Genomic DNA, 65834 nt, shown 5'->3' with positions numbered 1-65834 from the left:
CTCTGAGTCTAGGTGGAGCCCAAGTCCCCATTCAATCTTTACTTTCCCCTTATTAATAAAACAACTTCGCAGACTTCCAATAACATGCTGTAACACTTCTAGTATAATGCAAATCCTCTCAAAGAATTGTCTTTTAATATTAATACAATGGCATGGAACCCCATGCCATAATAAGTTACATTTTTAAATAAATACATGCCATCTCAGACTGTTATTTTTTGCCTCCAACGCCTATACAATAATCTTGGAATTTCATCACTCTCCACACTATCAGGATTTAAACCCAATAGTAATGCCATCTCTTCTCTAATACGTCCACGCTCATGTTTAGTGGTCGAAGAACCCATCCGGTTGAGCAGATTATGGAGATGCGGATAGTGCTTGGCTAGACAATATACATGCCATAAATGATGACTGGTGTCTGTTCGATCAAATGGCTTCTGATATACCGTTCCATCTGCCATTTGGTTGATTTCTGCAGCCACCTCCTGGACTGGCCGGTTCTCTATCACCATCGCTTCAAGCCGTTTTGCAAGGTCCCCCAGAACATACGGTTTCTTCTCCCTAGTTTCCATATTGCAAGAGATGGGGTGCACTGCATATGTGTGCGTGTTCGCTGCAGTTTTAATCGGCGAGTCATCGATGATGAGGATTTCACTTGACCTAGCAGTCCGGTTCATCACTACAGCCTCTGCCTTGACGAAGATGGGCTTGCTACCCCTCACATGGACCATAGTCAAGCAATCCTCCTGCGTTAGGAGAAAGTCAAATGGTAATATTACTCGCGTCTGATCGTGCATCATCTGTAGCAACGTTAATGCATTGTGGCGCATCATGGATGTCCAAACTCCCAATTGCAAATTGAACCCGGCCCTCTGTTTTAAGTGTCGCATGGTCATTATTAGATCCCGCAGTTTCTCCCGTGTGATTAATGTGAATCTGTCTCTTTTGACCAACTTGCGACCGCAGGCTTTGGAGGGTGCAGTGACATTCGAGGACGAGCCACGCTCATGGGAGAAAAGGACACCGTTCAGATCAAAAACGATACAGTACTTTCGCCGTGACTCTGAAATGAAATGCGTCAGCATAAAAAATGGTACAAGTCAATTTTACCATCTATAATATTAGCGAATGGTGCTCCCGATGGTCGTTCAGAGGGTTTTGGTCGAGGAAACGTGAAGGGTGGAAATACTCTCCTCTACAATGTGGGGTCAATCGCATCCGATGGCGTGTGGGCACATGCCATTTCAGCTGTAGACTCTGGTACAACTGGCTCAACAGTGGCATGGGGTGGTTTCGATGGCGTGTGATCACACGCCATTTCAGCTGGTGCCTCCGTTGGCAAAGTGGACATGACCAAACAGGCAGTAGGGGCGGTGTAGGGAGGTTCCAACGGCGCGTAGTCAGACGATTGGGCACACGTTGGAAATGAGGATACGACCGGCTCGGCGGCTGGGGCGGCCTCATGCGGGTCCAATGGCGCCTGGTCACCGTCAGTTGGATACATGGACAAGATTGACTCAGTGGTATGGGCAGCATCAAGTGGAGCGTGGTCAGCTTGCTTGGCGTTGATATGGATAGTAGCCTCCACCAGCTCTGATGACTCTTGCAGGCAAGTAGAGTCCACTGGCGGATCCATATGCATGTCCAAATATCTCCCTTCGATTGAGATGGTATCCTCCCGTGCTACTAAAAACAAACTCATTAGCACATTGAATCGACTATACTGTATTTACCATCAACTGCTATTGAGGAACTAGGCCCGATATCACTTGGGCGCACTGTTGATTCTGAAGGATTGGACATACGTTTCGACCCTTGCTTGGCACTATCCTTCCTCGACACTAAAGGCTAGAGTTTGTATCTTAATTCAACTGAATAATCTCTACTTACCATTTCTTCTGCGACCTACATGGACAATGTTAGAAATGGTAAAAGGTTAGGAATGGATGTACTATTATTTACCTGATGGTTTGTCTTGTATGACCTTCCTCCGCTGCTCTTTGGCCACCTCAGGCTGGCCATCGTCGTCATCATCGTCATCGTCGTTATTGTGATCGTCACCATTGTGAGGACCATCCAAGTCCTCTTCGTCCTCCTCTTCTTCATCCTCCTCTTCTTCGTCCTCCTCTTCTTTGTCCTCCTCTTCGTCCTTCTGCTCTTCCTGCTCATTATCTTTCTCTGGCTCCTCATCCCCCTCTTGCATTTCTTCCATAGGCTGCTCAGGCTGGATGGCTTGTTTTTCCAGGACCATCTTGGGAAAATCATCTGGCCGAGTCTCCATCTCAAAATACAAGACATCCATAGCCTGTTTTAGTGCGTGACCTAGGACCGTATCCTCACCCGACTGTCTTAACATGGTTTCTGCACGTTCTTGCACCCTTCGAAGATGACGAGATGAGAAAAACGTGGCCCTGACTTGAAAAGCATCCCTCATCCATTGTACCTCTCCATTGAGATTGGGGAAGGGGAGTCCGCCATAAGAATCTGAGTCAGGAGGTGGTGACTGGCTCCTTTCACTCAGCCCTTGATCTGCAATGAATGGCATGAGCACACACGCTATAACCGCGAGGCATTATCTATCATCTTTTCGTTGCCCTTCTTCCTTTTCGAATCAAACGCCTCTGATCCCGACGACTGTCCAACGTGCTTTCGCTTTTTATGACCACTGTCAGTTTGAGCTTGGCTGATGCTTGCCTGTTTTGCCTTTGAAGAAGTGTCTCCTCCAAGGAATGGCATGAGACCACACGCCATTGCAAATATAATTTGTACCTCCTTTTTTCCTATTTCTTGTCTGTTTGTCCTTCTTCGACGCGCCACCAGTGCGCTTTTCAGTCCTCGTGTCTGAATATTCACAACGATCTATGATCAAAATGGCGTGAGGCCTCACGTGACCTTATCTTGTGCAGGTTGTGACCTTGGCCTAACATCAATAGCTGTTAACGCCGTTTCAGCATCTGGGGGTGGCCACGCTCCTGCATACAGAGCTTGTGAGATAACATTTAAACTTAAAGTGCGTACTCACCAGGTTCGTAGAGAAGATACTGTTTTTCTTTGGCAACTGTAATTATATGCTCCATTGAAGTCACCTCTTCAATGGAGTTTGTCACCGCAACACACGGGACACCCTTGAGTAGTGCGGCTCGAAAGAATAGTCCGCCGCAGTTGTACTCGACAACGCATTTGCCCTTGGAGTCACCCGCTATTGCGTTGAAGACCCAGCTGAGCATTTCCCATGCTGCACCTGGAGCTTTCTTTGGATTCGAAAGCTCCATAGCCGTCTTCAGTTCCTCAGGCACGGGTAAATTGACCTCCCTCAGATCAATTCGATCGGCTTTGTTGAACGAAGCTGGGAAGTCACTCCAGTCCCACTCTGCTGCAGGACCAATAACAAGGGCGACTGTGAAGATGCGGACATTCGTCGGTATCTTCTTCTTAGCCATTATCCCATGGATCTCCCGCATCTCCTTGCCTTTCAACCGAGCCTTCACCTCGTTCAAGGCCTTCCAGAACTTGTGATAGGATTCGGAGTCGTAGATCATATAGTGGACTGAAGATTCCACCTCCGCAAGTCCCACCATTAAGTCAATGATGGAGCTGACTTCGTCTGCATGAGTGATCTCCTCGTTTGTGAAGTCCATCACACAAAAGATGTTCTTGACCTGCTCATCTCCGCGGGAAACGATGCTCCTCCACCTTTGATCCTCATCCGAATTTACGTATACCCGGTAAGGTTCTCGATAGGCCTCTGCTGCGGGGTCGAGCTGTTTCTGAAGCCGGCGGTCGACATCCCTCTTAATGACATTTGGATACTGATCCAACTTCTCAGCTTTACTTTTCGTGGCATCCCGCAGCAGATCGATGAACTTGGGGGCCCCCTTCACGTACTCGTCGATGTCTTCATTTGACAAGTCCAGCTCTTCCATCATCTCTTGCGTGGTGTCGATGCTCACCCTCGCCACGGCCACTTGCTCGAAGATCCAATCCTTCAATAGCGCACGAGCTCTCAGAGTCGTGCACAAGTCCTTGTATGTCACAATATGGCCGGGAGTCATTTTGGTCTTGTTGAAGACTACCTCACCACGTAAAAGAGCATTAGCCACTGTCAGAAGGTCGTCGTCGTCTAGAGACCGCGAGAAACGCAAGGCGTTGAGCTTCAAATCATTGGGCTTCCGGCCGTCCTCCACACCCATTGAGTTTAGCAACTCCCCGTCATGGTACCTCCTCAGCACATCTACCCATTTGTCAAAAACAACTTTTGTCGCGAGTAGAATGTTATGGATGCTGAGTGTGTCATTGACCCCCAGTGTTTTCGAGAGAAGACTCGAGAATTCCTGCAATGGAAATGGCGTGAGGCCACATGCTATGCCACATGCAACGAGGCTTACCTGCCAGGCGCTAGTTGCTAGTGCACGTCCTTGTCCTGGTTTTTGTGGCTTCTTCAGTTGAACCCAGAGCTTCCGTGTTCGTGCCAATGTCTCGTGCAGACCCGATTTGTAGCACGTTTCTTGCTTGACATTCTGCGCGTGGGAGATGTATATGATAGATCGGAGGGGCGAGTTGCCTTTTATCAGGCGGACAACTCTTGTCTTGAAGACTTTCTTCACCTCCTCGCCCACCATAATATCCACAACTATCTGTTGCATCGCCAAGCTAGAATGCTGCCCGGAGACGGCATAGAACCGGATGTTCTGATCGTCCAACACCTTCCTATTGATCAAGTCTGGAAACCTCGTCTCGCCCTTCATTGTTCGGTAGTAGGGGATCACGTCTGCGATGTCGGGTGTTACTGGACTTGCCAGCATCTTCTGCTCCAGTTTCTCCACCCACTCATCAGATACTAGCCTGTGGTTGTATTTGCTTTGGATCTCGATACGGCTCACGTCAATTGTATATACTTTGTTGGAATAGTAACAAGTACTATTATTTGCGACGATTTTTGCTGCCTCTTCTTGCTCTTTCTGCTCTTTGCGGCTCTTCTTTTTGGTGGGTGTAGTGTTCGAACCCGAGGCAATGGCATCACCGAGTAGCTTCTTTTTTGGAGCAGCAGAGTCGGACATCGGCTTGAGCTTGACCACCCTTTTCTGCTTCGGGGTATTTTCTAGATCGACCCCCTTCCCCTTCGCTTCACAAACTGGAGGCACTCTCAACGGCTCAATGTTGGAATATAGTTTTTGAACATCGCCGTAGGTGAGGTCCGTGGATTCCATGTGATCTTCATAGACCCGCAGCGTCTTTGAAATTGTGGGCCTCCTGGACAACCTCTCCCTAGCTCCCTCTAGGAATTCCTCATAGCCGCTGCCCCCCTCCGGGAAGCCGCTAGGATGTGCAAGGTGGATCTTGAAGGCGGACGCTGTCTCTACCACAAGTGCCAGTCCATATTCTTGCATGGAACTGCATGGAGTGTCTGTCACTTGGATGAGGATCCCCATGCATTCTTTTCTCCCACCATCTGTGTTGTACAGCATCAGATCCTCGCCTTCCATCCCGAAAGTCCAACTGGTGAGCTCCTCCCCCTTCTCTGCATCCACATTGACAGTGGCTGGAAGAAGAACGCAATTCCTCGCCTGTTTAGAAATGCACAACAATTAGAGCTGACAGATGAAAAGCTAGCAGCTGGAAATAACGTGAGGCCACACGCCATTCACCACTGCATCAGATGTCTTGAGGCTGCATCCTAAGATGGCGTGAGGCTACACGCCATCTGTAACCGGACTGCACTCGAGAGCCCAATCGGTGCATGCCAATGTTGCTACTGAATGGCATGTGGCCTCATGCCATTTTCTACTTGGTCTAAAAGACTTACCATTTGAAGCCGAATGGAGGCCGTGACAATCGAGGCCGGACTCGCTGGCGAATGTGCACTGTGTGTGCAGCGGATCGTAGCAGCAAGGCTACTCTGCCACTTACAGTTGGAGAGTGGTGTTGAAATCTCCCGGGACGCCAAGTGGGCTGCGTGTGGGTGGCGGAGTGGGCGGCGGAGTTGGTGGCGAAGTTACAAACTGGGTGTGTCTTGAAGTGGACGCCGATGCACACGAGCGCGATGCGAGCGCGAGTGTGATGCAAGCGCGAGTGGACGCCGATGCACACGAGAAACCTGTAGAGAAGTGAGCGTGATCGCGAGTGGGAGCGCGATGCGAGCGGGAGCGCGAGTGTGATGCGAGCGCGAGCGCGAGTGTGCGAGCGCGAGTACAAAGCAAAATGCAAAACCTAACCTCACACGCGCGAAATGTCACAACGGTTGGTAATCCCGCCACGTCATCATTCCTCGGACTTGGGCGCCACCATTAATTTCTGGATTGCTGCGCGCATGCAAGCACGCAAAATCCAAAAGAAATCCGCAACGTCATCATTCCTCGGACTGCATGCACGCGAAATCCAAAAGAAAGATCATGATTGGGATATCATTTAATAACCTCGCTATATTTATACCATGCATGATTGGATATTCCAAAGCATCTTGTATTTCCAAAAATGGCAGATGTTCAGCTAAATAAAGAAATTCTATTTGTTTCTATTTTTCTCTCAAATCAATATTATAGCGTGTGGGCTCATGCAATTTTGAACCAAAGAAACCCAAAAAACGTTGGACCCAAAATATTTTGAAAAAACCCAAAAAACCCTAAACATTTTAAACCCAAAAATCCAGGCGTCCTGTGGCGTTATTCCTTGAATGGCGTGTGGGCGCATGCCATTTTCAGGGCCAAATGCTGAATGGAGAAAAATTCCCTTTCAGTGCAAATGCTGCAAGAGGTAGATGCCGAGCACAAAGGACTGTAACTACCTCACATGACACAGATAAACTTTTCTCTATTTGGCAAAAATAAACTTTATAGCGTGTGGGCTCATGCAATTTTGAACCCAAAAAATGCACCAAAAAATTCTCGGCGTCATCTGGTGTTATCTCTTGAATGGCGTGGGGCTGCATGCCATTTTCAGGGGCACATAGGAGTATATTCCTAGAATATTCTGACACGCGCGAGATTTTTTTGAGTTTTCTGGAGATCCAACTGTTAGATCGCAACTAGATTTTACAGAATGGTATACAATGTCTTTCTTGATGACCCTGCAAAGAAGCATCTCGATCGGACACCACATGAGACCACACGAGCCTTATAATGTTTCAGGGGCATTTGCCATAGATCCGACCGTTATTTTGCTCCAAGATTTTACAGTTTGGTGTGCATTGACCTTTCCATCGAAACTGCAAAGGGACATCACAATCAGATGCGGGATCACAAGAAACTAACTTCACTAACTCTGGTTTCACCAAGATCTACGTAAGGAGTTATGAAATGAAAGGACCCTCTCTATTGAAATGTGTTTATGGTCCTAGGGGCATTGTGACATATCAAAGGATTTTGCATCAAGTTCTGTATTTGCATGTTTATCAAGCTACTGAATTGCTAAACCCTAAACCCTAAACCCTAAACCCTAAACATGTGGCAAATGCTGCGTGAAGAAAGATGCCCTTTCTGGGCAAATGCTGTAAGAGGCAGATGCCGAGCAGATGTATCTCAGGCTAGCGAAGGGGACAAACGAAAGTTAGCTATAAACATGACGGGATGCAAATAGATTACTAGGCTGGTCCTACGAAAATCAAAAACCATAATTGAAAACATTGAAAATGCAAAAAGAAAGGTTTATAATATTTTTGAATTTTAAGCAACCAAAGGAATGTAAGTAGGGCATGTGTTTGTAAGTTTAAAAATGCCTCAACCACTTAAATTCCCAAGTAAATAAAGCTGTTTCTATTTTTGGTACAGGTAAACTTTATAGCGTGTGGGCTCATGCAATTTTGAACCCAAAAATGCACCAAAAAATGCTCGACTAGCATTATTCTTTGAATGGCGTGTGGCCTTATATTGCCATAAATGGACGTACACACACAGCATAATTATTCCTTTACACGGCGAATAATCTTGGCGCGGATCGCTGACATGGCATGGCAAAGTTCGAATCACTGACATGGCACAGCTGGATCGAGGCAAGGACATGATGTGACAAAGTTCAACCTCCGACAGCAAAGTCTAGAAGCTACTCAGTTTGAAATTTGTCAGAGGAGTCATAAGATCTGGTTTGTCAGAGGATTTGATGTGACGTTCAAGCGTGTGTTATTTTTGAATTCTCGAACTCATTCCTAGGTCTATCATTTTTGTGTGCCGTGTTCTTGGTTCCGCTGAGCGCAGTGAGCGCTGCTTGTGTAAGCGGCGTTGTGGGCTGTGGTTTATGCGTCTATGAGCGGTTGCGGCATTGCGAGCGCCATTGCGAGCGGCAGTTTATGCGAGTGGCAGTTTGTGCGAGCGGCGCTACGAGCAGTTGCGGTGTTGCTGTAGAACTACCGCCTCTAGTTGCGGTGTTGCGAGCGGCACTGTCTTTGGTGTGGCTACCGCTTCCTCTTGATATTCGGCACTTGTGCTTCCTGGTATGTTCACCATGGAATGGCTTAGGACCACATTTAGAAATGGCATGAGGCCACATGCCATCTTGGGCCCTTGCAATTTCATGGCTAGCGTATTGTCATGTATGTTTTTACTTGCCTGCAGCTGTGTGTATATCAAGATGGCATGAGGGCTCATGCCAATTTTGTGAATGCGAAATTTCACGTGGGTGTCAATAGCATGTTTGAATAATGGCATGTGGCCTCATGCTATTGAGGTTGTTTGGTATGTTATGATTTAGGCCATTCTCCAATCATTTTTTGTATGGTCTTAATTTCTTTTCTGCACTTTCAGAATGGCCTTCAGGGTTGGGGAAAAGGTTTACATTTTGAATGGTGGGAAGAGAGTTGCAAAAAGGACCCTTGTGTCTATGGATCGGAACTTTGTTATACACTGTCAAAGGCTTGGGGAAGGCAATGCTGCTGTATCAATAGAGACTGTCTTCGATAGGAATGTGGTCGCTATTGAACGAGGAGAGATGGTCGTCGGGGTAAATGTTGTTGTTGCCTTGAAAAATCTTCAGAAGAAAGCAGATGTTGGGGACAGCGCAAGTGCGACGCATGTTCCCTCCGTGGATCTTAAGAACCGTGCTACATGGATTCAGGCGAAGGTGTTTCTAAACAACCCCGAGGGGGAGGTGGTAGCTGAGGGCTTAGCCACAGTTGTCGATCCAAGAGATGCGGTTGCTAATCAAGAATTGGGCTGGGATGATATTGGAGTTGCGATTTTAGAGGTTGTTGACACAGAAGAAAACAGTCTGACTATTGGAAGCATTGTGCGGTGGAAATTGAGGCACTTAGTGTTTGAGAATGTGAAGGATTCACAATCAGACACCACTACAACTGATGACAGAACATCTCTTCATGGGAAAAGAAAGTACACCTTCCTAAAGCGCAGCCAAAGGGATCTGAGCAACGAACCGAAAAGGCAGAAAATGGCGATGGAGGTTCGAATGGTCTCGACAGTTGCTTGTTGCAAGAGGAGGTGCTGTCAACATGCTGATTGGGATGCTATTGAAGAGGAGAGAGCAAGATACAAAACATTGTCCTGGAAGGCAGCTTGCAATTTTGTGTATGAGGCATTACGGTCATTTGTTGATGCTTCAGAACATCAGGTGGGGGGCATGGTCTTCCAGAGGGGTTTGGTCTGCATGAAGGCATGGAGAATCATTTATGGAGTCCCTCGAACCACATTCTACAGAATCAAAACTGAGTTCGAGGAACAAAAGGTTCAACAGGCAGTCCATGGGAACGACGGTACGCACAAAACCAGGGGTCATGTTGTATATGGAGAGGCAATCTTCAAGAGGTTTGTCGAGACATGTAGCGAGCAGCAACCACATAAAACCCGCCTCTTGGAAGATGGAACACGAGACACCCAACGAGTTCTCCCTTCCATGTATACCAAGGGGGCCATATTGGAAGATGTGAATCGGGAACTCCAGAGTAATGGCTACAGGAAGCTGAGCCAATCTAGATTTAGTAGATTGTGGAGCAACAGGTTCAGGGATGTGAGTATAGGAAAGTACTCCAGCTTTTCAAAGTGTGACGAGTGCACTGCTATCAAAATGGCTTTGTCGAAGAATTCTTGCAGCGCTCAAGAGCGAGAGACGTTGGTTAGAAGGCGGCTCGACCACAACATCGAGCAGAGAAGCTGCAGGACTGCATATTATCATAACAGGATTCTCTCCATGGAGAGACCTGACTCTTACCTCTGCATCATCCACGACAAAATGGACCAGAAAAAGACGTGCTTACCTCGACTCAATCCTGCCCCCAAGGCAATCTCTTCATCCATGCAGCTGCCTGTGTCTCTGTTTGGCATAATCGCTCATGGGCATGGTGCCCAGAACTATGGGAACTTCTTTGTACCTCTATGGGGTGGCGGGGGTGCAAACATGATGATTGCGTCCCTAGCAAAACACTTAAGGTCTCTGCAAAGTGCGCAGACTGAGCTGAACGGCCAACCCTTGCATAAGGCCCTTGTCGATCGAACCCCATACAGGGTTCAGCTGGAGGAGGAGCAAAGGCTTGCAGTATCGCGTGGGGCCCCATGCCATCCCAGTGAATATGTTGGCCGTCAGATTGTAGGGTTATCACGTGAGGCCTCATGCCATTCCGACGAGGCTGGTCGCCCGGTGAATGCACAGCCTCATCCAAACGAAGCAGAATCTCAAGGAAGTTCTTGCGGCCGATGTGGCCTTCCACCCCATCTTCTGCTCCAAACAAACAATGCTGGCAGTGAGAACAAAAACATGTACGTCTTCGCGTACTTGGCGATGCTTGTTGCCAAAGGCATATTTGAAACGGTTACACTTGGCTTTCTCATGGTTGGGCACACTCATGAAGACGTCGATGCCATGTTCAGTCACCTGGCAGAGTCCCTCCGGCGATCCAATGTCCTCACCCTCCCACAACTCTACGATGAATTCCAAAATTGCATCAAAGGCACTGTTGAAGCTGCACTTCTGACAGAGGTTCCAGACTTTAAGGGGTTTGTAAGAGGCTACATCAGGGACGGATCCGAAACGCTGATTGGCCACTCCAAGCCTCTTCAGTTTCATTTCAGCATGTGTGACGGTGCTCCAGTGATGAGGTACAAGATGAGAGAATGGGACACAGTGTGGCTGCCAGTGGACGGCATTGAACTCTTCAAGAGAGATCCCATAACTGGGGAACCTATGATTCCTCAGGGTTCCCCACGGCCGATGCACCCGGATGGACTCAAAGACCAGGAAAGTATAGTGGCCGGGATTAGACAGCATATTGCCTTCTGGAAGAGGGGGTTGGTGTTTGGTGGAGAATCCTATTTTCAGAGGTGCAAGCCTTTGCTCGAATACTGGGAGAAGATTATATCTGCTATCCAAAATGGGCCGGTTGTATATGAAGAATTGGAAGAGTCCTTTTGGCTAGAACCCAGAGCACCAGATAGTAGCGGAACAATGTCCTCTGGAAATGCAGTGACAGATAACGATGTTGAGGATCACTATTGTGGGCCGAGGAACAAGAAGCCGGATTCAGCATTCAATCCAGTACAGGTCTGCAAAGGAATGGTCGTGCTTGTCAGACCCAGTAATAAAAAACAAATGATATGGGTGGGGCACTGCATCACTGATGCAGAGGAGGACGCGGAAACTAACTCCTTCAATGTAACTGTGGAGTGGTTCAAGCCAAGTTCCGGATATACGAACGATTGCCTAGAAAAGAGATGGGTGCTGAATCCAAGGGATCCCAGCATGAGCATATCGGTGGATAATGTTGTGCATGGTTGGATGTGGAAGCAGAGTGCCACCATCACCTTGCCAGACCATGCAAGAGATGCAGCAAGAGCATTCATAACCCGGGTTCAAGGTGAGATTCATGAATATTCCTTTACTAAGTTTCTAATGTATTTTATTTCAAGGTGAACAATCCGAATCTGAATCAGAGGAGGCGTGATGGCATGTGGCCTTACGCCATTCCTAGGTGAGATGATACAAATAACAAGTATAAATTCTTAGTTGTTCTAGCAAATCTTACTTAAAGTTCAAGGTGAACAAGCCGAATATGAATTCATCGGATTGTTATAACAAATTGCGAGGTGATGGCATGAGGCGATACGCCATTTGAGAGTGGTAGCCATTCCTATATGAGGTGAGTGAAGTATTTATTAGAAATACCTCATTCAATTGTGCACTTCTAAGTCTTGGTCCACTTAGTACTGTTTGCATGTTTTTATTTTAATTCTTTCTCTAAAATGTTATTTAGCATGTGGCTTCATGCCATTGCTCTCCACAATCATGCATTGAATTTCTATCCTTGCATAATACTTCTCCATATATATAGCATGTGTGCACATGTGATATGGTTCATTAGGCCTGATATAGTGTGTGAGGTAAAACAAAGATGATGTGACATATGCATTTACCAATCACACGTGCATAAATCTAATAATATGGCGTGTGGCCCATATTAATGGCACATAAACCCATATTGTGGGCTTACGTGCTTTATGTACCATCATTCCCTTGCAGCGAGTGTGTTGGTTTCCTTTTATAACACAACGAACTCCATATTTTAGGGTGAAGAGTGTTCTCATGGCAAGCACAAAATCTGTAAGTGAGGCAGAAAAGGAGACGGAGAAGGAGATAGGTGAAGATGTAGAATATATAAGTCTTCCAAACTCCCCGTACTATACTCCAGGTGATCATTTTTCTGAACAAACGGCAACATTAACAACTATCGAGAATGCCCCAGTAACGTCAGAAACAACAATCCAAAGCAAAACAACTGACCCGGAGAAGGATGATAGTACCGCTGAGAGTACCAAAAAGGAGGTGTCCACTAGCGCTTAGGCTTATAATGGCGTGTGCCCTCATGCCATTTACTTGATCACCAAATACCTTTTTCCCTTTGCACTAGTATATCTTAATATCGGTCTGAGAAATAGAATGGCATGTGCCCTCAGGCCTTTTACTAAATCACCTTTGAAAGAAATGCAAGCCTCTATGTCGTAAAAAAAAGGTACTAGAGAAATTCCTTAATAATATGAATGTTATTTAGTTTCATTAAAATACACTAAGGGTCAAATGAGTTAAATGACTTCTCCAGACTAGCAATGCCTCTTGCTACACCTTCACAATTAGATTCGTTAGAAAAAGATAACATTGAATAATATCTAAATGTTCTCACTATTAAGTTATATGTCTGGCTAATAGGAATGACGTTCATCTTGGAAAGCTCACCACACGCTCAATGAACAAACAAATAGTGTGTGCGCGCATGCCATCGCTCTTCTTTAGCTTCAGATTCGGCTTGTTCACCTTGACAATGAGATTTATTATACAACCAGATGGACTCAGTCTGGACATAAAGTCACCGCGCTAGTCACCATGCCCCAGATATGTCTAGCCCCTGGACAAAAAACATATAATTTCACGTCATTTTCAAATACTTGAAAATTTGTACCTAGTCCCATTTTACTGAATAAATCCCACTTTAACGAAATAGAGCATTTAGTTGTTTCATAGTTGTCAAGTTCTACAACCCATTGTTGGTGCTTCCACACCTCCATCATTAGCTGGGTCACCACACTCTAACTGCATGCTTTCCAGCTTAGGCTATGCTATTTTCATTTCTATTGGGATTCCTTTGGAAGGGGTTCTCATGAACCTGCCAACTTGACCTCAAGGCAGCACGCCTTGGCACCTTTGGTGTCTCCACACCATCGGCTCCACAAGCCTACCTTTATGACCCTTCTTACTTGTGTCCAGGTATTTTTGCCAGGACCAATATGGTTGTCTCTTATGCCAATTATCCATTAGCACTGCACCATAGAGTTTATGCATAACTTTGTGTTAAAGTTGTTTTCTTCCGGGAAACTTTTTCCCACGACTTTAGCATGGCACCTTCTGCCATCAATGAGATACATACTGCTCTCATGCTTAAATCTCAAAATCCTCCCCATCCTTTGTAGGGCACCACACACTTCAATCCAAATGCTTTCCTCAAGCCCTTAGGATTATTCCTTGACTCTATTGGAGTTATTCAACCTTTTAGACTTTGTTAATCCGACGACTTATAAGGTCCTACTTTTCAGATGCTACCTCACTAGAATACAACTCCTTGTATTCATGTCCTACTCACAAGGACCATGTTTTGCAAGTGTTACTCCGACACTTGATTTGTTCTCTAGGGGCAACCTTTCGCCCCTTAGAACCATTTGTCCATGTGATGAGAATACCAACTCATCCTCTAAATACACCCTTAACTCCTTGGGTTGTTCCAGCATTTATTAGAGGTAGCTCTGGCTACCATTTTAAGGACTTGTGTCCTTTTCCGTATTTGACCTCCTGCGGTCATTACTTTTGGTCTCCCATTCATGAGCACCAACCTCAACTTCATGAGGGTAACCTTGTGACTCCTTTATCATTTTGGACTCTATATCTTCCCTGTGATCCCAATTATAGTTGTTTACCACAACTACATTAGCCAGTTTGCTGAGTCAAACGCTCATTTGGATCACATCCTCAACTCAATGAGGAAAACCTTGCACTGTTCCCAAGATCCCAAAGTCGTTTCATTATTGGCCCTTTTCTATCCACCACCTCGTCTACAAGTTCACACATGAACTATAATGGAGAGCCATATCTTCCTGACCTACTACTCCTCGAGGATAGGCCCACTCCTCGGATCTTCCAATGCCAACGCTAGTGGTGATATACTTGAGCACCAATAAAAGTCAGACTAAAGAACAATTTCGATACTAAGTTGTAATCGACTAAATTTTTCCATTCTACTTTAGTCACTTAGCCACACCTTCGACCACTTGGAGGAGTCTCACTCACAACCTCCATAAGTCCTATTCCAAACTTGGGCTTGTTAGCCCCGAGAATGGCATCCCCGCCACTCAACCTTTGCACTTGGTCCTAGTGCTCCACATGTCCGATCCCATGACCGACACCCAAGGTACCACTAACATATCTGCCTGTTACACCAGGCCATGCCCATTCACCTTGGTCACATCGGTGGTCTAACACCACCTGCATTGCAATCCCGTCTCTCTAGGATTGGGCCATTCGTCCATGAGTGGTCATCCTAGATCCACTCCTTAGCATCCTTAGGATGCCCGCAGACATGGGGAATAGCCTTCCCCAATATCTTCGTTCCAGTCCCCACCAAGTCCCTTTCTTTCCTTGGCTGAGTTCGCCAACACTGCCATTAGATCAAGGCCCACGGGCCCGACCACTAAGTCCCACTGTCCTCTAGGACTTCCTTCCTGTGTGATTGTGTCTTTGGTCACCACACCAAAGGGCTACTCCTCTTCCTTTCCATAGTTTGGGACTTTGGGACAACATTTCGGAACACCGCAGGCCTCATGGGTACTCTCCCTGCCTTTCGCCTTTAAGTGCTCTAGCCATGGGCTTAGAGCAAGGTTCCATTGAGCCATGCTAGGTATCCAAGTATCACATTTGGATTGGGAGCATCGGCCAGACGATCTCCCGGGGGAATTAGAGCCGGCTCTTGAACACTTCAGTAAGCTACCCCGCTTGTCGGTCTGTATTCACTCTAGTCTTGGACTTCCTAGTGGTCAGTTCATCACCCAACACTGGGTCTGGCTTCCTGGGCCAAACTGGCCTTTCCTGGCCAAATTGGCCTTTCCTGGCTAAACTGGCTCCACTGCAGTCCTCCCCCTTACTATACTTTTGGAGCTCACCAAACCCCCCAGGGTCTGGGAGACGAATGCTTTGGGCTTTCACCCTCTCAGACTCGAACTCGGACTCGAACTCGGACTCGGACTCGGACTCGGACTCGGACTCGGACTCGGACTTGGGCTCGGGCTCAAACTCGGACTCGGGCTCGGGCTCGGTCTTGGTCTTGGTCTTGGTCTCGGTCTCGGTCTTGGTCTCAGTCTCGGTCCTGGTCTCGGTCTCGACCTCAAACTCCATCTCGGGTCCTTCTCAGACTCCATCTCGGATTCCATCTCGGACTCCATCTCGAACTCCATCTCGAACTCCGTCTCGGTCTACCTCGGACTCCATCTCGGACTCCATCTTGGACTCCATCTCGGTCCATCTCGGACTCCATCTCGGTCCATCTCGGACTCCATCTTGGACTCCATCTCAGACTCCATCTCGGACTCCGTCTTGGTCCATCTCGGTCTCCAACTCGGGTCCATCTCGGACTCCATCTCGGACTCCACCTCAGACTCCAACTCGGGTCCATCTCGGACTCCATCTCGGACAATTCCATGTGTCATATGTTGGTCCTTTTGGGTCCCTTTTTGGAGCCTCGTTTATTGCTTGCTTCATGCTTGTTCCTTGAGCACTGCGTTGGGAGTTCCACTCCCGCTGTCAACCTTTCAAGTCGGAGCCTTTTAGTCCAAACATGTTACGCTCGTTTGGCTTTTGCTTCGGCCACTACCATGTGGCACCCTTTCGGCTCCACTTTGGGGCTTAGGGATTTGTGTCTCATACATTTGACACCGAAATGAGACTAATACAAAGGGTGTGATAGTGAGGGTGTTTGGTAGACACAGTAAGCTATCATCTAGTGATATTGAAAGACTAGTCTCAATACGCACGGGTTCTTGCCAAGCCAGTGCAAGAGAGAGCAAAGTAATTTTTAAAGTGCAAGACAGAGCAAAGTAATTATTAAAACTATTTGTTAAGTAATAATTTCATGTTTACAATTTTATGATAGAATATTTAATCAGTATTACCATCAATAAAATTTTCAGTCATAATATTTATACTATATGTTTAGCCTTCTTGTATTATAAAATATTTTAGTAACTATTCATTGTTAATTGATAAATATTCAATATATTATTAAATATAAATATTAGTATTATTTAGTGAAACCTAGAAGCATGTGAAGTTTTTCTAATTATTTTGGAACCCTCCAGATTGAAGTTTGCTCAACAATATTAGAAACACTTATATGACCAGTATCTTCAACGCATAGTGCCATTGGTTTCCAAATATTTTTCCAATAAATATTATATGACCATATAACATTATGAAATTCATCATATAATACTAGATTACCATCAACTTGCATTGTTAAATAACAATTAGTTCCTTTATTTTCTGTATTAGTCTGCCATATGGTAATAGTTTCTTTATATAATATAACATTACAATTTAGTTGAACATGTAATGAGTATTTTTTATTTAAAGATTGCAGAAATTCTCCACTTAATAAATTAGAGAAGTTTGAAAAATTAGATGTACTTTTAATACATGTACGCCTCCACATACAATCTTGATGCTGATTTAAATAACTTAAATAGTTTATCTTTTGTATACTTAGAATATAAGTATTTTCAACTACATATTCAATACTTAGTGTCCCTAAAATATATTCTGTAATCCCATAGTGAATTATGTCATCATCAATACGGATGTAATTATTATAAATTCTTTGAAATTCAGCTCTTAATGTCAAACCTTCCCATGGAGTAGTGTAATTTGGAAATAAACTACAAAGAAGTTGATAGTTAGGAGGAGATATTTCCGAATTCATACTAGATAATAATATCCTAATTCCATAATTCTGATAATATCTTGTATATCCAGTGTAAAATGGAACATTAACATCTATTTGATCTATAGCCTCTCTTATTGCTCTTAAAATTAATAGTTTTGTAGATAATGAGAGATCACTACGATTATCTCTTACAATAAGAGCTGCTAAGCTGTTATGACTAAATATTATCAGCAAAAATAAAACATATACTGTAATATAGCTATAAATCATTATGATTTTTAGATTTAAACTTACAGCTAATCTATATTAATAGCAGTGGAACACACTAGGCAACAGATTACTATTTTGGACTTGTTAAAATAAAATAAAATTTCTCTTAAAATAAATAGTTTATGTTTTTGTGGTTATTTACTTAGAAGTTAAAATAAGCAACAGGAACATCTACTACTATAGTAGATAAGGAGCAAATGCCGAACTTTGTGGGCCGCCAGATCTAGCCAATCACAGCTGTCCGATAGGGGGTAACTGTAAAGGGGTTATTTCTTTAACCACGTGTTTGAGAATAATCGCGCTAATGTTTGCTCCCGGCCAATGGGAGGTGGCCAAGCCGCGTGTGGCAGGAGAGGAAGGCCTAGCGACGTGTGGCACATGCAAAGTGTTGACTTGAGATTGCTGCTCCAGGGCATCACTCCGGGCAGGATCAAGTAGGTTGCAGCCCTTGGAGCGTGCTGTGGATCGCGATTTCTTCTGGTGGGTAAGCAAATCCACTCCCAAATTGTTGCTGCTGGCTGGGATTCGAGCTTGATCGTGTCTACTGCACTGATTGACATGTATGCTGTGTGTGGCAGCTTGCGAGGCGCGATTCGTGTGTTCCAAGGGATGAAGACAGTAGTAGCAGGATTTTGCTCTTGGAAGAATTCTTTGTGGCCTGTGACAAGCATTACGAATGACAGCAGGGATCCCTGCGCCAACACCTTTTGCACAGCAACACTGCCAACGCTTAAGCACTTTGGTGTTCGAATCGAAGGCCTAGAACTCAAGGTTGCTGCCCGCGGAGCTCCTCCCTTGGGTGGCAGTGAAGTCGTCCTCAAATTTCCCATTGTCCCCAAGAGCCTCACGGTCAATTTCTCCAAACTCCTCTTCTTTTCTTTCTCTCCTCGCTAAGAATCCTTTGCCAGGCTGCTACATGGGTGGACGAGGGCATGGTGAAACGTATCCGAGGAGTGAGTTACTCCACACGCGTCTCACCTCATATGGCCAATCAAATGTGGCATGCTAAATCACTTGCTCCCCGATGTGTACATCTTTACTGATCACTACACTGGTTTGGAGTCCAGGAAGTAAGTTCCATGATTTTGTGCTGCAAGGTAAGCTTTTTTCATCTTGCTTCCTTTGTCATGGCACAGATCTCTGGGCTATGGGATCTCACTGGTGGCAGAAACGACCACCGGCTGCATTTTAAGCTCTGAGTGCGTGGCTACGCATTTTGGAGCATCCGAGCTCCAGCTTCTAGAAGACCTAGGGACGCAAGCAGCCATGTCTTTGCTACAGGAGATAAAGCTGGGAGGAGTTGTAGATTCAACTCACCAGGTATCTATTTGTGAAGCTGGAAAGGAAAGAAGTCGATCTCACAAACTTTCCTATTTGCCATACAAGGGTTGCTGTTCCCGACCATCAAAGAATTCCTAGGAGTGCAGTTTAGTATCAAGCCTGACCCGAATCAATTACATGGAACTTTTTCTAGAAGCCATCGGTCTTTTCCAGCAGTAGCACGTCCACTCTCCTTGATGTGCACAGCAATTCGAGCTGTGGCCTCAAACTCCAGCCAGCCATCCACGACGATCATCTGCCTCTCATCGTCATCATCTACTGATGCTCCCACTGAAGATAAGAAGCTGGAATACATTTTGGACGCCTTCATCGAGCAAAATAGTTATTGCAAGTTTTTGCATGTGCCTAATGACGTGGCAATAATTAAGCAGGCCTTTGGGCCAACAGTTGTGATTAACCCAAAGTTAATCAATTGCTTCATTCAGGATTGCCCTCTCCGATGGCAGTGGCAGCTAGTGATTCTGATGTGGGGTCTCAAGATCATGTAGATTACAATTACCAGCCATCGCCAGATGATGTTTCTTCACAGCAGCAACAAGTTCTAGGTGATGTAGAGATGGGTGGAGAGAGCAGTGAACCAGGTTTGTGTTTATCTTGACAAACCAGAATTTAATCACTTTTCTTTCCAGGATCTGAGCACCTTACACAGCTTAGTGCTTCAGGTACTTAGTCTATCCCAATATAGTGCTTTACAGCTTAACAAATAGGTGTACAAGAAGACTTCAAACAGCCGTTACATTTCCAAAGTCCCTTTGCTATTTTAGCAGGTATTGGCACTTGGCTTTTTTGCTTCATAAACCTTCTCTGTGGCCAGATCCAGGTGCTCAGACACAGACTTCCAGCCAAGTGCCCTGTGGGATTATAGGAGGTACTACTCAATTTTAGAATTTTTTTTTTAGTTTGTAATGGGCTTTTTTAGCTAAGCATAAATTATATAGCATTCAAGACCCTAGTGTATGGAATTTGATTGCTTCTTCTGAGGAAACACAATATGCATGTGTTCATATTGCAGATCTACAGCTCCATTCAGGTGGTGAGCCGCTTCTTATATATGTATTATCTCGGTATGGCAGTTATGATTTCCAACATGAGATCCACTCAACAAGCATGGCATCAACATCAAGGTTTCTTAATATCAATTTCACTGACAGCTACGGCATGCACCTTGCAACAGCTTCAATGGCAGCCAACGCTGCTGATAAATACAACCACCTTTTCAAGCCATCTAACTGGCTATGTATTCAACACTACAAAGTCAGAGCTAAAAATCTGAAATATCATTTGGGCTCCATCGTCTCTCAGTGGATATTTCTATGGCCACACATGTTCAAGCATGGCTAGAGAAGGCTCCTCCAGTGCTTGATTTTGTTAGACCATCAGACATTGTTCCACTGAGTCAGTTTGCAGTGGATGCTTCTGCTTATACTTCTTCAACGGTTGCTACGGCAATCACTGGTGTAGATCAAACGCCTAACACTACAAACATCATATTCATTACTGATGATCTTGAAGCTGAAAACACCTATAAGGTATTTGTAATATTCTGACTGGATTTTTTGGTGAACTTCAAACATAGGTGCATGTGCTGGGTGATATGGACCATGTCTATCATAAGCTCAAATCATCATGGTTTGCTGGGGCCATGCCAAGTCGTATTTTCTACAATCTTCGAGGAACTAAAGATAAAAATGTGTTTAGGATTGCACCCTCGACTATTGTCTTGAAAATTCCTGACGATACGCCTTGGGATCATATACAGAAGCAGTTGCACTCTGTCTCATTCATATACGGAAAGAACTTCTTTGGGGTATGTCTCTCTTGATGTATACCAGTTGTTCAAAACACATGTTTTGTCAATAGGTGCATAGCCATTTCATCCCTGAAAACCCTTGAGCAATCTCTGTTTGTTGCGGCTGCCATGTTTGCAAAAAGTTTAGGGTCGAGAAACAAATGTGAAATATTAGTTGGTGCCACTATTGCAAGAATGAACGAACGTTTTTTCAAACTTTGCGGGTCCATGGCAAATTCTATCCAGATACTAGCCATCCCCAAAATGTTTGCATGGAGGACACTTATATAGACCAAGCATATGGTCTCACTCCTAGTTAGTTTCTAAGAATGTTCACTTCTACTCGAATGCTTGAGGCAATCAAACTTTTGGAGACAAAGAAGCCACCAATACACCACTTCTTATTTTCGACTGGTGCCAATCAAAGCTCACCAAAAGTTATTGCGTTCAAGGTTGATTAGAGTACTGTGCACTTTTATTTCCTGTTCCAGTGTGCTTTCATTTCCTATTCCCGTGTGCTTTCATTTTCTGTTTGTACAATATATTGTCTACAAGCTTGCTGCATAATTGTTTATGGGATCCATTGTATTATTACAACCTCAAAGTCTCTTGCAAGACTCTCTGGAATGCGAGCTTCCCAATCGCTGCATTGCCCCACTTCTTGCAGCAAGCCAGCAACGTCATCATGTCACGAAGCTGGGCTTGAAAGGCATTGTCCGCCACGTCTAGAGCTTCCTGGATTGCCGCCTTGCACAAGGCTGTAACTTGCGTTAGACCAACAAAAACATTTTTTTTCAGGAAACTTACGTGCATGCCGTGCTCATCAGTGTAAGATGACCTTCATGCAATGGATTAAAATCACCGGAAAGAACAACCCTTCTGCCAGTTCTATAGTCTTTGCTACCTGTATCACAACTTATGAAAAAACTAACCAGTGAGCAAATTTCGAAGTACCTTCACCAGGATAATCGACCATGCAGACATTTCCATGTATTAGCTGCTCGAGCTCTTCGTCCTCTGTGTAATTCAGCCTAGAATCTCGAATTTCTTCCTTAGGGCTCTTCAATTCTCCCGGTACCGTATTTCCAATCTCACAAACATCAACCATAGCCTGGACATAAATCAAAAGTTTGGGCGAACTGAAAAGCCTAGTCATAAAAATCATAACCTTGATCAGGAGCTGACTGGATAGACAATCCTCTCCAAAACAATCTCTATATCCCTGGAGATGAGAAAAACAATCGATTAAATTCGTTGCTGTAAATACACAAGACCTGTGATCTCCTCACTTGGGACTCCCAGTCGTCAATGCACCAGAGTGCCTACATGACATTCCAAGAAAAAATCCGCTTACTCAATCCAGAAAAAACTATCTGCATGCAGCACAAGTTATTTATAAAGCTCAAGAGCCGCCATCACTGAAAATTGTGGCTATGTTCAAGTGATATATTAGAGATGTTCCTAAGATCTGATAAATGACAGTATACCTGACTTTCTCTACAAATGAGACCGTTCATGAGACATGGATACCAATTGCTTCCAAATGCTTCCTTTCTATAATCTTCACCATTCTTCAATTTGAAAAAAAACTCCATAGTGCTGGTTTTGTTAGTCCTATATTTTATAAGCATTAGCATTGGAGTTCAAATTGACAGCAACAAAGAAAAGTTTACCTTGAGTGATTTAACAAATCCTTTAGCAAAGGGAAGTGGCCTCAGTATAGTTTTCTTCAGAATCTTCAAAATAAGAATCCAAAACCTACAAACGCAAAAAAGTCTCATAATACTGGAAATCCCACCAAACTCTCATGTTTTTTAGAAAGGTTTTTACGATGTAGCAGATGAAACGTCATTCCCAAATGTAGCTGAAATGGATTCCTACACTTACGACATCAAACTAAAGCATAAGGAAGTTGGAGAAGAGTACCTGGTGTAGAACTACATTGCTGTGGCGATTTACCTGTTTTCTCGCAGTACTTGGCACTTGGTCTTGAAGAAGATGACATGGGCAGAGCAAGAGCTACACTTGCTATGGACGCCATGATTGAAGCTGAGAGCCAGCAGGATTGGCTTCACTTGCGGCTCCTTGTGGATTCTCCACACGGACGAGGCTGGCAGTGAAATCCCACTCCTGGGCGACAGAGGCGGCGAGGGCCTGGGGGCTGCAGTTTAGTATCAAGCCTGACCCGAATCAGTTACGTGGAACTTTTTCTTACCACGCTAGAAGCCATCAGTCTTTTCCAGCAGCAGCGCGTCCACTCTCCTTGATGTGCACAGCGATTCGAGCCACGGCCTCAAACAGATTCTTGAGCTATGGCGACAAGCCTGACACTGCTGTAGCTAGGGCAACGACATCTCGCAATGCCCTAGAAATCCCACTCGCCCAAAAGCGCCAGATCCAATCCGTCACACTTTTTTTGCTAAATCTCACAATAATCCTAAATCTCACAATTAGGTTTTGGGCGATCCAAATTGGAGGCGCTGTGTCAACGCTGGTGTCTTTGCTCCTGAGAACCCCATCACAAGTTGTTATTTGTGAGGAGTTCCATCAAAGCAAGGTATTTGTGGTGCGTAGAATTTGTATGATCTTCATTCTTACTCCACTGCCAGGAAGTGGGACGAGGCAATTTAAGCTCTTAAATGCTTTGAAGCACATTCAGTCGGCACAGCCTTATGCACCTGGATGTGAAGCCTGACAACATCTACATCTGCAATCGCCGCTACGCGACGGGATGATCCTCCATTCGAGCTCGCAGATCTGAGGCGCCGCATTGCTCCACGAATTCCATCAATTGGAGCGTGCACCTCGCAGATCCCAATTTGGTGGACAAAACATGGCACTCGTAGTGAGGTAGAAAAAATGTAAGTCTTGCGAGAAGACACTGTATCAGGTAACACACATCAATCTACTCTTTTTTGGCATCACCTGATTGCATTGAAAAGGTTAGTTTTTATGCCTGTCCATACCCCTCAGTAAATATCTTTTGCTTTCTATCGGCCCTAATATCTGATCTCCATTTCCAAAAGAAACTATTGAAAATAATGTCACGCCTTCGACATGTACTGAATGCTATTCGACACAGACATACACATTCCACGTACAATGATAATGTTGAAGACACTAACCAGCACCAGCATACATATAGCTTTTACAACAGTAATATTCAAGAGGATACAGAGTATCGACATCAAAAAAATCTTAATAATCACACTGAACAGCAGTCAATTTCCAATTCCTATTTGCCCTTCACCTCAGATTCGCAGCACATTTGCTAGCAATTACCTATATAATGATACATCTGTTTTGACATTGAATATAGGTCCCTTATCATATATTTGTAAGTATTGTCATACCTCACACTTTGCTGATGAGAAGAAGTCTATTTGTTGTCAGAGTGGACAGGTCTACCTGCCTCTAATACTTCCATTACCACCTTTTCTGTATTCTATATATAACTCACACAAACACTCTAATTTCAAGAGTAATATAAGACAATATAATAGTGCACTTGCTTTTGCGTTTATGGGAGCTAGCATTAATACTTTTACAGGTCATGGTCCATACTACTATAGAATTCATGGACAAATCTATGCCACAACATCCTTCAATACATCAAAATCCAAGCTATAGTCAATTGTAAATACTAGACTCCAATGAGGCTACTGATATCAGAAAACAAAACCCTTTTAACATTAATTGTGATTATAATTTACTACTTCAACTAGATATGATACTTCGATATATTAATCTATATGCACAAGCTTTTAGAATGATGTATGAATTGGAACGGGAAAATCTTTCAAGAACTATTATTTCTGGTAGCAATTTACATGGAGTTTATATGCTTATTAAAAATGAAGGCACAGACCATCGTCGATATAATACTCCACAAACTAATGATGTTGCAATAGTTTTCCAAAGTGAAGATGGTGTGCCACCTTTTGACTGTGAAATATGCATTCATCCAAAATCATCAGAACCACAACATATATCTATTTTAAATGGTAATTGTGATCCTATGGTTTATCCATTGCTTTTTCCACATGAAGATAGAGCCTAGCATGACAAGCTTTCTTCTAACAAGCATGTAACACTCCTTCAATATTATGCCTATCATTTGTCCAAAAGAGATTCAACATTATCAACCTCTACAGTTACATATGACCAAATTTTACATGCTGGAAAACTCACCCAACAATATATTGTAGATGCCTATGTTAAAATTGAAAGCAACAATTTACAATACTATAGATCTAATCAAAAAAATATAAGAGTTGATTTTTATACAGGTTTGATGGATTATGTTGCTGGCAAAATTGCTAATGCAAATGCTCAACAAGGAAAAATTGTTATTTTACCTTCTACTTTTACAAGAAACCCAAGAGCTATGCAACAAAATTACCAAGATGCTATCAAAACACTCAAAACCTGATATTTTTATAACTTTCACTTGCAACCCTAAATGGCTTGAGATATTACAAAATCTGCACCCTAATGAAGGACTTGAAGACCGACCTGATTTAGTTGCTAGGGTTTTTAACATGAAGCTAAAATATTTTCTCCATGATATTACACAAAATAATATCTTTGGAATATTGCATTTATATATGTCATTGAGTTCCAAAAAAGAGGTTTGCCACATTGTCATTTCCTAGGCATATTAGATAATGAAAGTAAAATTAAAGACCGTGACACTATTGACCAATATGTATCTGCTCAATTACCTGACCCTTTATCAGAGCCCAAACTATTTGAAATAATCACATCACATATGATACATGGTCCATGTGGATTACTAAATCCTCAAAGTCCATGTATGGAAAACAAAAAATGCTCCAAAAACTATCCCAAAAACTTCAATGACGGAACTACATATTGTGTGGATAGGTACCCAGAATATTTTAGGCCAAACAATGATTGCACCTTCCTTAAAAATGATGTTCCAATTGATAATAGATGGATTGTACCATAATAAATATTTATGTAAAAAATACAAAACCCATATAAATATAGAAATATGTGCATCAATTAAAAGTATTAAGTATCTTTTTCAATATGTTTATAAAGGATATGATTGTGCAACCATTCAAATCCAAACAGCTACTCAATTTGCAAACATATTAAACTGGGATGAAATCATGAATTTTATAAATACCCGATACATTTCAACACCAGAAGCTATTTGGAGGATATTTAAATTTAAAATGCATGGATGCTCACACCCTATAATACGTCTGCCCGTACATCTTCCTGACTTCCAAATGTGTATTTTACAAAAGGTTTGGAGCACAATGCCTTGCAAAGAGCAGCATGTAATGGAACAATGCTAGCAAAATGGTTTGAACTCAATATTCATGATCTGAATGCAAGATAATATACTTACGTTGAAATACCTTTACATTATGTTTTCAATAAATCTGCTAATGTTTGGCAACGTCAAAAAAAGAAAAAGGTTATTCCTCGACTATACTCAGTATCTCCTCTAAATACCGAATTGTACCACTTACGTATTATTCTTCTTCATAAAAGAGGAGCGACATCCTTCGACAATATTAAAACAATTAATGATATAACTTACCAAAGCTTTCAATAAGCTGCTGTTGTTATGGGTCTTGTTGATGATAATAATGAGTGGTATAATTGTTTACAAAAAACATGCAATTTTCAGATGCCTACACAATTGCGTCAACTCTTTACTTTCATATGTATTTTTTGCAATCCACAAAACCCACCATATCTTTGGGATGTTTTTAAGGATCAACTCTCTGAAGATTTTGGTAAAACAAATATTGTATACAGATATAAACTTGCTCTAATAGACATTAACTCAAGAATGAAAATACATGGTAAAACAAATCAACCATACAATTTACCTATCCCAATCCTATATACCTCTATTCAACCAATACTAAATTGCAACCATTTATATACAGAAATTTACCATTATATTAGAAACTTGAATGTTGAACAATTAGCTATATTCAATGAAATTGTTAATATTGTCGAGTGCCCAACCGATACCAACCGTTTTATTTTTATTGATGGCCCTGGTGGTACTGGCAAAACATATTTATTAAATACAATAGTAAAATATTTTGAGTTCTACAATAAAAAAGTGGTTTGTATGGCATGGACAGGTATTGCAAGCACATTACTACACAATGGATAAACATCCCATACAATTTTTAAGTTACCAGTTCCAATTAATGATACATCTGTTTCTAAGTTAACACATAATAACAGTGCTGGTAGATCTACAAAAGCAATACAAGTGTTTATTTGGGATGAAATTAGTATGGTTCATACATTTGCTTTTTCAGCTGTCGACCGTTGCCTACAAGACTTAAAACATAATAATTCTCCATTCGGTGGCATTGTTATTGTTACAAGTGGTGACTTCCGTCAAACATTAATAATTGTCCCACACAGTTATTAAGCACAGATTGTTTCCACATCTGTAAAAATGAATAGTCTATGGAATCTATTTAGAAAGTTTCAATTGCAAACAAATATGCAGCTTGGCCCCAAGTTCCCAAACTGGGCAGAATGACTATTGAAAGTCGGTGATGGAAATAATTACACACAAAACCCTATTTTACCACTTGATTCTATCCTTCTTCCTTTAGAACTAATTAGAAGTACCTCTATTACTGATTTTATATTCCCATGTATTGAAGATATTTCAAATGTTCAAATTGTAGTAAATAGAGCCATTTTAACACCTCTCAATGATGATACATTTCCAATTAATAACAACATCATCTCTCAATTACCAAGTCCACCTCAAATTTATACTAGCATTGACTCTGTTGATGTTGAACACCCTGAAGAATTCCCAATTAAATTTCTAAACTCTATCACTCCCTCTAGACTACCACCACACAAATTAATACTAAAAGAAGGTTGTATAATTATTTTTCTGAGAAATATATCTCCAACAATTGGATTATGCGATGGAACTTGATTAATGGTCAAAAGAACTTCACCTAAAGTTTTGGACTGTGAAATAATTACAGGTGAATTTAAAGGTACTAGAACTTTTATCCCATGCATTAACTTAACACCCTTTAATTCAAATGTTCCATTTCATATGTCTCGAAAACAATTTCCTTTTCGTCTTGGATACTGTTTAACAATTTCAAAATACCAAGGTTAAACATTTGATCATGTAGGCATCTATTTACCCCAGCCAGTCTTTACCCATGGGCAGTTCTATGTTGCACTCTCAAGATGCACATCACCACAACAACTTGCAATTTGAGTTGACACAAATCATACATAAGGCCATTTAATTCCATTTAATTCATCAACATTCATCAATACTGTATATAAAGAAGCTTTATATTAACTAACTCCTGTCCTACTACACCTTAAAACATAAAACAAACTACAATAAACTTTGTTTATTTCTTAATTTTCCCTATGGCCCAATGAATAACAATGGACTGGTGCTAAAAATAAAGGAATCATCTCACAAGGAAATTGTGAGATGTGAGCAAATTCTCACAAAGATATGTTAGTAAGTTTGAGAGGCTTTGCCAACTACCCAGCATTGGCTGAGCAAATACTAGTATATATATATAGCAAGACTATAAAACAAAATGCCAAGCTGTACTATTACTCATTCATTCATTATCTGTTTATAAAGTTTTGTGAGACCAACAGATTATAGTAAGTTTTTTTGATAAGCCATCCGTCCCCGCCCTAGGCTTCACCGATCTGCCTGCTGCCCCTCCTGTTGCATCTTGGATTGGAACCTCAATGCCTGATATAAAGCATCACAAGAATAACTTGATCAACCTATGAAATGATAAGTCATTTTAATCGTCATTTAAATCTTTTGAAAGAATCTCCCGTCACCAAAAGTTCCCACACGAGCATTCCCCGTTGAAGAAGTCGTGAAATCTAGTCGCGTCCCTGCACACTATCCGCCTCTTCTCGATCCTGGAAATAATCTTTGTTGCCTCGTGACAATCATCGCAAACCCGGAGGTTCTTCATGATCCGGAGTGTCGTGCCAGGAGCAGTGTTGAGTAGAGCACAAGCTATGGCCAGCCTCTCGCTATGGCCACACAAGTTCTCTTCCTTCTCGGCCTCTGGAACCTTTCGCCCCACACTTCCCACGTCTGCTACGTACCCGTGCCCCTTCATCGTTGCCACTATTAACTTTAGCCTCGTGTTGATCTCTTCGCTCTGTGGATGGCTCGTATCACCCACGATGAAGCTGTGAACTCTTCCCAGATCGTCCGTCCACCAGCTTCGTCCCGCTGGTTTCTTCCATGCCCGAGCCTCCACTCGCATCATCTCGATCCTAGCCTGCTCCTCCCACATCCCTCGGCTTCCATAGATCGTCTCCATGAGCACGTACGCCGCAGCTTCTCTCTCGTCGATCTTCACCAGAGCTTCAAAGGCAATCCGTCCGACTTCGGAGTTCTTCCACTTCTTGCAAGCACCCAACAGGATCATCCACGTCAAGTAGACCGGCTGGAAAGGCATAGTTTCCACCAGTCTCAGAGCAGCTTCTAGGTCGCTGGCCCTTCCCAGCATATCCACCATGCAGTGGTAGTGCTCTAGTGTGTGCTCAATGCTGAATCTGCCTTTCATAGCTTGGAAGTACTTCTTGCCTTTGGATACCAAACCAGCGTGGCTGCAAGCGTAGAGAATGCAGCCTAGAGTGATTCCGTTCGCTCTCACTTCTTCTTGTTGCATCCGTTCGAAAGAACTAAAAGTCAGTCTTGTTTCCCCTAGATGACTGTAGCCAGCTATGAGAGCAGTCCAAGTTATGCAGCCCGGAGAGAGAACCGAATCGAAAACTTGCTGTGAGTCCACCATGCTGCCACATTTCCCGTAGAAATCCACCAGGCAGTTCGTAAGAACCTTGTCTTTCTCTAGGCCAGACCTGAGGATGCTACCGTGAATTGCCTTTCCAACTCGTAGAGCCGCAACAGAGCCACAAGCTTTGAGTACCTCTGAAAAAGTGAGAGCGTTTGGTTCGCAGCCTTGGAGCTTCATTCGAGTAAACAAGTCCAGAGCTGCCTCTGCTTCCCCGTTGTCAGCAAAACCGAGCATCAAGGCGTTGCATAGCACGGCGTCAAAACGCGAGGCCGTCCCGTCGAAGACGCGCTTGGCATCGACTAAACTCCCGCAGTTTGTGTACATGTCCACCAGGGCGCTTGCCACGAAAACATTGGAGCAGTCGATCCCTCGCTTTGCTGCTTGAGAGTGAACTGTGAAGCCTTTGGCCAGCGCGTCAACCTTCACCAGCCTTGGCTTCCCGCAAAGGAAAAACTCCCTGCCGTCTTCTTCCACAGCCAAAGCACTGCAGGCCTTCAAAGCAGCGACGAAAGTTCGAGCATCAGGTTGACAGCCTTCAGCTTTCATCTGAGCCATCAACTGTAGTGAAAAGTTTCCATCCCCGTTCACCGCATAGCCAAGTATCAAAGCGTTCCACAGAACCACGTCGTGATACGGCATTCTGTCGAAAACCAGCTGAGCGTCTTCCATACTCCCACAGTTCGAGTACATGTCCACCAGAGCACTCGCCACAAAGATGTGGGACTCGCAGCTGCTCTTGGACGCTTCACAATGAACTGCAAAGCCTTTCTCCAGAGACTCTACCTTCACAACCTGCTTAGATAGTTCCCTGCCTTCTTCTTTTGCTGCCAAGTTCGTGCAAGCCTTCACTACAGCAACGTATGTTCGCGTCTCTGCTGCGTAGCCTTCTCGTAGCAACCGAGCAAATAACTGCAAAGCCAGCTCCGGTTCACCAGTTTCTGCGTACCCCAGTAGCAAAGGATTCCAGGACGCTAAACTACGAGAGCTTATCCTGTCGAAGACCCTTCGAGCTTCCACTAGGCTTCCACATTTGGCATACATACTGACCAGTGTATTTGCTATGTAGATGTTTGAGTCATCCCCGTTGTCACTAATATCAGCGTGGACCAATCTCCCCCTGTGTAAGTCCCTGGAGCGACTGCATTCTTTGAGTTCTGCAAGCCAAATGGATGTCCTCCTCCGTTCATCAGAACAATTTCTCACGGATTCTATGTAGGAAAACCTTTGAGCTGGTTGCAAGCAATGCATTAGGGAGATAGCAATGCATACTTCTTCCTGACCTCGAAAACGCTGTCCACCCGTTTCCCGAAGACCTAGGAGTTTTTAAAAGTATCAAGATGTATTACAGGAGGAAGCATAAACTAACAACGAGTACGACTGGTGCTGCATAAAGAAGAGCAAATCAAGTTAGACATAAATCATGGTCCAGGAAAGTCATTCACCTATGTTCCGGGTAACAACGAGGCCATATGCTGAAAATGACAAACAAGGAGCCTCTTGAGATCGTCCATGACATGTTGTGTGTAGTCTTGCTCTCTCTCGAGCAGCAACTTCTGTAGAAATGCAGCAGTCGCGCCTGCCATAGTCGCTCTTTCCAAAGGTTGCAACTTGTTCAATGCAGCAAAATCCACCTAAAACAAAGGCATCACTCATCGTCTGTCGGAATTCCATATGTACCTCAAAGGGATTGACCACTCCCGGTGCTTTGAGAGATATAAGCTCCTCAACTATGTCCCAGACTTTCCTACCTGCAAAAGACTTGAGCTTCTTTAAGTAATATCAGTGAGGAACCAAGCTTTTCGAATTCACAGCAAAGAAGTCTACCCTTTATTTTCCAGTCTCGTATAGTCTGAAGATCAACTGGCCTGTCCTTGTTAAACTCGTGGTTACACCCTTCCGTATCAGACCTCAGCTGTCACAGTTCCAAAAGTGTTTTAAGCGGCAAGAAAAAAAAAAAAAAAAAAAAAGGAAACGAGAAGAAAACATAAATCTCTCACCCAAATATATGGCCACGCATATCGGCCATAAGCTCCCAGCAAGAACAACGTTTCATTCGACTTCACCTGAATTTCCACACAGTCCCAATCAGCGAACTTGGAAAGAAAAGAAAAGGAAAGAAAGAAAAATGCAAACAACTGAATAGAACCAAACTTTCTTTGTCTCGGAGCTTGACGGACTTGCTGGAGGCAAAGCCGATTTAGAGGAGCGATTCTCCAAGCAAAAATTTCTTCCACTACTGCACCCTTTCTCCGTCTAGAATAAAATGCAAGCAAAGAAATCTCTCATACCTGATCGATTCCTCGCTCCGAATCGTGATCAACAGCTCCTCCCGGCCCCTCAAATACGTCGTGAAATGCCGAAAAACCTGGGAAGAATGCCGATCAGCGCAGACCTAGAATCAAACCCTACACTCACGCGAAGGCAACCGAAAGAGAGAATGTCGCGATAGAGCTCTTCCATCCAATGTCAATCATTGCTAAGAACCCTAAATTTCCACTTGGCATTTATCAAGGTGAAAAAAGCCCTAGAGCCCTGCCAGGGCAATGGCGGAGAGGGGCGGGGCGGCAGCTGCCGCTGTAATGCGGCCTCCATCGCCAGAAGCATGGCGCCAGGTCTGGCGTGATGTTCTTCGATCGCAGCAGCTGCGCAAGGTATTTCGCTCTCGTTCGTGTCGATATTTGTCTGTTTTGTTCCTTTTCCAGACGATTCCTTCTGTCGCGATTTCTAGAGTGAATCAGTTTGATGCCGAGAGGCTGGATTTCGAGATGACAGGAATGTTGCGAGGGCAGCTCCTGAAAATATTTTCGTTTGTCCAGGTGATGCTTATTTGGTAGACTCTCGATTTTTGCTTGATGATCTTTCGTATGGCAATGCACAGCCAGGTTTACTATCTCGCTACGAACCGGAACTCAACGCTTTCTTGGAGTTTCTTATATGGAGATTTTCGATCTGGGTCGATCGTCCTACGCCTGGGAATGCTCTCATGAACCTTCGCTACCGGGACGAGCGTGAATTTTTTAAACTTCCAGCTTCACAAGGTATGTTTCTTTTATCTGTTTTTGTTCGTGCTCAAAGTTTCGATGCAGTAAGGACGGGTTTGGAGGGTCCTGGTCTTACAGCACTACAAAAGATTTTTTACTGCCTCGCTCTAGTGGGAGGAAGATATGGCTGGGCTCGGCTTCAGCTGGTTTCAGCATTTCAACGATGGGGAGACCGCGACAGTGTATGTTTTTTTTTCGATTCAAGATAGCTGTGATTTACGTTTGCCATTTTTCAGAGGTCATGGCCACGAAGAGTATGGGTCTTATTACAACGAGCAGAAAGCTTCTATAAGGTAGCTTACATGATAAATCTGATCGCTTTTCTTCGTACTGGAAGGTATGCAAGGTTGTCTCGAACTTAACATGAATAATATAAACTTTTTCTTTACAATTGTTGAATGCAAGGTACCGGAATTTGGTGGAGAGACTTTTGCAGACCCGTTTGGTTTATCTAAGGCCGAACATGAGCCGAGCGGTGAGCTTTGAGTACATGAACCATCAACTTGTATGGCAAGAATTTTCGGTAAGTGTGGTTCTTTTTTGCCCATTGTCTATGCTAACTGCGGTCTATAGGAGTTATTGCTACTAGTTTTGCCGTTGCTAAACGTCTTCTCGCTCAAGAAAGTTCTTCCTTCGTCCTTGACCGGTAAAGAGGCTGTAAAGCGCACAGACGAAGAGACCTGTCCTATTTGCGAAGTGTCTCCTATCAACGTTCCTTATATGGCAGTTCCTTGCGGGCATCGGCATTGCTACTACTGCCTTTATACAAGGTGTATCGCGAACTCTACGTACCGGTGTGCACGATGCAATTCAAATGTCACAGCAATACAGCGATATCATCCACAAGTTGAGCTCGGTAGCTCCGATCAGCAAAATGTGAAAAACAAAATTTAAATTGCTTCTGGTACGTACTACTACAGAACAGCATTTTGGAAATTGAACTTGTATGGTTTCATTTGTGGACAGGCGCTACTGTTTAAGGAGCTGTCTGCACCACTTGCACTTTTTCCTTACGTCAACTCCTCGAAAGAGCATTATGAGGGCTACTACATAGAGCACCACCAGCAGATTCAAGGCGATAACCCAGATGACAAACTTGTACTTTGGGAGTGAGTAGATTCTCCACGGCCGAGAGGGAGGCTGGTATGGCAAGTGCTGCTGCTGATGGTGGTGGTGGTTGTGGTGGTGCTGGTGGTGATGGTGTGGAAGCCGACTGTGAACGTGATACCGTTGATCCATTTCAAGCTGGATAAGTTGGTGATCGAGCTCATAGTGGTGCCTCTGAGATGCTATAGCCGGAGCACTCGCAGTGAATTCGTGGGCTGGGATTCCGGGAGCAGCCGGGGCTGGAGTGCCAGTTGTAGTAATTCCGACAGGTTGAGTTGGCCAAGTGAGTGGTGGTCGCTGGAGAAGTATGAATCCCAACAGAATTCCGGATATGCAACCTCCCAAGTGAGCGTAATTGTCGACGTGCGGCATCTTCCCGAGAGCTAGATTGATGATGAAGAGGACTACAAGCTGGGACAGCGTGAACCAGCTACGTTCGTGATGAGACCAGTTAATGAGAAGCTCCGACAGTAGCGCTCCCATGAGGCCAAACAGCGCACCAGAGGCTCCTACAGAGATCGTGAGTCGCAGGAACAAGGCAGAGAGAAGACTTCCACCGAAACCGGCGATGAGATAGACGAATCCGAGCTTCAGGAACCCAAACTCTTGCTCCATTTGAAGTCCCAGCGTAAGGAGGCCCAGCATGTTTAACAGGAGATGGAAAACGCCGGCATGAAGCCAGATGCAGGACACCAGCCGCCATCCCTCTCGACCACTGGTGACAAGCTCCGACTCAAGAGCTCCCATTCTCAGGAGAGTGTTCGAAGATGGTCCGAGCAGTGGATTCTGGCTTAGTGGCTGGAACGAAAATCTCTTGAGTCCGGGAAGAATGCAGCGATACTCCGTCTGATGAGCAGGACAGTCGTTCCGGTACATGGTGATTATGAACACGACAATGTTGGCGATGACGAAGATTGGCACGATAACAACTCTTTTCCGCATTCGGCAGCAACTTTGCCCGTCTCTCGTCACATGAGGTGGTGAAGAGATCGAGTGTGGACTTAACGGAATAATGACTACTTCAGGGGATCCGGGCCTGGCAGCAGTAGTTTCACAGTGGTGGTCTTCTCTCCGGACTATAAAGAGGGGGTTCATCTCTAAGTATCCGGCGAGCCGGGGGCCGAGTTCACTGATCCGTGCGGTCTCTTTGCGATCAATGCAAGGCGGTGGCGGTGTTCTTCGTCCGCTCGACGCAGGTCCGACAGCTGCCGGTACTGAGTAAACAGATTTGATCTCCTCAGCTTCGCTGGTGCTGCCGGTTTCTCTGCGGTCGCTGGCATTGATGCCGTTGACGCTGTGGTGGCGGTGGTGAGCGCTGCAGTGGATTTGGCGTAGGCTTTCGAGCTCCCATGGAAATTCTTGTCGCGGAAACTTGTGAGTCGTTTCCATTTCTTTCTTGCTCGTGTGAAAGCTTATTTTGTTTTCTCCTGTCGTGTTGTGCAGTGTCACAGATTCGCCGAAGACTTCGCAAAAGAAAGAGAGGAGTTTTCCCGTGACAAACGGCAACTGTCGCATGACTTTCCGTCGGAGTTAGGCCAACTGACGGCCGTTGCTGCCGGTGCACAAGGATATTCTCTAACTGGCAAGCTAGCCTAAGGAATCGGTTCGATCCCCAGCAAGGTGAGTTCTTTTTCTTCTTTTTTCTAGTCACACTCTTCCTGTGGTTGCTATAGGATCATGGCAATGTCATCAACAGCAGCAGCTCTCTCGCCAGCTTTTCGCAGCCGTGATGCAATCTGGGGCGAGAAAGTTGTGAGACCAATCTACACTCGACAGCTAGTAGCAGTAGTATCATCACCACCAAGGAAAGCTCAGGTGACTGTTCGCGCACAGGGATTTAACTTCTGGGAAATTCTCGGCGGTCGAGGCCTGGGCGAAGACCAGATGACGTCCATAAGCAACGAGAAGCCGAGGCCCCTCTTCCAAGACGCGGTTTTGAGCAGCGAGAAAACGGATGCTCGAAACAAGAAAGAAGAAGAAGAAGATGGTGATTTTGAGAAGGAACTTGGTGGTCTAACAGGCGGCTTCCCTGGCGGCGAGACCGGGCTCATAGATTTCCTGCTCAAGAATCCTCCACCGACAAAGCCACTGGTACTCTCCGAAGAGATTGAAAAGATTCGCAAGGAGATTCCGGGGCCGGGAATCAAGCCGAGGCCAGCGCCGCCACCGCTGCTCATGCCGGGAATGACTGTCATCGTGAAGAATCCCAAGAACCCATACTACATGTACACGGGGATTCTCCAGAGGGTGACGGACGGCCGAGCTGGGATTTTGCTCGAGGGTGGCTGCTGGGATAAAATGCTCGCGATCGAGCTCAAGGACTTGGAGCGCTCCAAGCCACCACCAATGACCAATCCCAAGTCGGCCATTCTTCTCGAGGACGAGGAAAAGTGAGCTGTCCATGTCATAGCTGACGTGCTGACGTGTTCGGGGGAAAGATGACTTGGCCACGTCAAAGCGTACTGATGTGGCCTGAGTTGAGTCGTGAGGCAGTGAGAAACGCTGTTCCACACGCCTCTTTGTTTGGTGGGTATTCCACTGAGAATCTGGACCAAAGAAAACATTGAGGTCATTTTCACTATGGTGGAGAGAGCACTTCATGGTAGAAGCATAGAAAAATTTGCCCAGATTTCTTCACGCTATATGGCTACAGAGGCTATAAAGATTGGATCGGTTCCTTTCCAATACATTGGAACATTGCATTGTCACGAAGATCTCTCGATTGTCTTGCTTGTTTCTTTATACTTCTTGTTGGAACAATGCCGTAAAGGAGGTTTCGCTAGTTTTCGTACAAAGATAAAAAACCGTGGGATATTCCTCAGATGAGCCTTGGAGTACGGACTCGGCATGCTAGCAAGAACAAGAGGAGCCAGCGGGAAGTAGAGGAGGGAGGAAGATTAGGGTTTGTGTGGATGCGCGATGGCGGAGGGGATCGATATGCACACCCGCGGCGATGCCGGCGGCGCCGTGACGGAGTCTCTGCTATGGAGCGATGCGGTGGCGGCGCAGCAGCCGTGGAGGCTCAGCCTCCGCCGCCCCGATCGCGTCGATGTGGCGCCTGATTCGCCGCGGAATTCCATGCACGATTGCCTCAAGAAGTGTAAGCTATCGATCGATTTGGTAGTTCTTTCGGTTCTTTCTGGCGAAATCGCTCACACATCGCGATATTTCGGCAGGGTCGACCACTCCAGTGGATGAGTTCTACCAGCAGCAGCTCGAAATGCTCGATTCCTTCTCGGAGCTGGACAGCATTCAAGACAGAGGGCCAATGTCCGCCGGTGACAAGGAGAAGAAGGATGAGACTGCGCGGCGCGAGACGATGGCCATCCGGATCTCAAACCTGGCGAATATGGTGCTCTTCGCGGCCAAGGTATATGCATCGATTCGCAGCCGGTCGCTCGCTATCATCGCGTCGACGCTGGATTCGTTGCTGGATCTCTTGTCCGGCTTCATCCTTTGGTTCACTGCCTTTTCGATGCAACGGCCGAATCCATATCTCTATCCCATTGGGAAGAAGCGAATGCAACCACTGGTGAGCAAAGCTTTCTTCTTCTTTTCGGTCGCTCTCTTTTCTTACGAGTGGCCTTTTCTTTTTCTTGCCCTGCAGGGGATTCTTGTGTTTGCTTCCGTGATGGCGACTTTGGGACTACAAATTCTCCTTGAATCCGGGCGGAAGCTCATCAACAATGTACACGTTTTTCTCTTTTCCTGTTCTTTTGGCGTCGCTTTTCTCATAGAAAAAAAAAAAATGAAATCTTGCAGGATCATGACTTGGCATTGGACGGTAGCAGGCGCGATTGGGTGATTGGGATCATGGTGTCGGTCACTATTGTGAAGTTACTTCTCATGATCTACTGCCAGTCGTTCAAGAACGAGATCGTGCGAGCCTACGCGCAAGATCACTTCTTCGATGTGATCACCAACGCAATCGGGCTGGTTGCGGCGGTGCTCGCTGCTCGCTACTTCTGGTGGATCGATCCGACCGGCGCCATTGTTGTAAGTACACTGGATGGCTTTCTTAAAGTTTTGATTCTTTGTAGATTTTTCTGAGTGGTTCTTGCCGCAGCTCGCGCTTTACACGATTAGAACTTGGTCGGTCACAGTGCTAGACAACGTAAATTCGCTGGTGGGCCGGACGGCGTCCCCGGACTATCTCCAAAAGATCACGTACTTGTGCTGGAACCACCACGAAGAGATTCTCCAGATTGACACGGTTCGCGCTTACACATTTGGCTCTCACTATTTCGCCGAGGTGGATATAGTGCTGCCCAGACATATGCCTTTACAGCAGGCTCACGATATCGGCGAATCTCTCCAGAACAAGCTGGAATCTTTGCCGGATATCGAGCGAGCATTCGTCCATCTCGACTATGAGGTCTCCCACAGGCCAGAGCACTCGAATTACGACGATGCCTGACAAAAATTTAAAAAATGAAAAAATTAGAAAATTACCATTTTACCATAACGTAGAATGAGAAATGTACACTTAAATAAAAGTAAAATGAGAAAAGAATCTTGGAAGTACACTGTTTTATGGTTTACCCGACATTTTTCCACCTGTACAAGCCAAAAATAACCTTTTGACCTTTTTACTACATCTAGAGTGAAAAAATCTTTAAAAAGTAAAATGGACGTTCCTGGGATGGCCGCGCTGGGAAGCCGCGAGCTGGGCGTGCCCAGTGCGACACCGCACGCGCGACCACCGCGGTAGCACAACAACCGGATATTCCCCCATGGCCCGGTACCGGTTGCCACCGGGCATCGGTCCTTGTTTTGAAGTGGGGAAAGGAACCGGAAGAAAAACCCCAAGAGGCATCACACTGCTTGCGCAGGTGGAACTGGTTTAGGGTTTCAGGTACAGCAAGTATACCTGTGTACCCCAGCTGGGGCCATGCCGGTACCGGACCCTTCCAGGAACGTCCCCGGTAGTGACAATGACTCGATGTGGGGCGCTTATAAAGAGGTGGACCAAAGCTGTGCCTTGGCATATGGGATAATAAAAAGGAGACGTGGCAGCACGAGGGTGACGCTAGGGCTTATATTTTGTAATTTGGAGGGAAGTCTCGAGGGCTTTATATATTGCGGTGACGACCCACGGCGCATTTACATGCTCGTCGTCTGCGCCAGGTGATTTTTTCGATCGGTGAGGGTGGCATTTCACTCCAGGGTATCGATCGCTCCGGCTCTGACGATAATCGGTGAGGGTTTGTGAGCGGCATTTCACTCCAGCGTCTCGATCGCTCTGGCTTTGAGATGATCGGCGAGGGTTTGTGAGAGACATTTCACTCCAGGGCATCCAAGGCTTGATCGATCGGCTAGTTCTATGGATGATGGCTGAGGCCAGGCTGCTCGCGGTAGGCAAGCGCCATTGGAGCAGGATGCCGGAAATATGTGTTGGGAGAACGATGCACGATTGTTTGACGACTGGGATGAAGGCGCGTCCTCAGGTAGGCTTGGTTTTCTTTCGTAGCAAGTGTGCTCTCAGCATACAAAGAAAAACTACTTTTCGTATGTTTTTAAAGAAAAAAAAAGAAAAAAAAAGACAAACAACAAAACTTGCCTTTAACTTTCTTTTCAAGTGTAGTTTGGGATGAGTCGTCAGGTAAGCTTCATTTTCATTCTTTGTAGAAGGCTGACATGATTTCTATCAATGCAGCTCCCACTGTCAGGGGGGAAACCGCTTCCTCAGGTACATTTTAGTTTTGTCTTCGTTGAAAGCTGGAAGCTCATATGTTTTTTTTTTTCTTCCTGTTTTTTTTCTGTAGTTTGTACTGCCAGGGATGATTCACCTCTTCGAATGGCCTCGGAACTTGGTCCTGCTCAACTGGTAGAGCTGCCAAGCGTTTCCAACGAACGTTTCGACGGTGTTGGCTATCTTCTGTGCGAAAAACTTGGTTCCGTGTCGCTGACGATGAAGCAGCAAGTGTCTAGAGATACTTTCGCCGCCAATACCGCAGGTTATGGATCATCCAACAAGTCCGCGTCCGATCTAGTACTTGGTGAAGGAAGGTGGAAATTCATCCTCCCCGGGAATGTTGCTTCTGTCCTCTATGAGCATCAACATGAAGGTCTACGTTGGCTGTGGAGATTGCATCTTCAGCGTCGAGGAGGAATTCTGGGAGACGACATGGGCCTTGGCAAAACAATGCAGGTAAAAACCTTTTCTTTTTTATGCTTCTGCAGTTCTAATCTATCCTTTCTCAGATTGCTGCATTTCTTTGTGGTCTGTTTCACTCTCAGCTTATTAAGAGGGCGCTCATTGTGGTGCCGAAGACATTAATACCTAACTGGAGCAAGGAGCTCAATGTGGTGCGACTTGGAAGGAAAGTTGAAGAGTAAGCGAACGGAGTATCATTCAAGTGACATATGCTACTCCTTTCTTTTGTCTTACAGCTACTCGACGTTGTCTGTAAACGTCCGGAAATCGAACTTGCATCATATATTGCAGGTATACTCACTCTGATATCTACATCCGTGCATATCATTGTTGCCATTGCAACAGGCCGGAGGAGTGCTGCTTACCACATATGATATTGTTCCCCACAATACCAATGCTTTGAAAGGTAGGTTTGATGGTGATCAAGTGACATGGGACTACGTCATTCTTGACGAGGTGAGACGATTTTTCTTTGCCGTGCTTCTCATTCACGTGAAACGTGCAGGGCCACCTGATAAAAGATCCCTCAACTCAACGTGCAGAAAGTTTAAAGGAAATTCCGAGCGCTCATAGAATCATTTTAAGTGGCACTCCCATACAGAACAATTTGCGAGTGAGATTGATACGGAAGTCCTCTGATAAATTTTTTCGACTAAACACCTCTTTCCAGGAAATGTGGGCCCTTTTCCACTTTTGCTACCCTGAACTTCTAGGCGACCGAAAAGAGTGCGTTTTTTAATGTGCCTTCGCTGGCTCTTATGCTTAACTTGCAGATTCAAGTGGGAATACGAAGCTGCGATTTTGAGTGGTAATAATAAGGATGCAAATTACATTCAAAAGAGTTGCGCAGGTATGACAATAATCAAGTTATCCTGTTTTTGAGCTGGTTTTGCAGAAGCTTCAAGACAAAATTGCTCTGTACTTTTTGCGTCGCCTGAAGAAGGATGTTTTTCCGAGTATGGGTCAAGGCACACAGCAGCTTGCAAAGAAGAATGACATAATTGTATGGCTGCGATTGTCTCAACGACAGGTACGTAAGATGTTGTATTTTTTCTGTCTACTATCTCGTGATTTTCTCAGCGTCAGATGTATATGGCGCTTTTGAGAAGTGAAACAGCCCACGAATTCCTGGCAGGTTCAGACGTCTTATTAGCATTGACGGTATTTGAAATCTTATTCAAGATGTTCTTAATGAGCATGTCCGAATTACAGATTCTTAAAAGAATTTGTGACCACCCTTGGCTTTTGATAAAGCAGGAGATCGACGATGTGGTCGGGTATTTAGATAGTACCGACACTGCGGCCACTTCCTCCTGGTTCAGCAGAATCTGAGCCGGACAGTGATGGAAATAAACACTCGTGCAAGGTCGTATTTCTTATGGCTCTTCTGGTAAGTTGGTGCTGAAGTTATACAACTTATAAATTTTTTATTTTTGTTGAAGGAAAATCTTGTGCAGGAGGGCCATAGAACATTGGTCTTCGCTCAGGCTCTTAAGATGCTTGACATTATCCAGGTGCGTCACATATTTTGACTGCCTTATCTGATGTTGTTTCTTTCAGGAAGAGATAACAAAACGGAGGTAGCTTTTGTCGTATAGACGGCAAAACAAAAGTTTCTGAGCGTCAGAGAATCGTTGAGGTAAGCCACGGATGGATTTAGCTTGACTGACTTATTCTATTGCAGGATTTCCAGAGTGATGGCTGTAGAGTTTCCATATTTTTGTTGACATCACAAGTTGGAGGATTGGGACTCACGTTGACAGTTGCAGATAGAGTTGTCATTGTAGATCCGGTTTGGAATCCCAGGTTTGGGTTCACTTTTTAAGTTTTTTCACGTTGGGTTTTCTTTCCTTTTCTCTTTTTGTGATTCTGAACAAGTATATTTTGTAGCAAGGACAACCAAAGTGTAGATCGAGCATATCGCATTGGGCAACGTCGGGACATCATAGTTTACCGCCTGATAACATCCGGCACAATGGAGGAGAAGGTTTACAGGAGGCAGGTGAGCCAAACTGTACAATGTTTTCTATTCCTCCCATCTGTTTTCAGGTTTTCAAAGGAGGCCTCATGAAAATTGCTACCGAGCGTGCAGAACAATTCCGGTACTTTTCCCAGCAGGAATTGTATCATTGGACCGATCACTCACATTTTTTTGCGCTCGCAGGACTTCCGAGAATTATTGACTGTTCCGAAGACTGGCTTCGACATTTCTCCTACGCAGCAGCAGCTGTATGAAGAGCACGCCAGTCAGTTCGAAGTGTATGTTTTTTGCATGAGCTTTATTCCCCGCATTGTAACACCATTGTGGCAGAGACGAAGAACTCGCCAAGCATATCAAGTTCCTGGAACGCCAAGGAATCGCAGGCGTGAGTCACCACGACCTTTTGTTTTCCAAGGCTGCTCCAGAATTACGTCCTGACGCCGATGAAGAAGTCTCTGCCATCGCCAGCTTCTACTCTAGGCAAGCATCTTTGTTCTGGTTTCGCATCCTTGCTAAGGTATTTCCGGTTTCTTACAGCTATGCTGCACATAAGGCTCGAAAGAACTGCTGGAAGGGAACACGAGAAGTGAATGAGATCAACAAGTTTTGACCCATACATACTTCCACTGAAACTTAGAAATCCTTGAAATTTTCTATTTGGATGAATATCTTCAATGTCAAGATGTGTGAGATACCAGGGTATATGCGAAAAAGGATATACTTATAATATGCGAGAGCATGTACACGTGCCAAATAAGCTAGGGTTTATATTTTGTATTTTGGAGGGAAGAGCATGTCTAGGGCTTTAGGGTGCCGCGATTGATCGATGGAGGCGCAGTGATTAGGCGGCGCGCCAAGGGCATTGCGGTGAATTTCGATTGAGGGTTTGTGCGGCATTTCTCTCCAGGGTGTCGATCGCTCCGGCTGTGACTGTTCAGCTGGTTCTATGGATGATGACGATGTCCAATTCGTTCGGAGCAAGCGGAATCTCAAGAATGCGGAGAGGACGGCTCTATTGGAGAAGATAGCTGACGCCAGGGCCGCTCGCGGTAGGAAAGCGCCGTTGGATGAGGAACAGGATGCTGGAAGTATGTTTTGGCCGGGCGTGGGAGAGAACGATGCTCGATTGTTTGAAGACTCAGTCTCAGATGAAGAATGCCCGTCCTCAGGTAGGCCTTAAGTTCGCTCTCATCGTAGAAAGAAAAACTAATTTTGTGTGCCATGTAGTTTCTACTGCCAAGGAGGAATCCACCAGACCAAAGCAGTCAGATACATCAGGTAAGCTTGCTTGTGTCTTTCGTTCTAGGAAGCTTTTTAATTTTTTTTCTTATGTAGTTTTGGATGAATCCTTGACATCGTCAGGTAGGCTTGCTTTTCATTCTTTGTAGAGGCTAACTTAATGTTTATATGCAGCTCCCACTGTCAGGAAGGAAACCACCTCCTCAGGTACACTTCATTTTTGCCTTCGTAGAAAGTTGGAAGCTTATAAGTTTGTTTTTTTTTTTAAGTTTCTACTGCCAGTGAAGAACCCGTCAGACCACAGCAGTCACAGGCAAACAGCACCAAAGTGCCGGGAAGGAGAAGGCTTTGCAAGGTCAAGGAGCGTGATTCACCCCTTCCAATGGCCTCTGAACTTGCTGCTGCTCAACTGGTAGAGCTGCCAAGCGATTCCAACGACAGTAACTCGCTAGAAACTGACGACGGTGTTGACTATCTTCTGTGCGAAAAACTCGGTTCCATGTCGCTGACGATGAAGCAACAAATATCAACGACATCTAGAGACACTTTCGAGTCCGCCAACAGTGCAGACTATGGATCAGCTACATCGTCTCTCGCGGAGGTGTCCAAGGGGGCCACTGATGACGTTCTCGAGATTTCTTCTTCAAGTTTATCTAAGAAGTCCAACAAGTCAGCTCTCGATCTAGTACTTGGTGAAGGAAGGTGGAAATTCGTCCTCCCCGGGAATGTTTCTTCTATCCTCTATGAGCATCAACATGAAGGTCTACGTTGGCTGTGGAGATTGCATCTTCAGCGTCGAGGAGGAATTCTGGGAGACGACATGGGCCTTGGTAAGACAATGCAGGTAAAAAAAAATTATATTTGATGTTTTTGCAGTTCTAATCTATCCTTTCTCAGATTGCTGCATTTCTTTGTGGCCTGTTTCACTCTAAGCTTATTAAGAGGGCACTTATTGTTGCGCCGAAGACTTTGATACCTCACTGGGGCAAGGAGCTCAATGTGGTGGGACTTGGAAGGAAAGTTAAAGAGTAAGTGACATCGTTCAAGCTACAGATGTTAATCGTTCTTTTTTGTCTTACAGCTACTCGGGGACGTCTATAAGCGTCCGGGAATCTAATTTGGATCGTATATTGCAGGTATACTCATTGTGAAATCTACATCCGTGTGTCTCATTGTTGCCATTGCGACAGGTCGGAGGAGTGCTGCTTACCACATATGATATTGTTCGCCACAATACTAATGCTTTGAAAGGTGAATACAACTTTGATGATGATGACGTGACTTGGGACTACGTAATTCTTGACGAGGTAAGACGATTCTTTGCTGTGCTTCTCATTTACGTGAAATGTGCAGGGCCACCTAATAAAAAATCCCTCAACTCAACGTGCAAAAAGTTTGAAGGAAATTCCGAGCGCTCATAGAATCATTATAAGTGGCACTCCCATACAGAACAATTTGCGAGTGAGATTGATGTGGAAATACTTTGATACCTTCTATCACTAAACACCTATTTCCAGGAAATGTGGGCTCTTTTCGACTTCTGCTACCCTGAACTTCTAGGGGACCGAAAGGAGTGCGTTTTGAATGTACCTTCGCTGGTTCTTATGCTTAACTTTGTAAGGTGCAGATTCAAGGCGAAATACGAAACTATGATTTTAAGTGGCAACGATAAGAATGCAACCGATAGGCAAAAGAGAATTGGAGCCGCCGTTGCGCAGGTATGAAAACATTCAAGTTATCCTGTTTTTGAGTTGGTTTTGCAGGAGCTTCAAGACAGATTTGCTCCGTACTTTTTGCGTCGCCTGAAGAAGGACGTTTTTCCGAATACCGGTGAAGAAACACAGCAGCTTGCAAAAAAGAATGACATAATTGTATGGCTGCGATTGTCTCAACGTCAGGTACGTAAAAGTTTGAAGTTTTTCTGTCTACTAGCTTGTGCCTGTTTTCAGCGTCAAATGTACACTGCGTTTTTAAGAAGTGAAACAGCCCAAGGGTCCCTGGCAGGTTCAGCCAAGGGTTCTGCTTTAGCAGCATTGACGGTATTTGAAATCTTATTTAAGTTATTCCTAGTATTGATGTCCGAATTGCAGATTCTCAAAAAAATTTGTGACCACCCTTTGCTCTTGACAAAGCGGGCGACTGACGATGTGGTGGAGGGCCTCGAGTATTTAGATAGTACCGACATTGCGGCCGCAGAGGCTATGAGAAAATCGCTTGCTGGTTTAGCAGAGCCCGAGCCTGACAGTGATGGAAATAAACATTCGTGCAAGATCGTATTTCTTATGGCTCTTCTGGTGAGTTGGTGCCGAAAACTTACAACTTATATTTGTGTATTTTTGCTGAAGGAAAATCTTGTGCAAGAGGGCCATAGAACACTGGTGTTTGCTCAGACTCTTAAGATGCTTGACATTATCCAGGTGCGTCACATATTTTTACTGCCTTAACTGACGTTTTTCTTTCAGGAAGAGATAACGAAACGGAGGTATAGCTTTTGTCGTATAGACGGCAAAACAAAAGGTTCCGAGCGTCAGAGGATCGTTGAGGTGAGCCACGGTTATGGATTTACTTGACTAACTTTATTCTATTGCAGGATTTCCAAACTGATGGCTGTACAGTTTCTATATTTCTGCTGACATCTCAAGTTGGAGGATTGGGACTTACGTTGACAGCTGCAGATAGAGTTGTCATTGTAGATCCGGCTTGGAATCCCAGGTTCGGGTTCACTTCTAAGATTTTCTTCTTTTTTTTTTTAACACGTATTTTGTAGCAAGGACAACCAAAGTGTTGACCGAGCATATCGCATTGGACAGCTCCGGGACGTCATAGTTTACCGCCTGATGACATCCGGCACATTGGAGGAGAAGATTTACAGGAAGCAGGTAAGCCAAGCTGTACATATGGTTTTTCAATCGTCCCATCTCTTTTCAGGTTTTCAAAGGAGGCCTCATGAAAGTTGCTACCGAACGTGCAGAACAATTCCGGTACTTTTCCCAGCAGGTATAGTAGCATTGGACAAAACAGCCGATCACTTACATTGTTTTGCGCTCGCAGGACTTCCGAGAATTATTGACTGTTCCGAAGACTGGTTTCGACATTTCTCCTACGCAGCAGCAGCTGTATGAAGAGCACGCCAGTCAGTTCGAAGTGTATGTTTTTTGCATGACTTTTATTCCCGTCAGCATTGTGACATCATTGTGGCAGAGACGAAGAACTCGCAAAGCATATTAAGTTCCTGGAACGCCAGGGAATCGCAGGCGTGAGTCACCACGACCTTTTGTTTTCCAAGGCTGCGCCAGAATTACCTCCTGCCGCCGATGAAGAAGTCTCTGCCACTGCCAGCTTCTCAAGGTTTGCATGAGTAGCATTTACTCTCGAGCCTTCTCACACAACAGATAATGCTACTTCACAGGATGGCCGACTCGCTATCTTCCAAACTAAAAAATAAGCAAGTGGAGGACTACTCTGGGTAAGTATCTTTTCTGCTTTTACATCCTTGCTAATGTATTTCGGGTTTTCTTACAGCTCTGGTGCATATCAGCCGCAAAGCAACTACTGGAAGGGAACGCAAAGAGTGAATCTGGTGGACCTTGATGATAGCCAGATGAACGTGAGACATTTGCAAGATAACATCAATAGGCTGTCCTCCATGCTTTCAAACCGTGTGAGTGTTGTCATCATTCTTATCCCGTGAGCCTAACTCTTATCCCTTCTCTTTTGTTGTTTAGAGCCTGGTGTCAAAGCTGCCGGATGGGGGAGAAAACATCAGGAAGAAAATGAAAGACCTGGAAATCGAGCTTGAAGAAGCAAGCCGCGCGCGAGAGAAAGAGATAGTCGACGTGGACGAGTTTGCTAGTGCATTTGACAAGCTTCACGTCATTGTTTGATTGATCGATCAAAAGATGTTAGCTTTACAACAAGGTGGTGTTAGTGGTGTAATACATCGTCGTTATTTCTATATACTTTTCCTGATGATTCTCAGATGGCCAAACTTCCCAGCTCCAGGTGATGATCCTTCGAATATAAACGGCAAATGGCCAGTGGCTTCCTTGTAACGCTGCTGGACCTGTGTGAACAAACAAACAAACGAGAGCAGTCAATAAGATCTCTACGATTCGAGGGACCAAGTGACGTGTGAACTTACCTCGAGGATTTGCTTTGTAGCGTCCACTCCGGGTGTGCTCACGACACAAACGGTTCCACCGCATCCACCGCCGGAGATCTTGGCACCAAACAAGCATGTGTTCTCCGACGTGCTGTGTCTTTGCATGTGTTTTACCAGAGCCACAAGCCGGTCTGTGCCAGTGGAGCCCAGACCACATTTCGTGTAGCTCAAGTGTGCCTGCCAATCCAAAGTTAACATCCATCCATCCATCCATCCATGTAGCTGGTAAAACAAAGTTACACTTACCTGATACATTAGTTGGCCCAACAAGTAGAGTTGTTTAGTGGTATCTCCGGCAGCTTCCAGCAGAAGAGCAAATGCCTGAAAGGAAGAACCATTTGTTGGAATGAGAAGCTGAAAGAAAGGAAGAGATGGTGGTTTTACCTCCACACGGCTGTTTTCATAGATTGGATGGGCCGTGGGTGATTTGACAGGGTACGAGACTTGCGGAAGAATTGTTGTCACCGAATCTTTGTGACTGCCATACTTGTCCAGGAATTTCTTCCCTTCGATTGTCTCGGGGAGCATGTTGGCGTACGAGGCTTCGTATCTGCGGTTAAACAGTCGCGTTAAGTTGGCGTTAAGTTGGCAAAGAAAAATCATGGATGCTGGTACCTTTCTGTCGTCAGGTTGCACAGATATGACAGATTCTTTTCGTCCAGAAGCTGTTCCGTTTCCACCTCGTCGACTTCGTCAAAACCATTTCCGTTGTCCTGTTTCTCTGAGAGTTTCTCGGCTGCTAGCTGCGCAATCATCTGGCGGCCCATGAACGCTCCAACTCTAACGGATCCGTAATCGGCTCCCCCAACGCTAGAGACAAAGCGAGAAAGAAAACAACGTTAGCATCATTGCCGGGACTCGAGTTTGAAGATCTCACCTGTGCTTTATGCCCGAATCAATCCCCCAGAACTTAACGTCCGTGGGGATGTTCACGTGTTCTTTCACCTCTGCTGGCTGTTTCATCCATCGAAATGTTAATTGGTGCGCACCAATAGACAGATTTATAGATAGTACCTGGCACACCATCGCGAGAAGTTTGTACGCCTCGCCACAAGCTGAGGTCATCTGGTCCATGACTCCGCAAGGGGCACCAACAATGAGATTCTCTACCTGCGCAAGGTTTCACTAAGCTGTAAACAAGACTTGTATGCCTACCTTCTGACAAAGAATTGCCAGCTGCCTTGGCTCAATTTCAAGACCTGAGGACGTGCAAACAAAACTCAAAATTTGTGTGTTGGAATCGAAAGCTGGCAACTTACCATATGCCGCGGCTATTGCTGACATTGAAGCAACCTCGACAGCTGCTGACGAGGACACACCTTTGCCTTCGGGAACAGCTGAGGATACCTGCATTCCAGACGTTAGATACTACCCTTTGTCGTCACTGTGTAACGTGACTTACCAAAATGCTAATGCAGTCTTCACACTTGAATCCTAGTTCTCGTATCAACACCAAAATGGTCCCTGCGACATAAGCGGCCCACCTGCCAGAGGAAACGCGCGTTACAAAATGCAAACTTGATTCTAGTTGGTACTACTTTCTCGACCTTTGTGACGAATCGTTAGAGAAGTATCTGCGAGCTTCTTCGTAGCTAATAGGTTCTCCTTGCGCATCAAAAAAGTCGGATAGGTCCATATCAAAAGTTGGAGCCCTGTTAGACGCCTCAGATCCGAGAGATACCTGCAAAATTCAATTCGTAAAAATCCAGACAAGAAAAAATCTTACGCACAATTTGCATGACTGGCTTACAGCCAGGAACTTGTCGGGCAGATATGTGCTTCCACACCCGCTGCTTCCCAGGAGAATTTCTTTGAACAGCAACGTGACAAGCTTCTCTAATCGGCATCTGGAATGCATGATGTTAGTTCAAAGTTGTTGTGACACAGGAGTTAACCATACTTGTAGCACGAGGCTGCCAGAGTAATCCGCGATTCCGCCCATAACATCCAAACGACCAGGAGCTCTTGCTACAAATATTTCTTCCTGTAAAATATAGCAAAGTTAAGACCCTGGTCTGCATCTACATTCAGCTTCTTACCTCCCAAGAAAATATGCCGGCAGCAGCTACACGTTCTCGAAGCGGTGAGTTTACATCGTCTTTCAACCTTGCGAGACTTTTAAGGAAAAGAGCTGTATCTGATAATCCTTGCAGATCCCCGTGCAAAATCTCAAACTCTTCCACCTCTCTGAAACAACAGCGTTTAGAATACAAACTTTTTGACATAAGAGACTTACATGTCAGTGACAGTGTGATTAAGAAGATTTCCCGGTACACCAGGATTCAAACCATTCAGAAGGCCCAATTGGCTCTCACTTTGACTTTGAGTGTACCAATCAGGAATTGTAACCTCCCTACCAGGAACTCTTTGAATTTGATATCCAAAGACAATGGCATCACGAAGCCTGCGTGCTCCACTTTCCTAGGTGAATGAAGAAAGAATCAGTTTTACACTGTTTAGTGCTTTAACATTACCTTTCTTACGGAGGCAATATCACCCCGAGCAGCACCCTCTAGTATTCTCGCAACCGTCTGCAGGAAAACAACTATAGTGATCGGACTATTCTTTAAAGTGATTCATTCACGTCACCTCGCCACCGTTCAACGGAAGATCGTAGCAAGGCTTCATCTGCAACGCCCGTTGAAGATATGGTTCCCATTGTCCACTTAAAAAATCTCTTCGGATCATTTCTACTCCACATCGGTAGGACTGTCATTCATTTGTAAGTTGAAGTTTCCTAAAAATGCCATCAAAGTTACCTCTAGCATATTTCTCAAAAATGGTTCTTCGTTAAAGTAATCACGTCTGATAAATACGAAAGGAACTTTGTATCCCAAGGCTTCACTCACAGTTCCATAGCCAATCTTGCCTGAAAAAAAAAATCTGAGGACACGCACATGATTTGATAAACATACCAAGCATGCAATCGCTTGCTGCAATAAGATCTGGAGTATATGCATCACGTCCAGGGCCAATAAAATTTGGAGGGAGCGACTGGTCCGAGGAAGCACCACAGACCAAGCATACCCAGCCCGCAGGTAAAAATTCCTCTTTTAAGGACCAATTAGCGAGCTGAAAGGAAGTTTATATCACAAATTGTGTCGATAGCACTTTCTGGACATACCTGGCCACCGAAGTTGAAGACAACAATCTTTTTGTCATCTGGAATGCCGAACTCCTTGCGAACCTGCAAAATAAAACACGCTATAGTACGTGCAAAATCCAATCAAAACGGGCACAAAGACCTGCTCTCTACTCTTCCGAACTTCTCGAACAACTAAAGGAGCATCCACGACATCACGAAACGCTGGCACTGTTACAAACACTTGGTCTCACAAAAGGGAACTACGAAGAGCAGCTTTACTTACTAGGACAGTAGCCAGGCAAGCGTATTAAAAACAACGCTTGAGAGTAGTCTTCCGCTATCTGCAATCACCAAGCAATAAGCGTCTAAACACAGCAACATTTCCTTACCTGCCAAATGATCGACTGATGCGCATGGCCAGCAGCCGTGACATAGTCGGCATATATAAAGTCCCAGCTGAGAAATCAACGTAAGTTTCAATCCAAAGATTGGTCAGCCACGCAGACCTGAAGTTGCTAACACAAATCGAAGGAATATCAGCTTCTGTCGCAGCTCGACATGCCACCGGAACAATATCCGAAACCTAACATAAGTTTTCCTTTAGAAACAACCATACGAGAAAAAAACGATCACAAGTTACCACAAGATTTGCATTGATGGAACGAAGCCATCGAGACTCAGTTTCCAGAATTGATGCTCGTGGTAATACTGCTGTCTCGGAATACTGAAAAAAAAGGATAGCATCGATAAATCAAGACTTTTTTTAATCCGTATCACCTGTTCCAAGGAAGCCTGGCGATCCACTGTCAAGGCATCCGATTGCACAGCTCCACAGTCTAGAAGCACCTGTGCGAGAATTCTCAGTCGCTAGAAAAAATAGAGATCCAATTCCAGAAGCCGCAAGATCGCTTACCTTGCGGACGTGAAGCTTGGGAGATGGAATCTCGCGCTTAAACACGAAATCCGGAGCGCCAGAAACTATGTAAACGACATGTCCAGCAGCTACCAGATGCCTGGCGACCTGGAAATATCAGCAAGAAGCGTGTGATGTAGCTAGGGTTCTTCCCGGATCGCCATTCCCAGCCTAATTTCGCACGAGATCTCACCTCGACAACGCGCGTCGCGTGGCCGAATCCATGGCCAGTGACATAGTAGACAACCACCAGCTCCTGGCGCTGATCTCGCATTGAATCGCTCGAAACCATCTCGCCTTGGCGGAACGATCGCCCGCCTCGCCCTCTCCCGGGTGGAAGAAGAAGCACAAAATAAAATAAATTCGCAACCCTTACCGTTGGATTGGCTCATATATCGCGTGCCCTTTATCCAACGGCCCAGAGCCGCGGTAAATGAGCTAAAATTTCGCACGAAATGATCCAGATAAACATTACCCAAGTTTCGCGGAGGCCTAGATAAAAAAGTCTGGTAAGGTATGGTTAAGGTTTCTTTGATAAGCTTGACAACGCAAATTTAAAACACTCTTTTGATTTTTACCTTGACATCAATGATTGATCGCAACGTTGCTTTGCCCTAAGACCCAGAGGTACGGCACCGCCACTGGCGCGTACGGTGAATGCCGCGACTGGGCATTTGCAGGAGTGTCAAAACCTCTTCACATCGCTGGGATATCTTGGCATTGATACGAAGTTGATGCCTCACACGACACGGGGTTGATTACGCTAAACCCGGCTATAACAACACCGTATGTTTATGCGATACGCTTGGTGTTTTAAAATGGTATAGGTCTGGCAATTTGGATTCTTTTGTCCCCTCTAGCTGTGGCTTCTGTTCAAAGTGTTTGAGCTGTTTTTTAGGATAGGTATTTTATCAATATTCTTTTGCTTTGAATTCATCATTTCATTCATCAGTGAGAAAGAAGGCAAAAGAAATAATAAAATAGCAGCGCAAGAGAGAAAAATGGTGTAGACGACGACCAGGAAACGATCGAGAGAGGCTTCTCCGGTGTTCTTGTTGTTGTGAGCATTTGGATGTGACCCTCGCGAAGATATCGAAAACCTTGAGAGCTTTTGGTGAGTGATTTGATATTTTTCGCCATGGAGAGAGAGTTCAATGCATTGCTGCGCTGTGGCGCCGCTTGGACGCTTGTGTCAAGCGAGAGCTTTTTTTAATCGATTCGGCCCGTGAGCAGCAGCCGGATTGATTGACTCTATCGTGGTTTTTTTTTGGTTCTTCGTTTTTTCTATATGAATTTTGCAGCTCTGCGTGTGCGTCGTCCAAGGCAGTGGATCTTGGAGCGTTTGTCTTGCATTGTTTGAGTAGAGTTTCCTCGTTTCGAGCTCGTCAAAAAGCCCTCTCCACATCCCCATCCGGCCAGATTGAAACTTGTCTTCGTCCTCTTCTCCTTGTTCTTGTTTGTGTTCTTCGCTTCTTCCTCAAGTAGCTTTCTTTCTCTCTACAGTTTTGTTCTTCTGTCCATCCAGTCTCGATCTTCCGGAGCTCTGCATTTCTTCCGATCCAGACGATGCATCGAACAAGACTTTTGCTGGTGTCGACGATGCTGCTCATCGCGATTACTTTCTCGAAAGGTTTTGCTGCTGCTCAAGCGCGATCTCCTTCCTTGGCAGATCCAAGCTCGGGAATCCAATTCTCCGCGAAGGTAAAACCTCTGCCTCTTTCTTGGAGTGCAATGAATTGAATCGATCGATTCCTTGCAGGCGATTCGACGCCCGAGGATGAGATCTCTGCTGAGCGATCGCGAAATGCGCATCGAGGAGGAGGACTACTACATGGTCGACCCGCCACCGCGGCCGAGAACGCCGGTCAAGAGCGGTCCAATCAAGTATGTGGATCCAGCGCTGGAGAAGCCGAGGATACCACGAAGAACAAGAACAAGACAGAATATTCCCAGGAATCGATCTGTTCCCCCGACGCCGTCGCCCGTCTGCCCGTCACCGCCCTGCAGGTCGTGGCCGTCAGCCCGGTCGCCGCCGTGACTGTTGCCGGAATATTCTAGACGGCGTCAGCATAACTACGGTTCTCTCGTTTTTCTTTTTTTTTTTTTTGTTCTTCTAGTTGATGATTATACGACCAACGTAAGGCCGGTGATGATTTGCGGAGGAGGTTGTTTCAATGTACAAATCGCTGCTTCCCGAGATTGCTTTTCAGAGATTTTGTAGTTCTTCCATGGTTGGCATGGTTGAAGGAGCGAGAATATTTTGCAATTTCTTTCAAACATTTTGTTTGTAATTTTTTTTGAAATTCTTCTTTTTTAGAAACCTCCCCATGCACCACTGTTTTGTTTGGAGCGCCCAAGCAAAAAAAAAAAGTAAAAGGAAAAAGAGCTCAAGGTATTTTTCTATCAAACTTGGTGGCACCAAGTTGGTGCTTGTAACTTGTAAGGATGCCAAGGAGGGGAATGCTGGTGCTGGCGCTCTTGCTGGCGTTGGATCTCCTCCATCCGACGGCCGCGCAGCGCGAGCCAGCCAAGTGCGCCAGCAGCGATGCCGGATCTGTGTTGATGCCATGCTTTGCCATGCTTTGCCATGCTTTCCTCGAGCAACAAAGCAGGGAGCCATCCGCGCGCTGCTGCTCCGCCGTCGCAAACTCCACGCAAAAAGAGCCACCGCGCTGCCTGTGCGTGTTCCTCGACCAGCTCGCGCGCGCCATGAATCGAACCCAGCCCCTCCAGCTCCCGTCGCTCTGTGGCGACGCCCGGCCGGAGCGCTGCAAAGGTTTGTTTGTAGCTAATCGGTTTGCTTAGTGGCACTAAACTGCTTTCTCTTTGTTTTTTTTTTTTTTTCTTGTGTAACTCTGGCTGCTTCAGATGCCGTTGCGCCGGCGCTTGCTCCAACGCCAGGTGAGATTTGTACTATAGTTTGGATAGAACTTTGCTTGGAGAGAATGGATTGAATCAAAGGATGGACTTTAGAAGTGAGACTCTCTCTCTCTCTCTCTCTCTCTCTCTCTCTCTCTCCCTCTCTCTCTCTCTCCTCTGCTTTGCTTTGTTCTGCTTTGCTTTGTCGCTTGCCGTGTGGACTACTCGTTTGGACTGTGCTTTGCTTACACTGGCCTGGGTCTACAATGACATTGTCTGCCTATAACTGCTAATAATGGAATAATTCTGCATTAGTTTAGTGCTAATTACTTTTTTCCTAGTGAAAATGAGATTAATCCAGCTTTTTTGGCAGCTGGGGCTCTCGTACCTGGTCCGCTTCACAGTGGGGGAAGTTTTATGCCTGTCACGAGTCCCTGGAACGTACTGGGGATTGTCCTCGTTTTACTTAGCATCTAATTGTCTTTACTAATTCAATCTAACCGGACTATGGCATATGCTATAGAATTGTCGGAAAGTTTAAATTGCTTTCTTGGCGCGAGAGCAAAATGGGCACGACATTAAACCTGGAGGGAGCGATCCCGCGATCTGGTGGTCAGGACGCGATCGAGGATCTCGCGTCAATCGTGAGATCCTGCGGCAATCCCCGCGACGCGCTTGCGATCCACACGCGAATCCTCGCCAGCGAACAGCACCGCCAGAACGTTTACCTCGCGAATCTCCTGGTGGAGATGTACGGCAAGCTGGGAAGCCCCGTACGCGCGAGGGCCGTCTTCGATACCTTGAATCCCCCGAATATCTTCTCGTGGAATATCCTCGTCGCGGCATATGCCCAGAATGGGCATGTGGAGGAGGCCAAGCGCGTGTTCGATCTCACGCCACACAAGACGGTCGTCTCGTGGACGACCATGCTCCAGGCATATACCCGGCATGGGAATGTCCAGCAGGCAAAGATCCTCTTTGATTCCATGCCCGATAGAAACGCCTTCTCGTGGACCATCATGATGGCCGCATATTCCGAGAGAGGGGATCTTCTTAACTCCAAGATTCTCTTTGACAAGATGCCGCGGAGGAACGTCGTCGCGTGGACTGCCATAGTCAAAGTCTACGCCGAGAACGAGCATATTCCCGAGGCCAAGGAGATGTACGATACAATGCCGCACAGGGACATGGTGTCGTACAACGTGATGCTCTCGGCATATGCCGGGACCGGGAATCTGGCTCAAACAGAGGATCTCTTTGAAAAGATGCCCGAGTATGACATAGTCTCATTTAACACGATGTTGGGAGCTTACGTGCACGAGGAGCGTTTCGCTCGGGCAAAGAGCCTGTTTGATCGGATGCTTTACAGAAACGTAGTTTCTTGGAACACACTGTTGCGAGGATTCGTCCAGGCGGGAGAGATTGAGGAAGCGGCCTGTGCCTACGAGAGAATGCCCGAGAGAACTGGAGTGACTTTCACGATTCTCATCGGAGCTTATGCCCTGCTCGGTTACATCAAGGAGTCAGAAAAGATCTTCGAGCAGATGCCTTACTTGGATACAGTCTCGTGCAATGCGATGCTGGTGGGCTTCGCTCAAAACTCTCGGCTGGAGCAAGCGCTGACGCTCTTCCACAGCACGACGATGTTGGAGCGAAACACCGCATCGTGGAACACCATCTTAGCAGCGCTCGCAAGCCATGGAAACCTGGAAGCAGCGAGAAACCACTTCAAGACCATGCCGGAGAAAGATATAGTTACCTGGACGACGATGGTTGCCGCGCACTGTCACGCAGGTCACGGCCGAGAAGCGATCAAGATCTTCCGAGAGATGGAGCAGGAAGGATTCCGCCCAAACGAGTTCTCACTGTCCACTGTTCTAGCAGCTTGCAGCCGAGCCGGACTTCTCCACCAGGCCTGGCAGTACTTCGCCTCCATGAGCAGTGCCTACAACTTAAATCCTGCCGCTGAGCACTACAGTCCCATGATCGATCTTCTCGGTCGAGCGGGACAGCTCCAGGATGCTCATGACTTGTTCCATCAGATCCCGCCGCTGCCCTGCTCGCTAGCATTGGGTGGTCTTCTCGGTGCATGTAAACTTCACAACGATCTGGAAAGAGCAACACAAGCCGCTAGAGATCACTCCCAACTTGAGGAAATAGAAGAAGCTTTACCTTGAATCAGTGGTCACCTCCAACTGTAGTATAGCTTTGAGTGCTGCACCATGGCGATAGGATGAATCTGAAACCTGGAAAACTGGCGGACGAGGATGACGAGTATGTGGATGCTGGAGCCTCTTGATCATAGTCCGGTGGTTCTCTACTGGAAGCTTCACCTGGAAGTCGAGTCGTCCGCTTTCCAGGTGATGTTTGCTTGCTTGCTGTTGACCGGGGAATTTGCCAGTGACAATTTACGCTCTCTTCTTACCTTTGACATGAGATTCCAAGCTCGGAACCGTCCAGTTCCGAACAAAGAACGTCAAACGACGAACTTGAAGTACCTTAACCTCCCACATCAATGTTAGCAGCACTCTTTGCATCCAAAGCTATATGAATTTCCCATCAAAAAATGTTAATCACTGTCAAAAGGAAGAGAGCTGTCGCAAGTCATCTACCTGAACTACGTCGAAGATGGCCATGCCTCCTGGCTATCTTTCTGTGAGCCTCAGCAAAATCCACCCGGCTCCATAGATACAAAACCGGAGGGACATTGTTCTCCTGCTTTATCGTCTTCCCTTCAGCATCCACCGATCCAGGCAAGTAGAATGCCTGCACAAGGAAAACAAGACGGCTTATTTAGAAAGATAAAGAATAGCATACATACGTCCCCTCTCAGCAGATCCTTGTCTTCCCATGTCAATTCGTAGTAGCGTCCATCCGGTCTGCAACCGGTTATGAGCTTTACACATAAAAAAGAAAAGAAAAGTTCGCAGGACCTTCTTGTCTCTTCTGGTGCAATCAGCACTATAATCTTGGGTTGGAACTTCACGCAATGCTCCACAAACTTGCTGGCAAGTTGAGCCCTGAATCCAAAAGGAGGATTCAAACCCATAATCTGCATTCCACAATACACAATAGTATCAAGTGAATGTACAACACAACAGTATACTCACCAGTTTATCACCGGAACAAAGTTCTTCTGGTTGGATTTCCATGTAGTCTTTCCGCTCGAAATGGAACGTATCCTAAAACATGATGTCAGCATTGATCCAGCAGGGAAAAACATTACTCACACTCGGCTGTATAAAGTCGAAGTTTTTGAATCTGCAATCTTTCTTCATGGCCGTCAGCTTGTCAGACATTAGCCGTGAAAACTCGTTCGATCCACAGCACAGGTCCACCACCTTTGAATCTGAACGAGTCAGCATAACAATACGAACAATTAAGAAAAAAACCTACCATATCTCCTGGATTCACGTAATAGCTGAGCTGGTCGACAATCTACAAGCAGATAATATGTTAGAAAAGGTCTGCCTTGCTTTGTCCATCGAACTCACCGATTGTAACTTATAAGTACGCGTGAAATGCCGCCCAAAGGAACTATAGCGCATTCCAAACAGCATAGGCGACAAGTAAACTCGCAACGCGTCCTGAAAGTTCCCACATTGGTCTTGATAATAACCATGGGTAATCTTACTCTGGCGCTCTCAAGCAGCTTCAAGTCCTTCGGCGAGAAGATAAGTTGAGCTTTCTCAATACTGCCGCCGCATTGGACGAACGTAGATGCCTTTTGAAAAGCCTACAAAAATCGAAAGTAAGCGGACAGCCAAGAGTTGACATGGAATCATCTACATTCAGCAACGAGTGTATCCTGTTCAAATGACGATTCCTGTTCGAATTTGGCCTGGCAGTGCTTGGAGCTGTCAATTGTGCGGTAATGCTTTCAAATGTCAGCTTGCAGCTCGACATAACCTTTGAAACACTGGAAAGAAGAAAACACTAAGTGGAACGAAAGAGCAAATACTACTTACGTGTCTTCCACCTCCATCTGGGAGAAGACGGCGGGCGTGTCAGAACGGAGAACGTTGTTTCCTTGTCGTTGCTCCAAAATTTGAACGCTTTTAGAGCTCTGCAGATTAATTGCAGCCTTGTTCCCACGCTCTTTCGATGGTATCTCCGGAAACTTTATGTGATCCCTTCTTGGTGTTCTCAAATCGGGCATCACTACGTGGTTCCTGAAACAAGTGAACTATAATCAATGTATTAAAACAAAAGAGAGCTTACATGCAATACAGAAATCTTGTTTGATTTATGAACCATCCCCTTCGATCCTCGTCGTCGTCTGCAAAGCTTACACTGGCAACGCAGTTAAGGCAATGCGATTGTAACAACGGTTCGGCTTACCCAGAACAAGCTTCATGCCAGGCTCGTGGACAGCGCCTACACGGATACAGCCACAGCGATTCTTCTTCCTTTTCTCTCTGGTGGCACTTGAAGCAGTTGTGAAGAGGGCACGTAAATCCAGTTCTGGCAGCTGTGTCCCCCAATAACTTGGACACGCAAGGAAGATGGTAAAACTTCCCGCAGAGAGCAACGTCACACAAGAAAACCTGCACAGAAACATCGAATAAGAGTCCACTACTCAAACCGGAAAACATACTTCTTGTGAGGGACCGCTTGATGCTCCAAGTTTTCCACAAGCGAAGCACTGGTGCTGGTTGAGCTCGCAGTTCTTACAAAAGAACTTTGCCATGTGCTGGTAGCAAAGAAATAGAATACTGATATTGTCTAGTGCCAATGACGAACCTTAACTTCTGCCTCTGACAGGCACAAGGTCTTGCAAGAGACGCCTTCTGTTTTGAATCCATGGAACGATCGTAGGCACGGACCATCACAGCTGCGTTACAAGGCACATGATTTCCGTATAATGCCTGAAAAACGGCTTACCATAGCAAATCACCACCATCATCGCATATGGCACAAACAGACTCCCCAACGCCGTCGTCGCCATCCACCTCCTCCTCGGATTCATATCTCGGCCTCTTGCTAGAACTTCCTTCGTCATACGACCTCCTCCTCTTTCTCAGCAAGCTTTGGATATAGTCCGAAGCTCCCAGCTCCGTATCAAGAGTTACAAGTTTCCTCAAGACGTAAAGATTCTCCAACACCTCATCTTGAGTTGGAATGCTGCCATGGTAGCTGCAAAACAGAAAATGGTACATGAATGCCCAAGAAAAGCGCTGCTGCAAGTACCTGTAGAGGGAACGCAAATGGTTCCAAATGGTTGTCTCGGAAGCATATAAATGCTTCCTCGCGAACTCCAGCAGACTAAGCAGAACAAAAACGCTTAGAAACTCCACTTCGTAAGCCTTTGCCTGCTTTCCCAGCTTGATCCTGGCAAAAATGAATGAAGTTTCCTCAGCTTTCTTACGAGAACGAAGGAAACTTGGAAACCATACCATCTTTTTTGCTCATTCCTCACGTAGATCTGTGCCCCTTCCGGGCCAAACTCCACACTCCAGGCATTCACTGGCGTTCCCACTGGACGAAGGCCATCATCGGTCTTACCTCGGAGCCAGACCGTTTCTTGCAACGAAGCTCCAGCACACTCGAGCGGTAGCTGGAACAAGGAAACGGGGTTAAATTCGTCCTGGAAGCAAAATTCTTCCACCGAATTGACAATGTCGTCATCGAGCACCCTGCGAACGACGCGATCAAGCCCAGAGAAGCAAAGAACAATGCCTACATTTCACGCGCGCTCTCCGCTTCCGTGAGGCTGGACTGGAGCTCCTCGATGCTCGATCTTCCGGCGTACGCCCCGCCCTCGCGCAGGCGGACGATCGTCGCGGGCGATGAGAAGCTGAGGAACCATCCCGCTGTGTCGGATCCAGCGGCGCCCAGCGTTCGCGCCATGCCGGATCCGCGAAGAACTCCTTTATTAGAACCCTAAATATTTGTTCGCAAAGATCAGAGCTTTAGGGCATGGCTATGACGATCCGAAACGCCTGGCGATCGATCGTGCGCCTAAATCCCATCAGCAGCAGGAGCAGGGCATTTTCGACGATCGACGAGGAGGAAAGGCGGCAGCTTGTCAACAGGTTCGATCGATTCCATCCTAATTTGCGCGTTCCTCACAGAAATTTCTCTATAGATTGCTCTACCGGAGCAAGCAGCGCGGGTTCCTGGAGCTCGATCTGGTGCTGGGGAAATGGACGCAAGAAAACATCCATCAGCTGGACGACAAGCACTTGGAATCGTTGATCCAAGTCCTCGATCTGGTGAGATTTTGATCTATGTTCCATGGGGTTGTTCTCAAATAGATCGATCTTCCAGGAAAACCCCGATCTATGGAAATGGCTCACAGGGCAAGCCGAGGTGCCAGAATCCATCACTGCTAATCCGGTATGGAGGAAGCCGAGAGACGATGGGTTTTTGTCCTAAAGTTCTAGGATTGGAATTTCTTTCCAGGTGTTTGCGTGTATCCAGAAGCAAATCAGTGGCAACTTGGAGAACCATGCGGCCGTGGAGACTCGTGCCAAGCCCGGCCAGCCGTGGGTTCGTGGATGGGATGACTTCAAGAAGACAGGACCAAACAACGCTTTCCTTGGGAATCAGTAGAAGAGTTTCCGTCCATTGTGTAAATTAATTACTCTTATTTGACTTAGTTACACTGCCAACAAGAAAAGGAAATATTTTTATTTTTTTAATCTAAATAAAAAGAACAAATAGAGGAATTAAATAATTTGATGAAAATTGTGTTAAAAGGCATTTTGGTAAGATTTATTTCCAAGATAAATGTTCAAAATTGTAATGTCACAAGAATACACAAATTGTATTTACCATTTAATTAATATTATTGCTTTTATAACATTTGTAAATATATAGAATACAGAAATGTATATATTTTATCAACCCAAAAACCCTAGCTTATATACAAGGGCAAGTGGTTTTAATTGAACCAATTTGACAACTATTATAGTTGTAAATTTGGATCTCATATAATCCTCTTTCCTTAGAAGGGACAAAAAAGAAAGTTTGGGTTTTTGTGTTGACAGACTCAAATTATCTTAGGGTTTTTATGTTGATGGACTAAGATCTAAAGGGACATTAATAGGGACAACTAGAGGAGGTATTAATAAATTTATAGATAATGTAATTTAGCTGTAAGCTTTTGAATTTAAACTTTTAAAAGGCAATTTGGCTCAATACTATTAACACTCTTAAATATCCCAAAACTTTTAACCAATTGGAAAATAGAGTATTGTTGTAAATATGATTGTGTATATTAAAAGCTACTTATATTGGCAAATCTTTTCAGATATTCTTTCTTTACTACCATGATAATAGGAAGTCAGTATTGTTGATTCTTTTTTCAGCCTCTCTTATTCAAATATTAGTAAACTGGACTAAGCATTTGTACTTAATTGCAAAAAGTATTACACTAATTTCCATCTTATACTAAAATAAAACAACACATACTACTCAATTTAATAAATATCTTTTATATTTTTAACACTATTTGTATGAGTGATTTTCTGTTAGTTATATCACATATGTAATACATAAATCATTGATGCTAATGTTGTAAGTAATTTATGCATATATTAATTTTTAAAAGCTTATAATAAATTTAATATTAACTAACTATTAATATTTATAGGATTTTGTAGCTTTCATATCTTTTGTTTAAACTAAATAATTGTTCTTATAATTTTTGTTTTAAAATTATTTAACATTTTTAACAGTATTAATATTTATTTATATTAATTAAAGTCCAAGATCATTTTAAAAATTTAAAACTGGTATACATACATACATACATATATATGTATATGTATATATATGTATATATGTATATATATGTATGTATATGTATGTATATGTATGTATATGTATGTATATGTATGTATATGTATGTATATGTATGTATATGTATGTATATGTATGTATATGTATGTATATGTATGTATATGTATGTATATGTATGTATATGTATGTATATGTATGTATATGTATGTATATGTATGTATATGTATGTATATGTATGTATATGTATGTATATGTATGTATATGTATGTATATGTATGTATATGTATGTATATGTATGTATATGTATGTATATGTATGTATATGTATATGTATGTATATGTATATATGTATGTATATGTATATGTATGTATATGTGTGTATGTGTGTATCTATATGTGTATGTGTGTATGTATATGTATATGTGTGTATATATATGTATATATGTATGTGTATGTATATGTATATGTATATGTATATGTATATGTATATGTATATGTATATGTATATGTATATGTATATGTATATGTATATGTATATGTATATGTGTATATATATATGTATATGTATATATATATGTATATGTATATATATATGTATATGTATATATATATGTATATGTATATATATATGTATATGTATATATATATATATATATATATATATATGAGGTAGGAAAAAGTGCTATAAAATATATTAATGTAAAGTATAAAATTAATATACTTAAGTTTTTTTAAAAATATTTTTATTTTCACTAGATTTTATTCTTCTTTAAAAATACTATTTACAAAATTTTCTCTAATTATTAATATAAAAATTTTAAAAAAGATAATTAAAAAATAAAATAATTTTTCTGAAATAAATCTTGAAAGATACTGATTTGTAGCAATTTTAATTAAACATTTTATTTTATATCCCAGATTATAATTTATAAGATTTTAATTTATTTTGTGAGGTCCAAATGTATGGTTATAATGATGTATATAGTGGGATTTTTCTAGCTGTCGAATTAGTTTCAATCTAGACCACTCGCTCCTATATATAAACTAGGGTTTTGGGCTAATTGATATGCATATTTTCTGTATTTCTTTTCCATATTTCATGCACTCACATTAGTGGAAATGAAGGGTAACTTCGATAAGTAATGGAGAAACAAAAGTATAGGAGTATTCATTTTTACATCAATTATTGTCTATTAAATGAAGTTATAATCCCGGATATGTACCCTGTTCCTCACACTGCTAATCTTTTAGATCGTCTGGGGAGAAGTCGTTAGTTGACCAAGCTAGATCTTGCTTTTGGATACTAACAAATACTAATGGCCGAAGAAGGTATTTTTAAGACTACTTTTCATACATTATTTGGTTTGTAAGAGTTTTTGGTGATGTCGTTTGGTTTGAACAATACTTCAGCAACTTTCTAGCGGATGATAGACAAGATTCTTTGCGATATACCAAAGATGATTACTGACTTCATTAATGATGTCTTCATTCACTTGGAAGGGACATGGGAGAAATACATCCGTGATGTTTGTAAAGTGTTGGATCAATTATAAGACGTTAGTTTAAAACTAAAACGATCGAAATGCATGTTTAGGTCCAAGAACATAACTTATCTTGGGTACTGTATTTCTCGTGAGGGTTTGCAAATTGATCATGACAAACTTGTGGCTATTCTAAAATTCCCTACTCTGAAATGTGTGAATGATGTGCAATATTTCCTGGGCAAAGTGTAGTATGTTAATCGTTTTGTGGATCATCTTTCTAATCACACTTCACCGTTACAAGCATTGCTAAAGTCATTAATGTCATTTTTTATCTAGTTTATAGATTGTGAGTGGGCATTCATGGATCTCAAAAAGTTATTGATGACTCCTTCAGTTTTGGCATATCCTAACTACACTTGACCTTTCATTTTGCGTGTGGATGCTTTTGATATTGGTTTTGAAGCAAGTGTGTCTGCTTAGTGCCATCCCATTGCATATATAAGCTGTACATTACAATCAGTAAAGACGATCTAGGGTTTCGAGAAACTTCATGCATATTTACATGGGTCTTGGATGTTACTAATATAAGCAACCAAAAGGAACAACTCGAGAGACAATCCATGGGGTTCAAATATAAAGGGAAAAAGGGAAGAGTGCACCCTTTTTTCCAATTAATTAAAGGTCTTGAGTTAAATATCTTTGGGTTTGAATCGTACTGGGTTGGGTGACCTCCCAGAAAGTTTAAATTTGGGAGTTTACATTGAAAGGTGATCATATTGCCATTACTTCATTATTGAAGTGGAAGAACTTAGTTAGTCATACTGCTTAGTGAACTTTAAAACTTTAAATATGTGATTTTGATATTGTTTATCGCCCGATGAGTTCTATAGCTAATGTTGATACCCTTTCTCAAGATCTTCTTCCTTCTTTACTTTTTTCTCATGTTTTTAACAAGCCTGTTGTTCTAGCATTTATGGATTTTCTAAATAAGGATTCTATGCTATCAGTAGTTGCTATATTTGACATTTAGTGTCAAGGTGCAGAGCAAGATTTACCTTCTCTTGATAAGGTTTGTGAGGCTCAAAAGATTGAGCTATAAATTCGAAAGCTTCGAAATGGGTTTGAAAATCTTGCATCACTTACTGATGACTTGCCATTCCGGCATTTACATCTCAATATTGCCTTGGAGATGGCTTTCTTTATTTTGTAGGGATAGATCCTAATGATCATTTTTAGCTGGTGGTGCCTTCAATCTTTATTCCATGGTTCCTCCATGCCTACCATGATTCTCCTGTTCTAGATGTGTATATAGGACATCGTCGTGTGACCAAGAAGCTGCATAGATCTTTCTATTGGCTGAAGATGCAACGTGATTTTATCTAGTATGTACGTAGCTATATTTGGTGCCAAGCTTGTAATACTCCCCTTCATGTTACAGAAGGATAGTTGGAGTCAATTATAGTTTCCCGTTTGTTTGAGTTGGTGGTGTTTGATTTTATGGGATATTTTCCATGATTGACTACTGGTAATGAGTATGTTATTCTTGTTTTTAACTACTTGACTCGTTTGGTGGAAGTTGGTGCTTTTGCTAGCGCCTCTACAACTGTTGTTAGATACTTCCTCCTCAATCGAGTGGTGTTCTAACATTCTTGTTCAGAGTGGATTCTTTCGGATAATGGTTCTATATTTATGGCTGAGGCATTTAATGTTTTGACATCTCAGTTGGGGATATGTTATTCATGAGTGTTTATCATCCACAGTCAGATGATTTGGTGGAAAAACTCATTCAAAAATTCAAAGGGATGATCGCAAAGTATGTGAACTTTCAGCATTCAGATTGGGATGGTTATTTATCGTCTCTTTGGTATGCATATGTCATAGGGGTGTAAAGTTCTATTAGTGTTTCACCATATGAACTTTTATATGGTCATAATCCAATATTACCAACGAAGATGGGTTTTCCTTCATGATTGCCATGAGTTGTTAATGCTAAGTCATGGGATTAATATTTGACGAGTATTCTTCCAATTGTTCGAGCAGAGTCTACCGAATACCTAGGCCGCGTACAAGTGGGGCAACAATGACACTACAACTCCTATCATCGTCCACCTGGGGAGTACAAAGTGGATGACTTGCTATTAATCTATTTTCCCCATCTTATAGTATGTGGTTTATCTAAGAGGCTCTTTACTCAGTGGAAAGGACCGTATCGAGTGTTGCGGCAAGTTGGATTACAAGTTTATGAGGTTTGGCATGACGTCTAACAGACCGATCCTCCAAAAATTATGCATGTGTAGCAGTTGAAACACTTTGTACAAAGGGAGTAAGATAACTAGTACCACTTATAGATCCACCGATGCCTCCTTATGATATTCTTCTAAATGCTGGCCCATCTATGAGAGAACCTTGATGGTCTT

General features: G+C 44.3%; 13 protein-coding genes and 1 pseudogene across 18 annotated transcripts; 9 read left to right on the top strand and 5 right to left on the bottom strand.

Moving 5' to 3' along the window:
- Window positions 1–28420: 28420 nt before the first annotated feature.
- LOC112347440 (pentatricopeptide repeat-containing protein At5g16860-like) lies at window positions 28421–30963 on the bottom strand. The gene is made up of 2 exons (XM_024678326.1): window positions 30925–30963; window positions 28421–30873 (listed from the first exon to the last, which is right to left on the bottom strand). The coding sequence occupies exon 2, from the start codon at window positions 30683–30685 to the stop codon at window positions 28667–28669; it is 2019 nt and encodes a 672-aa protein (XP_024534094.1). The 5' UTR covers window positions 30686–30873; window positions 30925–30963; the 3' UTR covers window positions 28421–28666.
- Window positions 30946–32125, bottom strand: LOC112347441. Its single transcript, XM_024678327.1, has 8 exons — window positions 32060–32125; window positions 31933–32009; window positions 31796–31880; window positions 31642–31707; window positions 31469–31556; window positions 31322–31392; window positions 31087–31275; window positions 30946–31027 (listed from the first exon to the last, which is right to left on the bottom strand). Exons 1-7 carry the CDS (start codon window positions 32102–32104, stop codon window positions 31087–31089), a joined length of 621 nt encoding a protein of 206 aa, XP_024534095.1. The 5' UTR covers window positions 32105–32125; the 3' UTR covers window positions 30946–31027.
- Window positions 32126–32165: 40 nt separating this feature from the next.
- On the top strand, window positions 32166–33768 carry LOC9637915 (peroxisome biogenesis protein 2). 2 transcript variants are annotated; one of them, XM_002973315.2, is made up of 8 exons: window positions 32166–32295; window positions 32347–32460; window positions 32523–32682; window positions 32731–32867; window positions 32922–33022; window positions 33091–33208; window positions 33259–33589; window positions 33652–33768. In XM_002973315.2, the coding sequence occupies exons 1-7, from the start codon at window positions 32188–32190 to the stop codon at window positions 33577–33579; spliced, it is 1059 nt and encodes a 352-aa protein (XP_002973361.1). In that variant the 5' UTR covers window positions 32166–32187; the 3' UTR covers window positions 33580–33589; window positions 33652–33768. The 2 variants fall into 2 exon arrangements, with proteins under 2 accessions (XP_002973361.1, XP_024533836.1); XM_024678068.1 differs by having other exon boundaries at window positions 32523–32867.
- LOC9641631 (RHOMBOID-like protein 3) lies at window positions 33655–35322 on the bottom strand. Its single transcript, XM_024678067.1, has one exon. The coding sequence runs from the start codon at window positions 35305–35307 to the stop codon at window positions 33655–33657; it is 1653 nt and encodes a 550-aa protein (XP_024533835.1). The 5' UTR covers window positions 35308–35322.
- On the top strand, window positions 35298–36374 carry LOC9641427 (NAD(P)H-quinone oxidoreductase subunit S, chloroplastic). The gene is made up of 2 exons (XM_002973314.2): window positions 35298–35412; window positions 35466–36374. The coding sequence occupies exon 2, from the start codon at window positions 35470–35472 to the stop codon at window positions 36184–36186; it is 717 nt and encodes a 238-aa protein (XP_002973360.1). The 5' UTR covers window positions 35298–35412; window positions 35466–35469; the 3' UTR covers window positions 36187–36374.
- A 143-nt stretch (window positions 36375–36517) lies between these two features.
- Window positions 36518–38338, top strand: LOC9641426 (metal tolerance protein 5). Its single transcript, XM_002973313.2, has 5 exons — window positions 36518–36892; window positions 36969–37324; window positions 37400–37480; window positions 37555–37788; window positions 37859–38338. Exons 1-5 carry the CDS (start codon window positions 36712–36714, stop codon window positions 38207–38209), a joined length of 1203 nt encoding a protein of 400 aa, XP_002973359.1. The 5' UTR covers window positions 36518–36711; the 3' UTR covers window positions 38210–38338.
- Window positions 38339–38419: 81 nt separating this feature from the next.
- LOC112347338 lies at window positions 38420–42613 on the top strand (annotated as a pseudogene).
- Window positions 42614–42724: 111 nt separating this feature from the next.
- Window positions 42725–47086, top strand: LOC9637914 (protein CHROMATIN REMODELING 24). Of its 2 annotated transcripts, XM_024678064.1 has the most exons (24): window positions 42725–43099; window positions 43158–43208; window positions 43266–43292; window positions 43344–43376; window positions 43439–44013; window positions 44067–44197; window positions 44251–44305; window positions 44360–44476; window positions 44523–44630; window positions 44687–44742; window positions 44797–44887; window positions 44933–45067; window positions 45119–45208; window positions 45260–45463; window positions 45515–45586; window positions 45632–45712; window positions 45760–45881; window positions 45937–46048; window positions 46098–46166; window positions 46221–46315; window positions 46371–46517; window positions 46579–46635; window positions 46692–46830; window positions 46895–47086. In XM_024678064.1, exons 1-24 carry the CDS (start codon window positions 42877–42879, stop codon window positions 47051–47053), a joined length of 2949 nt encoding a protein of 982 aa, XP_024533832.1. In that variant the 5' UTR covers window positions 42725–42876; the 3' UTR covers window positions 47054–47086. The 2 variants fall into 2 exon arrangements, with proteins under 2 accessions (XP_024533832.1, XP_024533831.1); XM_024678063.1 differs by having other exon boundaries at window positions 44687–44887.
- Window positions 47027–51690, bottom strand: LOC9641425 (L-arabinokinase). 2 transcript variants are annotated; one of them, XM_024678065.1, is made up of 28 exons: window positions 51523–51690; window positions 51330–51437; window positions 51194–51262; window positions 51057–51140; window positions 50923–50999; window positions 50806–50872; window positions 50700–50757; window positions 50577–50644; window positions 50456–50518; window positions 50247–50403; window positions 50091–50200; window positions 49921–50040; window positions 49806–49862; window positions 49568–49752; window positions 49371–49518; window positions 49232–49315; window positions 49062–49178; window positions 48870–49012; window positions 48734–48815; window positions 48591–48678; window positions 48487–48530; window positions 48346–48441; window positions 48209–48285; window positions 47947–48141; window positions 47716–47881; window positions 47578–47652; window positions 47311–47508; window positions 47027–47232 (listed from the first exon to the last, which is right to left on the bottom strand). In XM_024678065.1, exons 1-28 carry the CDS (start codon window positions 51619–51621, stop codon window positions 47122–47124), a joined length of 2946 nt encoding a protein of 981 aa, XP_024533833.1. In that variant the 5' UTR covers window positions 51622–51690; the 3' UTR covers window positions 47027–47121. The 2 variants fall into 2 exon arrangements, with proteins under 2 accessions (XP_024533833.1, XP_024533834.1); XM_024678066.1 differs by having other exon boundaries at window positions 48879–49012.
- An 896-nt stretch (window positions 51691–52586) lies between these two features.
- Window positions 52587–53641, top strand: LOC112347425. Its single transcript, XM_024678219.1, has 2 exons — window positions 52587–53030; window positions 53089–53641. Exons 1-2 carry the CDS (start codon window positions 52896–52898, stop codon window positions 53365–53367), a joined length of 414 nt encoding a protein of 137 aa, XP_024533987.1. The 5' UTR covers window positions 52587–52895; the 3' UTR covers window positions 53368–53641.
- A 133-nt stretch (window positions 53642–53774) lies between these two features.
- Window positions 53775–54665, top strand: LOC9637913. The gene is made up of 3 exons (XM_024678047.1): window positions 53775–54105; window positions 54198–54230; window positions 54550–54665. The coding sequence occupies exons 1-3, from the start codon at window positions 53775–53777 to the stop codon at window positions 54663–54665; spliced, it is 480 nt and encodes a 159-aa protein (XP_024533815.1).
- Window positions 54666–54754: 89 nt separating this feature from the next.
- LOC112347336 (pentatricopeptide repeat-containing protein At4g02750-like) lies at window positions 54755–56365 on the top strand. The gene has a single exon (XM_024678046.1). It carries the CDS (start codon window positions 54755–54757, stop codon window positions 56363–56365), a length of 1611 nt encoding a protein of 536 aa, XP_024533814.1.
- Window positions 56213–60071, bottom strand: LOC9641424 (protein ENHANCED DOWNY MILDEW 2). Of its 3 annotated transcripts, XM_024678204.1 has the most exons (21): window positions 59872–60071; window positions 59585–59824; window positions 59379–59519; window positions 59073–59324; window positions 58932–59022; window positions 58786–58881; window positions 58530–58735; window positions 58410–58481; window positions 58157–58360; window positions 57978–58107; window positions 57823–57924; window positions 57683–57775; window positions 57585–57626; window positions 57419–57529; window positions 57299–57370; window positions 57122–57240; window positions 57010–57067; window positions 56801–56954; window positions 56614–56731; window positions 56361–56566; window positions 56213–56296 (listed from the first exon to the last, which is right to left on the bottom strand). In XM_024678204.1, exons 1-19 carry the CDS (start codon window positions 60036–60038, stop codon window positions 56688–56690), a joined length of 2394 nt encoding a protein of 797 aa, XP_024533972.1. In that variant the 5' UTR covers window positions 60039–60071; the 3' UTR covers window positions 56213–56296; window positions 56361–56566; window positions 56614–56687. The 3 variants fall into 3 exon arrangements, with proteins under 3 accessions (XP_024533972.1, XP_002973162.2, XP_024533973.1); XM_002973116.2 differs by having other exon boundaries at window positions 56361–56731; XM_024678205.1 differs by lacking the exons at window positions 56213–56296; window positions 56361–56566 and having other exon boundaries at window positions 56719–56954.
- On the top strand, window positions 60068–60829 carry LOC9637912 (succinate dehydrogenase assembly factor 2, mitochondrial). Its single transcript, XM_002973310.2, has 4 exons — window positions 60068–60223; window positions 60277–60403; window positions 60459–60527; window positions 60594–60829. Exons 1-4 carry the CDS (start codon window positions 60108–60110, stop codon window positions 60741–60743), a joined length of 462 nt encoding a protein of 153 aa, XP_002973356.2. The 5' UTR covers window positions 60068–60107; the 3' UTR covers window positions 60744–60829.
- The last annotated feature ends 5005 nt before the right edge of the window (window positions 60830–65834 follow it).

The sequence above is a fragment of the Selaginella moellendorffii genome, unplaced genomic scaffold, assembly GCF_000143415.4.
Source record: "Selaginella moellendorffii unplaced genomic scaffold, v1.0 SELMOscaffold_21, whole genome shotgun sequence".
NCBI lineage: Eukaryota > Viridiplantae > Streptophyta > Lycopodiopsida > Selaginellales > Selaginellaceae > Selaginella > Selaginella moellendorffii.
This window is presented reverse-complemented; position numbering and strand designations above follow the sequence as displayed.

Coding starts and splice junctions, on each gene's coding strand:
- LOC9637915 (XM_024678068.1), top strand. CDS start 32,188: ATGGCGGAGAGGGGCGGGGCGGCAGCTGCCGCTGTAATGCGGCCTCCA. Junction 32,461..32,522: donor AAATATTTTCGTTTGTCCAG/GTGATGCTTATT, acceptor GGCAATGCACAG/CCAGGTTTACTATCTCGCTA. Junction 33,209..33,258: donor TTGTATGGCAAGAATTTTCG/GTAAGTGTGGTT, acceptor TGCGGTCTATAG/GAGTTATTGCTACTAGTTTT.
- LOC9641427 (XM_002973314.2), top strand. CDS start 35,470: ATGGCAATGTCATCAACAGCAGCAGCTCTCTCGCCAGCTTTTCGCAGC.
- LOC9637914 (XM_024678063.1), top strand. CDS start 42,877: ATGGATGATGACGATGTCCAATTCGTTCGGAGCAAGCGGAATCTCAAG. Junction 44,198..44,250: donor CTTGGAAGGAAAGTTAAAGA/GTAAGTGACATC, acceptor TTTGTCTTACAG/CTACTCGGGGACGTCTATAA. Junction 45,882..45,936: donor GATCCGGCTTGGAATCCCAG/GTTCGGGTTCAC, acceptor CGTATTTTGTAG/CAAGGACAACCAAAGTGTTG.
- LOC9641426 (XM_002973313.2), top strand. CDS start 36,712: ATGGCGGAGGGGATCGATATGCACACCCGCGGCGATGCCGGCGGCGCC. Junction 37,481..37,554: donor GGCGGAAGCTCATCAACAAT/GTACACGTTTTT, acceptor GAAATCTTGCAG/GATCATGACTTGGCATTGGA. Junction 37,789..37,858: donor ATCCGACCGGCGCCATTGTT/GTAAGTACACTG, acceptor TTCTTGCCGCAG/CTCGCGCTTTACACGATTAG.
- LOC112347441 (XM_024678327.1), bottom strand. CDS start 32,104: ATGGAAGAGCTCTATCGCGACATTCTCTCTTTCGGTTGCCTTCGC. Junction 31,557..31,641: donor ATGCGTGGCCATATATTTGG/GTGAGAGATTTA, acceptor GAACTGTGACAG/CTGAGGTCTGATACGGAAGG. Junction 31,393..31,468: donor ACGAGACTGGAAAATAAAGG/GTAGACTTCTTT, acceptor AGTCTTTTGCAG/GTAGGAAAGTCTGGGACATA.
- LOC9637912 (XM_002973310.2), top strand. CDS start 60,108: ATGGCTATGACGATCCGAAACGCCTGGCGATCGATCGTGCGCCTAAAT. Junction 60,404..60,458: donor TGATCCAAGTCCTCGATCTG/GTGAGATTTTGA, acceptor TCGATCTTCCAG/GAAAACCCCGATCTATGGAA. Junction 60,528..60,593: donor AATCCATCACTGCTAATCCG/GTATGGAGGAAG, acceptor ATTTCTTTCCAG/GTGTTTGCGTGTATCCAGAA.
- LOC112347440 (XM_024678326.1), bottom strand. CDS start 30,685: ATGTATGCCAAATGTGGAAGCCTAGTGGAAGCTCGAAGGGTCTTCGAC.
- LOC9641424 (XM_002973116.2), bottom strand. CDS start 60,038: ATGGCGCGAACGCTGGGCGCCGCTGGATCCGACACAGCGGGATGGTTC. Junction 59,825..59,871: donor GCGGAGAGCGCGCGTGAAAT/GTAGGCATTGTT, acceptor CGTCGTTCGCAG/GGTGCTCGATGACGACATTG. Junction 57,925..57,977: donor GGATACACTCGTTGCTGAAT/GTAGATGATTCC, acceptor CGATTTTTGTAG/GCTTTTCAAAAGGCATCTAC.
- LOC112347336 (XM_024678046.1), top strand. CDS start 54,755: ATGGGCACGACATTAAACCTGGAGGGAGCGATCCCGCGATCTGGTGGT.
- LOC9641425 (XM_024678065.1), bottom strand. CDS start 51,621: ATGGTTTCGAGCGATTCAATGCGAGATCAGCGCCAGGAGCTGGTGGTT. Junction 49,863..49,920: donor TTCCGTTGAACGGTGGCGAG/GTGACGTGAATG, acceptor GTTTTCCTGCAG/ACGGTTGCGAGAATACTAGA. Junction 47,882..47,946: donor TGCAACCTGACGACAGAAAG/GTACCAGCATCC, acceptor GTTTAACCGCAG/ATACGAAGCCTCGTACGCCA.
- LOC9637913 (XM_024678047.1), top strand. CDS start 53,775: ATGCCAAGGAGGGGAATGCTGGTGCTGGCGCTCTTGCTGGCGTTGGAT. Junction 54,106..54,197: donor CCGGCCGGAGCGCTGCAAAG/GTTTGTTTGTAG, acceptor TGGCTGCTTCAG/ATGCCGTTGCGCCGGCGCTT. Junction 54,231..54,549: donor GGCGCTTGCTCCAACGCCAG/GTGAGATTTGTA, acceptor AGATTAATCCAG/CTTTTTTGGCAGCTGGGGCT.
- LOC9641631 (XM_024678067.1), bottom strand. CDS start 35,307: ATGCGACAGTTGCCGTTTGTCACGGGAAAACTCCTCTCTTTCTTTTGC.
- LOC112347425 (XM_024678219.1), top strand. CDS start 52,896: ATGCATCGAACAAGACTTTTGCTGGTGTCGACGATGCTGCTCATCGCG. Junction 53,031..53,088: donor GAATCCAATTCTCCGCGAAG/GTAAAACCTCTG, acceptor GATTCCTTGCAG/GCGATTCGACGCCCGAGGAT.